Consider the following 72,089-nt stretch of genomic DNA (forward strand, 5'->3'; position numbering starts at 1 on the left):
CGCAGCTGGCTTTGGATTTGCGGGTTGCTGATGAGCTTGATCCACAAGACACGTTGCTAAGGTAGATCTTTTGTCACAAAAGGCAGGGATGGTCTGGTATTTACTTGTGTTACATGTAGTTTTTCCATAGCTTACAATATTTCAGCACCATTAGCTAATTATGTAATAAAAAATGCATATATGCGTGGGTTCCTGTTAGTCTTTCCCTTCTGATTTCATGAGGCCAATTTCCATGGTATTTTGTCAAATGTCTGTTGCGATGGAAAGCACACATGTACATTTAGTATCTCGTTCAGCTCAGCACACCATATATTTACATTCTATGTTGGATTCCTATATTACTATTAAGAACTGTGATAGTAATACTCACAATGAAAGTTATGTTTTGTTATCAGGTACCAGCTGATCAGAATAAACAATAAAGGATTGCGGGAGAACAGCAAATGGCTGCAGATGTTCGATGATGTCAGCCTTGTCATCTTCTGTGTTGCGGTTAGCGATTATGACGAGTACTACGAGGATGCAAATGGCACCGTTGTCAACAAGATGATAGAGAGCAAACAGTTATTTGAGAGCATTGCTCTTCATCCAACGTTCGAGCAGATGAATTTTCTCCTACTCCTGACCAAGTTTGATCTTCTAGAGCAGAAGATTGGTAAATCCCCGCTAACCGCATGCGACTGGTTTGCTGAATTCACCCCGTTGGTAAGTCGCAATCTGATTGACGGAACCAGCAGAAGCAAGCGCGGCAGCCACAATGGCGCGTCGCTGGCGCAGATGGCCGCGCACTACATCGGCGTGAAATTCAAGAGGCTGTTCCACTCGCTCACAGAGCGGAAGCTCTATGTATCCTACGTGAACGCCCTGGACCAGCAGTCTGTCTGCTCGGCGATCCGCTACGGCCGGGAGATCGTCAAGTGGGAGGAGGAGAAGCCTGTTTTCGGCTCCAGCGAGACGGTATACAGCGGCGACGAGCCGAGCTCCTACTCCCACTGACGGCGACCTTTGCTCGTGTGACAGAAGACCAAGAAGAGGTGTAAATAGTTGTGCATTTCCCTCTCCGGCGACGACCTCCCTTTTTTTAGAGCTTTGCCCATTTTGGTTCTTTTTTCCCAGCTCATTTTCTTCTGTTTGTAATTTATTGTATGGTTTGTTTGTTTAGTTCACACGTAGAATGAGAGGGCAAGAGGCCTGCCTGATTCCGATTAATTCTTGCATCTGTATGTATCATTATTGATCTCCCTTACATGGTAGCATGTCCGATTTCCGATTGTTTGTGTGCTTGACGAATCTCAACAGGTAGAATATAATGAATGTAGCTACGTCGTCACGTACGAGGAATGAAGCGTCTGAGCAGGAGGGCCGCTTGCCTGGTCAGAAAAAGGTGACCCAGCCGGCCTCCCGAGAGCGGCTCTATACACACGGTTGGATTGACCAGCACCACTTAAATCCAACCCAAATCTGAGACGGGTATGGGAGGCCTGGACTCGTATGGGCTGACGGACATACCTCAAACTCTGTCAAAATTTAGGGAAACCCTGCCTAAATTTAGGGCTGGTATGGGGAGGCCTAGACGCGTCTGTCATGTCAAACCGACCCACATTGGCCCATGTCTTCTGACCGGCATCCTTTAAACCCAACCCAAATCGGAGGCAGGTATGGGAGACCTGGAGACGTCCGCCACGTTGGACCGGCCCACATCAGCCCACTTGAACCACATAAAGTCAAACCACGCTTTTCGTCTCTTCCTCTTCCTGTCCTTTTATATTTCGATCCCATGTCGAGCATCAGTAGCGCTGTGTCTGTCGACGGATCGGTGGCGATGACCCCATTAATTGGGAGTCATTGAGGTGGAGGCGGGACACGACAATAAGCTCGCCGTCTGCAATTCAAAAGCCCGGTTGTAGATGCTCTAAGGTGACCTCCGTGGAAAGGTCAGAACTGTGGAAAATTGTGCACCTATGATTTTTGCGTATATGTCTGATAGCAAGCGTGCTTAGTAAGCTTCATGTCAATGCTTCCCGTTCCTTTTTGCTATCTCAAGTGTAAGGGCAACTCCAACATCGTGTATCAAAACACCCATAAATGTTTGTGCAGCGCGGTCCGGTCACCTTTTGTCATCCAACACTGTGCACAAACATCAGTGGAGCGGTTCGGTGTTTGTATTCCCACAAATCGGAACAAACCTGGGGAGGTTTACGGGCGTCGGGATGCGTGCCACGTTGGCGCCTGCTGCACGGTCCCATCCGAAGCTCTCGTTGCATGTTCCGCTCCAGAATACTCACCACACATTCATGTCGCTCCAGAGTGGACATGTGGCGGTCACCTACCACATTCATGCCGCTCAGGCCGACGTGACCAAACGGCTGACCGGTGCCACTTCAATGTGGATGCGGCGTCCAAGAAGCCTACTTCGACCGTTGCGCCCGCATGTGGGCCAGTCCGCCTACCCCGGTTATTTAAGCAGTCTGGCCGCGCCTGCAAACCCTACCTCCTCTCCTTGCACAACGCCGCCTCGCCTTGCCTCTGCTTTCCTCTGCTCATCGCTATGATGGGCAAGTTCGGCAGCCGTAACAAGTGGTTCTCCCTCGGTAGGAGGATCTGAGGAGAGCTCCAGATCATGGCGCCGCCACCCACGGCCCCAGGCCCGTCGGGGTCCACGGCTCTGCCGTTCAAGACGGCGGTGATGCTCTACTCGGACGATAAGGAGCAGCAGCAGCCGCCCCTCCACGCAGAGGCCGCGTGGACGGATGAGGATTACGCGCGACAGTTCGAGCGGTAAAAAACACTTCACTTTGTGATTGTCCATGCCCCTGCTGAGTATTGGAAGCCTCGGAGCCTCTAGAAGGTCATGATAACATGTATTATCTTGCACAACATGATCATCAAGGATGAGAGAGATGACCCGAAAAACTTGCGGTTCCTCTAAAATAATGTCATGGTAGAGTTGGAACATCACTCCAACAGAATACAACCACACCGAAGGATCGAGAACCCATAAGATCTGAACCACTCCAAGAAGATATTGTTGAGCACCGTTGGTTACTTCATATCACTTGATTCTTGTGCTTTGGTCATGTTTTATTTGGATTCTTATATTTCATTTGGACCTATATTGTGTTTGAAATTTGAATGGCTAAGTTTGAAAAATATTAAATTTGATACGCACGTACTTGAATGTGTGTACTTGAATTCTCAGTTTTGAAATTAATATGTCGTGATAATATATGTTCCAATGGAGTTTGGATGAATTGGCAAAATTCTCCTTTTTGGAGAATTAAGTTTTTTTAGAGTATGGAGAATTAAGTTTTAAGGGATGGACTAATGAAGAAAAATTCAACCAGAGTTTCTGCATAATGTCTCGGTACAAGAACGGAATTAAGAAACGTAGTTACATATACAGTCGAGGTACACGAGCAAGCAGGGGTGGGTGAGACGAGCGAGCACTAGCTGGGTGCGAAGCGGTCGAGCAGCAGGTACACCGTCGCGTCCGACATCCCACCGCCGCCGGCCTCCTTCCGGTCGACGACGGAAGGCTTCGCCGCCGCGGCCGCCTTCTTGCCATGACCGGCCCCTCCCATCTGGTGTTGGTGCTCGGCGTGGCTCACCGTCGGCACGGCCTGCCGCTTCTTCCCACGGATGGCGGCGGAGAGCTTGCCGAAGAACCAGACGCCGGCGACGTCGGATGCCGCCGCCGTCGTCGAAGACATGGCGATGGCGCAGGGCTTGATCTGAACCAATTTGTGGGCCGGTCGAACGAACTTGTTATGATTGCAGGAACGAAATGGGTGATCTGGATGCCAGCGAACGGGGCTTTGCGAATGCAATGGAGCACCTTGGATGATTCTGTCGCTTATATAGGGCGCCATGCATCGCTGACGGGAAGGTGGCCAGTTAGGATGCTGGCTCCACACGGCAAAGTATACCGTGGGCGTGCTGTGCCCACCTTTGATTCGTTTTCGCTGCGGGCTCGGGTCGTCGTAGTTGGAACGGATGTGAGGCCTGAACCGCCTACAGGGTCGCAGTCGGAGGCACACTGATCCTGACCAAAACCGACGGACCGGCCGGGTTATTTGTCTGGGCACGAAGACAAGATAGAGGCAGCTGAGATGGCGCATCTTTGAGGATTTTGTTTCAACTGGTGTCAGCCTTTTATTGTAGAAAAAAAATATGATTTTTGAAAAGCCATCACGGCGCCAAAACTAACCTAAGTTAATTAACTTGGAGTAGTAGTTTTCAGCCTTCTTTTTGGGATTCAAAGAGCTTTATTGATTTTTGTTAGATAACCTTCGTTCGCATGGCTCTCTGTCTCGATCTGAAAGGAACGAGCTGCCGCGTTCATCCACATCAGAGTGTGATCGCTAAAGCAGGACCCGACCCGTTAAACCGCAATATCAGCACACCAGGGAGCAGTCAAACGAACGCAAATGCTAGGTATGTCGTCTCTTCCTATCGTTCACGCGCGTGGCAGTGACGCGGACCCTACGGCCACGTTGTCTCCACGAGTGATCACGATCGGTGCCATAGATGATAGTTCCACGTCCCCACCACGCGGTAAAGAAAGCACGCGCCGCGCCGGGAACGTGATAGCTAGAATATTTGAATGGCGTACTTCTCTCTTTTTTGTGTGTGTTAATGTTGCCTGTTTGAAGCGCATCGCCGTATGTCGTTATAGCGTGTCTTTGTGTCCAGCTGCCACACTAGAAAAAGGAAAGGACGCCCGCTCAAAATTGCACTAGGTGACCAAACAGAACCTACAAGGGGCAAGAAACTAGTGTTTGAGGAGGAGGAGGAGAGGAAATCTGAACCTTTTTCAGAAAGGGAACATAAAGCAGGAGCGGGGTCTGAAGTGACTAATGAAACAGCGACCCTACCATGTCAACATGGCGGTAGTGAAAGGACTCATGATGGAAAAGGCAAAAAGGTCGAGATTGAAGAAAGAGAAGAGAGGTTGGTTCAAAAATCTGAAACAAAGGGGAAGCAAACTACTTTCAGAAGGGTGAATAAACCAAAAGGGAAGCAACAGAGAGTACCCCTTGTTTTGGGACCCAAGAAAAGGTTTGCTGAATACATGGAGTTCGATGATGAGGGGGAATTTTCGAAGAAGGCAAGAATGGAGATTGACGGAGAAGAGGAGGGACAAGCTAGAGCAAAACAATATGCAGAAAAACAAATATTAGAGTTTGGAAGCGCTGGGCTGCAGGGACAGCCCGGCGAGTCAAAATGAGAATAACGGTATGAAACCGCCGGGGACTGGGGAACGACCCGACAGTTAGAGGGCTTCTGGATCTCCAGAAGCAGGAAGACCCCGATATCCTTTTCTTGTCCGAGACAAAGATGGACAAGAGAAGGATGCAATGGCTCCAATATTTATTGGGAATGTCAAAAATGATAGTGAAGGATTGCGAAGGTAAAAGTGGGGGTCTTGCCCTCATGTGGAAAAAGCATGTCAACGCAGAACTCCACAACTACTCAAGATATCACATAGATATGGAGATTGTTGAGCAAGATGGGTACAAATGGCGGTTTACGCGCATATATGGTGAACCTTCCTCGGATAAAAAGGATAAGACTTGGAAATTACTAAGGATTCTAAACCAACAACTAAATCTTCCATGGCTGTGTGTCGGAGATTTTAATGAAGTGTTGTATGGCCATGAGAAAAAAGGAGGTACACCCCGTAGCCAAAGATCAATGGAAAGTTTCAGAATGGCACTTGCAGAATGTGGACTACGTGACCTCGGCTATTCTTGGCGACAAGTATACATGGAGAAATAATAGCCATGATGCTAAACTTTATGTCAAGGAAAGATTGGATCGGGCTACTGGATCTAGAGAGTGGTGTGTACGCTTCCCATCTTATCGGGTGATAAATGGCGACCCGAGGCACTCAGACCATAGGCCGATCACTGTTTCAATCGATGGAACCATGACACAATACAAAAGGATTGGAAAAGGAAACACATTCAGATTCGAGGCTAAATGGTTGGGTGAAGAAGAATGTGAAGATATTGGCACAAATGCCTGGAACGTTTCACATATCAAAAGTGGTGGTACTATCTCAAGGCATCAAAACTGTAGCCATGGACTTAAAAGCTTGGGATTGTAACGTACTAGGAGACCTTCAAAAGAGAATAAAGAAGTTAAAAGATGAATTGGAAATGATCAGAAGAAGTGAAATAAGTCAAGACAAGGTCAACCGAGAGCATGTTATAAATGAGAAATTGGATCGAGTAGAGAAGCAACACAACCTTTTTTGGAAGCAAAGAGCCCATGTCAAATGGTTGCAGTTTGGAGATAAAAATACAGCTTTTTTCCATGCCTTTGCTTCGGAGAGGAAAAAGCGTAATACCATTCAGAAGCTGAGGAAAGAAGATGGGTCCTGGGTAGAGAAGGCAGAAGAACTAAAGGAATATATTTCAAATTATTTCTTTAGGTTGTTTACTTCAACGGCAGGGCAGGACAATGATATAATTCTGCAATCAGTTCAACCTAGAGTAACTGATCAAATGAACGAGCTCCTTTGTGTAGAATATACTGAAGAAGAAGTGAAAGCTGCCTTGAATAATATTGGTGATCTAAAGGCTGCCGGACCTGATGGCATGCCTGCAATCTTTTTTAAGAGATTCTGGAGCACCGTAGGAGAGCAAGTAACCAAGGAGGTGCTCAAGGTGTTGAGAGGTGGTGAGATGCCTGAAGAGTGGACCAACACCATGATAGTTCTGATTCCAAAAAACAGCTAGACCAGAGAGATTGAAGGACTTGCGACCCATCAGCCTCTGCAATGTGGTCTACAAACTAATATAAAAGGAAATCACCAGAAGATTAAAAAACATTTTACCTGAAATAATATCCCCGAATCAAAGCGCATTTGTGCCTGGACGCATGATATCTGACAATATTCTTTTAGCATATGAAATGACTCACTTTTTGCAGAGGAAGAGGGGTGGAAGAGTAAGTTATGCTGCTATCAAACTTGACACGAGCAAGGCTTATGATCGAGTTGAATGGAAGTTCTTGCAAGGAATCATGTTGAAACTCGGTTTCAATAGAAGTTGGGTGGAGCTCGTGATGAATTGTGTGACAACGGTGAAATACCAAATCAAAGTTAATGGGGACGTCACAGAGATAATTATTCCCAAGAGGGGGCTTCGTCAAGGTGACCCTCTCTCTCCATATCTCTTTCTTTTATCCGCCGAGGGCTTCTCAGCCATGTTACAAAATGCTGAGATGAACGGGAAGTTGAAAGGAATCAAATTATGTAATACATCCCCAAGCATAAGTCATCTTCTTTTTGCAGTGATTCACTTCTTCTCCTAGAAGTAAATGCCAACAGCAGTCGAGAGCTTAATCAAATTCTGAACTCCTATGAAGCTTGCTCGGGCTAGGCTATAAATAAGGAAAAGTCAGCCATCTTATTCAGCAAGAATACAAAGCTGGAGGACAAAGAGGAGCTCATGAATCAGCTCAATATTGCTATAGAAGGCTTCTCGGGAAAATATTTGGGATTACCATGCTATATTGGTAGATAAAAAACCAAAGCTTTTGAGTATATCAAGGAAAAAGTATGGAAAAGGTTACAAGGTGGGAATGAAAAAATGCTCTCGAAGGCCGGTAAGGAAGTCCTCATCAAAGCTGTAGCGCAAGCAATCCCTGTTTATGCGATGGCATGTTTTGACCTCACCAAATCTCTGTGTGAAGATGTCAGCTCAATGATTGCGAGGTTTTGGTGGAGTCAATTGGATAAAGAAAATAAAATCCACTGGGTTGGATGGGACAAGCTGACAAAACCCAAAAAGGATGGAGGGCTAGGATTTAGGGACCTATATTCTTTCAACTTAGCTATGTTGGCAAGGCAGGCTTGGAGAATGCTGCAAACCCATCTTCCCTATGCGCTCAAGTGATGGCTGCTAAATACTATCCAAACCAGAATCTGTTACAAGCGAGGCCAAGAGATGGCATTTCATATAGTTGGAGAAGCATTTTGAAAGGAGTACAAGTGTTGCAAAGTGGAATCATATGGAGAGTGGGAGATGGACACAATATCAATATATGGGCATATCCTTGGCTACCAAGGGGTGTTTCTAGGAGAGTAACATCTCAGCAACGCAGCCATGTTATCACAAAGGTTTTAGATTTGATTGACCCTACCTCTGGCACATGGGATTTACAACTGATTGATCAAACTTTCAACAAAGAAGTTGTAGAGGTAATTGTCCAAATTCCGATCCGAGAGGGCGCTAAAGACACTCCTGCCTGGCATTTTGACAAAAAGGTATATTTTCAGTAAAATTTGCATATCAAGTAGTGTTGGAAAACCAAGCCAGGAACTTTGCACATGGTGGAGTTGCATCATCAAGTAAGAATGTTCAGCATAGGATAACATTTTGGAAGAAACTATGGACATTGCCCTTGCCCAACAAGATCCTGCACTTTCTATGGCGACTGACCCATTATAGCTAACCTCTAAGAATGAAACTACAGAATAGAGGACTGGAAGTGGATACAAGCTGTCCAGTATGCCATCGAATGGATGAAGATGGAGGTCAGTATTTCCTAAAATGCAAATCTGTCAAGGCTATTTGGAGAACTGCATTGTTGGAAGAAAGTCGGATGCAACTTCTCAATTGCCCAAATGCCATCTCGATGGTGGAGGATATCTTGCACATGGAAGAGGAAAAATGTCTGAAAGTATGCATCCTTTTGTGGTTATGGTGGTCTGAAAGAAACAGAGCTAATCAAGGAGAAAGGATTAGGACTGAAGAGGAAATTATATATTCAGTTCAGCTGCACTTGTTGTAATACAAAAAATACATCAAGCGACAGGAGCAAAATGTGCAGGCTGTAAACCAGGTTTGGTGTCCTCCCCCTGATGATTTCCTTAAATTTAATACTGATGGAGCCTTTAGGCTGTCAACTAAATCAGGAGGATGGGGTTTGACCATAAAAAATAATCATGGAATGGCAGTAGTTGCAGGAGCAGGGAGTTTAGAAAATGTTGCTGAACCACTACAAGCTGAAGCTCTGGCCATGCTCTATGCTGTGAACGAAGCGTCAAGGATGGGGTGCCAAAAAGTCATCTTAGAGACGAATGCAGTTGCTCTAAAGCAGGCAATCACAAGCGACCTGTACGACTACTCAAGCCTAAGCGTGCTGTTTAAAGAGATAAGAGCAGTGTTGCAATCAACTTTTCAATCTTGTAAAGTAGAAACCTGCCCACGGGCTTGTAATATTTCTGCACACTGTTTAGCTGCTCATGGTGTATGTATGGAGCGGAAGAGCTATCAGATTTGGCTTGATCCATTTCCGAGCGATGTAAAAAAACTTGTCGCTGGCGAGTCCAGCTTGCCTTGGTAATGGAATACGTTTGTGTTTCCTATCAAAAAAAAGGAAAAAGGAAAGGGCGCCGATATCTGCCACACGTGTGGCATATTAGAAATCTGCCCACACGCCCCGTGTGGCATAATCAGGAGGCAACCCACACGGGTTATGTGTGGTAGAACATTAGAATTGCCCACACGTGTAGGGCGCAGCTACTTCGTGCCACACACCCAACAAGTATTATTCATCCCGCGTGTGTGGCACGAAGCAAATATACCCACACGTCCTGGTGCAGCTACGTTAGTTACTCGCGGGATGACACTTTAGTTACCCCGGGGATGGCAACTTTAGTTATTCGGGATGGTAAATGTGTTGGAAATATGCCCTAGAGAGGCAATAATAAATGGTTATTATTATATTTCTTTGTTCATGATAATAGTCTATTATTCATGCTATAATTGTATTGTCCGGAAATCGTAATACATGTGTGAATACATAGACCACAACGTGTCCCTAGTAAGCCTCTAATTGACTAGCTCGTTGATCAACAGATAGTCATGGTTTCCTGACTATGGACATTGGATGTCATTGATAACGGGATCACATCATTAGGAGAATGATGTGATGGACAAGACCCAATCCTAAGCATAGCATAAAAGATCGTGTAGTTTCGTTTGCTAGAGCTTTTCCAATGTCAAGTATCTTTTCCTTAGACCATGAGATCGTGCAATTCCCGGATACCGTAGGAGTGCTTTGGGTGTGCCAAACGTCACAACGTAACTGGGTGACTATAAAGGTGCACTACGGGTATCTCCGAAAGTGTCTGTTGGGTTGGCACGGATCGAGACTGGGATTTGTCACTCCGTGTGACGGAGAGGTATCTCTGGGCCCACTCGGTAATGCATCATCATAATGAGCTCTATGTGACTAAGGCGTTAGTCACGGGATCATGCATTGCGGTACGAGTAAAGAGACTTGCCGGTAACGAGATTGAACAAGGTATTGGGATACCGACGATCGAATCTCGGGCAAGCAACATACCGATTGACAAAGGGAATTGTATATGGGATTGATTGAATCCTCGACACCGTGGTTCATCCGATGAGATCATCGTGGAACATGTGGGAGCCAACATGGGTATCCAGATCCCGCTGTTGGTTATTGACCGGAGAGGCATCTCGGTCATGTCTGCATGTCTCCCGAACCCGTAGGGTCTACACACTTAAGGTTCGGTGACGCTAGGGTTGTAGAGATATATGTATGCGGAAACCCGAAAGTTGTTCGGAGTCCCGGATGAGATCCCGGACGTCACGAGAGGTTCCGGAATGGTCCGGAGGTGAAGAATTATATATAGGAAGTCAAGTTTCGGCCACCGGGAAAGTTTCGGGGGTTACCGGTATTGTACCGGGACCACCGGAAGGGTCCCGGGGGTCCACCGGGTGGGGCCACCTATCCCGGAGGGCCCCGTGGGCTGAAAGTGGAAGGGAACCAGCCCTTAGTGGGCTGGGGCGCCCCCCTTGGGCCTCCCCCCATGCGCCTAGGGTTGGGAACCCTAGGGGGGGGGGGAGCTTCCCCCTTGCCTTGGGGGGCAAGGCACCCCTTCCCCCCTTTGGCCGCCGCCCCCCCTTGGAGATCCCATCTCCCTGGGATGGCGCCCCCCCAGGGGGCCTATATAAAGGGGGGGGGGAGGGAGGGCAGCAACACACAGCCTTGGGCGTCTCCCTCCTCCCCTGCAACACCTCTCTCTCTCTCTCGCAGAAACTTGGCAAAGCCCTGCCGAGACCCGCTACATCCACCACCACGCCGTCGTGCTGCTGGATCTCCATCAACCTCTCCTTCCCCCTTGCTGGATCAAGAAGGAGGAGACGTCGCTGCACCGTACGTGTGTTGAACGCGGAGGTGCCGTCCGTTCGGCACTCGGTCATCGGTGATTTGGATCACGGCGAGTACGACTCCGTCATCCACGTTCATTGGAACGCTTCCGCTCGCGATCTACAAGGGTATGTAGATGCACTCCTTTCCCCTCGTTGCTAGTAGACTCCATAGATGCATCTTGGTGAGCGTAGGAAAATTCTAAATTATGCTACGATTCCCAACAGTGGCATCATGAGCCAGGCCTATGCGTAGTTACTATGCACGAGTAGAACACAAAGCAGTTGTGGGCGTTGAGTTTGCCAATTCTTCTTGCCGCTACTAGTCGTTTCTTGTTTCGGCGGCATTGTAGGATGAAGCGGCCCGGACCGACCTTACACGTACGCTTACGTGAGACTGGTTCCACCGACTGACATGCACTAGTTGCATAAGGTGGCTAGCGGGTGTCTGTCTCTCCTACTTTAGTCGGAACGGATTCGATGAAAAGGGTCCTTATGAAGGGTAAATAGAAATTGGCAAATCACGTTGTGGTCATACGTAGGTAAGAAAACGTTCTTGCTAGAAACCTACAAACCACGTAAAAACTTGCAACAACAATTAGAGGACGTCTAACTTGTTTTTGCAGCAAGTGCTATGTGATGTGATATGGCCAGAAGATGTGATGAATGATATATGTGATGTATGAGATTGATCATATTCTTGTAATAGGAATCACGACCTGCATGTCGATGAGTATGACAACCGGCAGGAGCCTTAGGAGTTGTCTTTATTATTTTGCATGACCTGCGTGTCATTGAATAACGCCATGTAATTTACTTTACTTTGTTGCTAAACGCGTTAGCCATACAAGTAGAAGTAATCGTTGGCGTGACGACTTCATGAAGACACAATGATGGAGATCATGATGATGGAGATCATGGTGTCATGCCGGTGACGAAGATGATCATGGTGCCCCGAAGATGGAGATCAAAGGAGCATGATGATATTGGCCATATCATGTCACTATTTGATTGCATGTGATGTTTATCATGTTTTTGCATCTTATTTGCTTAGAACGAAGGTAGTAAGTAAGATGATCCCTTATAATAATTTCAAGAAAGTGTTCACCCTAACTGTGCACCGTTACGAAGGTTCGTTGTTTCGAAGCACCAGTGATGATCAGGTGTGATAGATTCTAACGTTCGAATACAACAGGTGTTGACGAGCCTAGCATGTACAGACATGGCCTCGGAACACATGCAATACACTTAGGTTGACTTGACGAGCCTAGCATGTACAGACATGGCCTCGGAACACGGAGGACCGAAAGGTCGAGCATGAGTCGTATAGAAGATACGATCAACATGGAGATGTTCACCGATCTTGACTAGTCCGTCTCACGTGATGATCGGACACGGCCTAGTTGAATTCGGATCATGTTTCACTTAGATGACTAGAGGGATGTCTATCTGAGTGGGAGTTCATTAAAAAATTGATTAAATGAACTTAATTATCATGAACTTAGTCTAAAATCTTTACACTATGACTTGTAGATCAAATGGCCAACGTTGTCCTCAATTTCAACGCGTTCCTAGAGAAAACCAAGCTGAAAGATGATGGCAGCAACTATACGGACTGGGTCCGGAACCTGAGGATCATCCTCATAGTAGCCAAGAAAGATTATGTCTTAGAAGCACCGCTAGGTGAAGCACCTATCCCAGAGAACCAAGACGTTATGAATGGCAATCACGTGCTGATGATTACTCCCTCGTTCAGTGCGGCATGCTTTACAGCCTAGAACCGGGTCTCCAAAAGCGTTTTGAGAAACATGGAGCATATGAGATGTTCGAGGAGCTGAAATTAGTTTTTCAAGATCATGCCCGGGTCGAGAGATATGATGTCTCCGACAAGTTCTTCAGCTGTAAAATGGAGGAGAACAGTTCTGTTAGTGAGCACATACTCAGAATGTCTGGGTTGCACAACTGCTTGTCTCAGCTGGGAGTTAATCTCCCGGATGACGCGGTCATTGACAGAATCCTCCAGTCGCTTCCACCAAGCTACAAGAGCTTTGTGATGAACTTCAATATGCAGGGGATGGAAAAGACCATTCCTGAGGTATATTCAATGCTGAAATCAGCGGAGGTGGAGATCAGAAAGGAACATCAAGTGTTGATGGTGAATAAAACCACTAAGTTCAAGAAGGGCAAGGGTAAAAAGAACTTCAAGAAAGACGGCAAGGGAGTTGCCGCGCCCGGTAAGCCAGTTGCCGGGAAGAAGTCAAAGAATGGACCCAAGCCTGAGACTGAGTGCTTTTATTGCAAGGGAAGTGGTCACTGGAAGCGGAACTGCCCCAAATACTTAGCGGACAAGAAGGCCGGCAACACCAAAGGTATATGTGATATACATGTAATTGATGTGTACCTTACCAGTACTCGTAGTAGCTCCTGGGTATTTGATACCGGTGCGGTTGCTCATATTTGTAACTCAAAACGGGAGCTGCGGAATAAGCGGAGACTGGCGAAGGACGAGGTGACGATGCGCGTCGGGAATGGTTCCAAGGTCGATGTGATCGCCGTCGGCACGCTACCTCTGCATCTACCCACGGGATTAGTTTTAAACCTCAATAATTGTTATTTAGTGCCAGCTTTGAGCATGAACATTGTATCTGGATCTCGTTTAATTCGAGATAGCTACTCATTTAAATCCGAGAATAATGGTTGTTCTATTTATTTGAGAGATATGTTTTATGGTCATGCCCCGCTGGTCAATGGTTTATTTTTGATGAATCTCGAACGTGATGTTACACATGTTCATAGTGTGAATACCAAAAGATGTAAAGTTGATAACGATAGTCCCACATACTTGTGGCACTGCCGCCTTGGTCACATTGGTGTCAAGCGCATGAAGAAGCTCCATGCAGATGGACTTTTGGAGTCTCTTGATTACGAATCATTTGACACGTGCGAACCATGCCTCATGGGTAAGATGACCAAGACTCCGTTCTCCGGAACAATGGAGCGAGCAACCAACTTATTGGAAATCATACATACCGATGTGTGTGGTCCAATGAGTGTTGAGGCTCGCGGAGGATATCGTTATGTTCTCACTCTCACTGATGATTTAAGTAGATATGGGCATGTCTACCTAATGAAACACAAGTCTGAAACCTTTGAAAAGTTCAAGGAATTTCAGAGTGAAGTTGAGAATCAACGTGACAGAAAAATAAAATTCTTACGATCAGATCGTGGTGGAGAATATTTAAGTCACGAATTTGGTACACACTTAAGGAAATGTGGAATAGTTTCACAACTCACGCCGCCTGGAACACCTCAGAGAAATGGTGTGTCCGAACGTCGTAATCGCACTCTATTGGATATGGTGCGATCTATGATGTCTCTTACCGATTTACCGCTCTCATTTTGGGGCTATGCTTTAGAGACTGCCGCATTCACTTTAAATAGGGCTCCGTCGAAATCCGTTGAGACGACACCGTATGAATTATGGTTTGGGAAGAAACCTAAGCTGTCATTTCTAAAAGTTTGGGGATGCGATGCTGATGTCAAGAAACTTCAACCTGAAAAGCTCGAACCCAAATCGGAAAAATGCGTCTTCATAGGATACCCTAAGGAAACTATTGGGTATACCTTCTACCTCAGATCCGAAGGCAAGATCTTCGTTGCCAAGAACGGGTCCTTTCTGGAGAAGGAGTTTCTCTCGAAAGAATTGAGTGGGAGGAAAGTGGAACTTGATGAGGTGATAGTCACCCCTTCCGAACCGGAAAGTAGCGCAGCGCGGGAAAATGTTCCTGTGGTGCCTACACCGAATGGGGAGGAAGTTAATGATGATGATCATGAAGCTTCAGATCAAGTCACTGAACTTCGTAGGTCCACAAGGACACGTTCCGCACCAGAGTGGTACGGCAACCCTGTCCTGGAAATCATGTTGTTAGACAACGGTGAACCTTCGAACTATGAAGAAGCGATGGCGGGCCCGGATTCCGACAAATGGCTAGAAGCCATGAAATCCGAGATAGAATCCATGTATGAAAACAAAGTATGGACTTTGACTGACTTGCCCGATGAGCGGCGAGCCATAGAAAACAAATGGATATTTAAGAAGAAGACGGACGCAGATGGTAATGTGACCATCTACAAAGCTCGACTTGTCGCTAAGGGTTATCGACAAGTTCAAGGGGTTGACTACGATGAGACTTTCTCACCCGTAGCGAAGCTGAAGTCCGTCCGAATCATGTTAGCAATTGCCGCATACTATGATTATGAGATATGGCAGATGGACGTCAAAACGGCATTCCTTAATGGCTTCCTTAAGGAAGAGTTGTATATGATGCAGCCGGAAGGTTTTGTCGATCCTAAGAATGCTAAAAAAGTATGCAAGCTCTAGCGCTCAATCTATGGGCTGGTGCAAGCATCTCGGAGTTGGAACATTCGCTTTGATGAGATGATCAAAGCGTTTGGGTTTACACAGACTTATGGAGAAGCCTGTGTTTACAAGAAAGTGAGTGGGAGCTCTGTAGCATTTCTCATATTATATGTGGATGACATATTATTGATGGGAAATGATATAGAATTCTTGGAAAGTATAAAGGCCTATTTGAATAAGTGTTTTTCAATGAAGGACCTTGGAGAAGCTGCTTATATATTAGGCATCAAAATCTATAGAGATAGATCAAGACGCCTCATTGGTCTTTCACAGAGTACATACCTTGACAAGATATTGAAGAAGTTCAGTATGGATCAGTCCAAGAAGGGGTTCTTGCCTGTATTGCAAGGTGTTCAATTGAGCACGGCTCAATGCCCGACCACGGCAGAAGATATAGAAAAGATGAGTGTCATCCCCTATGCCTCGGCCATAGGGTCTATTATGTATGCCATGCTGTGTACCAGACCTGATGTAAACCTTGCCGTAAGTTTGGTAGAAAGGTACCAAAGTAATCCCGGCAAGGAACACTGGACAGCGGTCAAGAATATCCTAAAGTACCTGAAGAGGACTAAGGATATGTTTCTCGTTTATGGAGGTGACGAAGAGCTCGTCGTAAAGGGTTACGTCGACGCTAGCTTCGACACAGATCTAGATGACTCGAAGTCACAGACCGGATACGTGTATATTTTGAATGGAGGAGCAGTAAGCTGGTGCAGTTGCAAGCAAAGCGTCGTGGCGGGATCTACATGTGAAGCGGAGTACATGGCAGCCTCGGAGGCAGCACAGGGAGCAGTCTGGATGAAGGAGTTCATTACCGACCTAGGGGTGATTCCCAATGCGTCGGGCCCGATGACTCTCTTCTGTGACAACACTGGAGCCATTGCCCTTGCGAAGGAGCCCAGGTTTCACAGGAAGACCAGGCATATCAAGCGTCGCTTCAACTCCATTCGTGAAAGTGTTCAAAATGGAGACATAGATATTTGTAAAGTACATACGGACCTGAATGTAGCAGATCCGTTGACTAAACCTCTCCCTAGGGCAAAACATGATCAACACCAGGACGCAATGGGTGTTCGATTCATCACTATATAACTAGATTATTGACTCTAGTGCAAGTGGGAGACTGTTGGAAATATGCCCTAGAGGCAATAATAAATGGTTATTATTATATTTCTTTGTTCATGATAATAGTCTATTATTCATGCTATAATTGTATTGTCCGGAAATCGTAATACATGTGTGAATACATAGACCACAACGTGTCCCTAGTAAGCCTCTAATTGACTAGCTCGTTGATCAACATATAGTCATGGTTTCCTGACTATGGACATTGGATGTCATTGATAACGGGATCACATCATTAGGAGAATGATGTGATGGACAAGACCCAATCCTAAGCATAGCATAAAAGATCGTGTAGTTTCGTTTGCTAGAGCTTTTCCAATGTCAAGTATCTTTTCCTTAGACCATGAGATCGTGCAACTCCCGGATACCGTAGGAGTGCTTTGGGTGTGCCAAACGTCACAACGTAACTGGGTGACTATAAAGGTGCACTACGGGTATCTCCGAAAGTGTCTGTTGGGTTGGCACGGATCAAGACTGGGATTTGTCACTCCGTGTGACGGAGAGGTATCTCTGGGCCCACTCGGTAATGCATCATCATAATGAGCTCTATGTGAGTAAGGCGTTAGTCATGGGATCATGCATTGCGGTACGAGTAAAGAGACTTGCCGGTAACGAGATTGAACAAGGTATTGGGATACCGACGATCGAATCTCGGGCAAGTAACATACCGATTGACAAAGGGAATTGTATACGGGATTGATTGAATCCTCGACACCGTGGTTCATCCGATGAGATCATCGTGGAACATGTGGGAGCCAACATGGGTATCCAGATCCCGCTGTTGGTTATTGACCGGAGAGGCGTCTCGGTCATGTCTGCATGTCTCCCGAACCCGTAGGGTCTACACACTTAAGGTTCGGTGACGCTAGGGTTGTAGAGATATATGTATGCGGAAACCTGAAAGTTGTTCGGAGTCCCGGATGAGATCCTGGACGTCACGAGAGGTTTCAGAATGGTCCGGAGGTGAAGAATTATATATAGGAAGTCAAGTTTCGGCCACCGGGAAAGTTTCGGGGGTTACCGGTATTGTACCGGGACCACCGGAAGGGTCCCGGGGGTCCACCGGGTGGGGCCACCTATCCCGGAGGGCCCCGTGGGCTGAAAGTGGAAGGGAACCAGCCCTTAGTGGGCTGGGGCGCCCCCCTTGGGCCTCCCCCCATGCGCCTAGGGTTGGGAACCCTAGGGGAGGGGGGGAGCTTCCCCCTTGCCTTGGGGGGCAAGGCACCCCTTCCCCCCTTTGGCCGCCGCCCCCCTTGGAGATCCCATCTCCCTGGGCCGGCGCCCCCCAGGGGGCCTATATAAAGGGGGGGGGGAGGAGGCAGCAACACACAGCCTTGGGCGCCTCCCTCCTCCCCTGCAACACCTCTCTCTCTCTCGCAGAAGCTTGGCAAAGCCCTGCCGAGACCCGCTACATCCACCACCACGCCGTCGTGCTGCTAGATCTCCATCAACCTCTCCTTCCCCCTTGCTGGATCAAGAAGGAGGAGACGTCGCTGCACCGTACGTGTGTTGAACGCGGAGGTGCCGTCCGTTCGGCACTCGGTCATCGGTGATTTGGATCACGGCGAGTACGACTCCGTCATCCACGTTCGTTGGAACGCTTCCGCTCGCGATCTACAAGGGTATGTAGATGCACTCCTTTCCCCTCGTTGCTAGTAGACTCCATAGATGCATCTTGGTGAGCGTAGGAAAATTTTAAATTATGCTACGATTCCCAACAAAATGTAGTTGTAAAAGCATGACAACTCTCTCTGTTTTGGTTACCTATATTGTCATGTCTAATTTATGGTAGTTACCGCGTGTAATCAAACTATAGTTGCCGTGTGTGATTAACTACTTGCCACATGGGGTCAAACAATAGTTGCCATGTGCATTTATCTAGTTGCCATGTGTGCTCCAACCATAGTTGCCATGTATGGTTAATCATAGTTGCCATGTGTGTTTACCTGGTTGCCACATACGTGCAACTGCAGTTGCCATCTACCAACAAATCATAGTTGCCATGTGTGTTTACCTAGTTGCCACATACGCGCAACTGCAGTTGTCATCTATCATTGTGCGAGTGTCGTGTGGGCGAGGAGCAGTTCAACCACACGCGCGTGGACTAGATGGTGACTGTGTTGGCGGGAACTGGTTCGCCCACATGGCGCAGCTGGCAACCACGCGTTGCGAGTCGTGTGGACGAGCGCTCTAACACCCACACAACACACTATGCCTACGTGGCACTGAAATTCCAACAGTTTCCTTCAAGATTCGTGCAAAGCATAACAGACGGAGATCAAATCGTGTGGACAAAGTGCAGATATGCCACACATGTGGGCGTTATCATTTGGGAAAGGAAATTGTTTAGCTACATGCTGTAGCGCACATGCCACACGTGTGGTTCGCTGCGCACATGTCTAGATCTTATTCCACGTGCATTTATTGGGGTTTAAAAAGTCATAAAGCCATAACTTCTGATTCAAGCATCGAAATCCAGTTCCGTTGCACTGTCATGTTTCTCATGACGAGTTCTTCAAAACAAAGACCCCATATGATCAGGTTTCATCAAACTTTTTTTGAGGGCAACTTTGGGTGCAATGGAGGCAACTATAGTGCTAAAGGACAACAACTCCTTCTTTTTGGCCTAGTAGGACTGACCATTAGGTTAGTTTGTGTAAAAACGAGAAAATCACGCAAAACATAAGGCTTCTTTAGTGTTATATACAAATCAACTTCACTGCACTATGTCTATGTATGAATTTTTCTATAATTGTTCCAATTTGCGTGTCATTGCTGCTCAATTACCTATTGTTGATGACCAGTTGCCTACTGTTAATGTTCAATTGCCTATAAATGCTATAAATTGCCTACTATTTGATGCCGTTGTTGCTATTGATAATTAGTTGCCTACAATTGTTGCTCAGTTTCCTAAGTTTACAAAAAATAGTTGCCTACAATACTATGAACTTATTTATCATTGTTTTTCTAAGTTGCCTACAAACCCTCTGAAGTGGTCTAGATTCACCATCATGTTGCCTACCATAACTAGCAATAGCAGACACAAAGAGCATCACTCGTAGATGACTTCATAGTATCATAGGAAATTTAGAAACAACGACATACGATCATGAATCATAGGCAAGTTAGAAGTACCGGTGAGGAAGTTAGGAGAATATTAGAAAAAATTAACTAGGACATGAAATGTAGTGAAGTTGCCTGATTTTAGCACTAAAGTTGCCTCTTGTAGAAGGAAAGTTGCTTATGAAGGTGATGTGATGCTATCTACCTCTGTTTCAAAGTTGTTATGTATTATTAGTTAGTTGCTTATTATTGCTAATTAGTTATTTTTAATGGAGTGAGTTGCTTCTATTTGGCACTAACGTTGCCTCATCTACCATAAAAGTTTCTTTTTTTAAAGAAACACATTCACGTGGGGTTTAGTTTTGAAGAGCTTGTCGCGACCTAGCTAGCCAACTCATGTGTGTTTTCATCATTATATTTGAAGATTTCAATGATTTTTGCAGGAAACTTGACCAAAAATTAAGAATTTACATAGGTTTGTGGGCAATTGTTTGATCACCCCCCTATGAAACTTCTGGTTATCCCCTATGCACCTTCTTATCTAACACCCGCGACCTGGATAGCCAACAACCGCGCGCTCAGTAGCATTGGCAACATAGGTCCTCTGATGGACAACTTTCATAGTATATTAGGCAATTAGGGATCACTCGTAGGCAACTTTGTGGCGACGTAGGAACTTGATTATGAGGCAGACAATGTAGAAACCATGTTAGAAAACTTCCCACTTTACGGTGATCAACTTTCATAGTATGGTAGGCAACTAAACTATGTACAACTAAGTTTCCAATGTATGCAACTTAGCACCATGGTATCCACCTATTACACCATTGCACACAACTAAGTAGGAGGCTACTAGGCGAAATTCACTTATACATTGGTGGAGTTCTTCTAGCATGAAAGTTGCTCATGTTTACCACTAAACTTGCCTCATCTAGCATCAAAGTTGCTTTTTTTAAATCATCAAAACATGTTCATATGAGATATAGTTTTGAAGATCTCATCACGAGGAACCCAACGGTGAAAACAAATCATAATTCCGGCACGCTGTTTAAAAGTTATAGCTGTTTGAATTTTCTTGTACCAGAATTAATGCACGTTACGTCATCACTGGGTTCACACAGTCAGTCGTACAGATGCAGAGAAAAATCAATGTACATAAATCTTTCCATATATAGAATGGGTGGGTGGACATTTTCCAAATCTGGGATCAGTTTGTCACGCCGTTTGGTCCTTGAGCGTGCGCTCGGATTAACCAAAAAGTGCAGCTGCACTTTCTAGCATCTAAGTTATTTAAGCATCAAAGTTCGAAATTTCGTCCGAGCTTACATCTAGCATTAATTGCAGTCTAGGGGAGATCCCACCAAACCTTTAAAAAGTTCTTCACCAACCCCTAGTCTAGCTAATTTATAAGTGGCAAACCATTACGTACTTCCGATCTCTCTGAAATTCCAACTATTCTTTACAAAAGTTTATTTGCAATCTCTGTGGAACTTTTTCGAATCAGAGGTACACATCGTACCATTCGCCAGTTCTTTTGAGCTATGCTATGGAAATAAGCTCAAGATAAGCTACTACGAAAATGAGCTCCAAATAATAGGTAGCCAGTTCTTTTTTGTGCCTGTTCAGCTTATGCGTGCTATGATCAGTGAAAAGTCTGTAATGCCCTTGGACTATATTGTTGTTCAGATTAAATGATATTGCACTATTTTTTTATCATTTTGTTGCCCATATGAACATAAATTCGACTTTGAAACACCACAACATGTTATAACCAAATATAAGGAAGATCATTGTCTAGCATACGAATATCATACATGCATCATTGTCTCATGTACGACTACGAGTACTTGAGAAGAAGTATGGAATAAAAAAGACCTTCAAATTATTACATGGTTCTCTCAACAAAAGCATACACCCTAGAGCTAACTATCAGGGGAAAACACCTATAGCAATAGCACCATGGATGGAACCCATAATACCATCCTCAATGGGTGCATAGTGATGAGAAAGGCTCTCCTCATGAGTAAAACACCGACCTTCGCATCCTGAACATAGAGTAGAATACTTGCGGTTGCTCCTCTTTCTCTTCCACTCACTGCAATCCTGTCATCATTGGTGCTCTTCTCGGTCCATATGTTGGCCTTTCTTTGTTTAGAAGATAATATGCCATTGCAACAACGCAAAAAACTAGGTGGCTCATGGCCAGGAGGAGGGAAGGGGGAATGGGGGTCCTTCAATGGAGTAGCACTTCCGGCGGTGTGGGACGCCATCCGCCAGAGTGTAGCCCTGGCCGGACCAGGCAAGGAGCTGCTGCTGGACACCGGGGACGGAGGGGTCACGCCCGAGGGATCTGGGGTGGAAGATGCAGGCCTACCCGCTACACATGTCGCCGGAGATGGACTCGCCGAGGAGCGGAAGACGTGAGGACCGGCGGCGGTTAATGGGAGAACCCTAGGTGGAGCGGCAGAACAGAGGTGTCGAGTGCGGGAGGGAGGGGATCGTGCGCAACCCCTGTCTGTTTTTTTCGTGCTGGGTGAAAGGACATGCGGTGCCCCCATGTGTGATTTTGGTAATTGATGACATTCTCTATGGACTAATGGTTGCATTGAGTTATATTTGAAGGATTTGTCCATAGGCATTTCTTGAAGTTGATGTGTTGGTTTCAAGGAGTTTATGAGTTGACCAAGGTGCTATTAAGGAATTATCCAAAGTTTGGTCATGTGAGTATTGAGCTTATTGCAAGCATGTCTTGAAGAAGAAGATTGTGTGATCATTCATGTTTACCTTCAAGACATCATCCAAATGAAGAGAGTTGGAAAGAGTCAAGGTTGATCAAGACTAAGTATAGAGAGTGATTTAAGTTGATCATCACACAAAGCGTAGAAGATACACCGAGTGGGATCAAGTGATCTCACGGTTTGGTAAGCATTGTCCATTGCGCTTTGTGTACTAACCCATGGTCTTTGTGAGAGTTCTATGTGGGGTTAGGTTTGCTTCCATGGGCTTGCGTCAAGAGGAAGATCACATACAACCCATGGAGGATGACATCAAATCAAGGGTGTGTTGTGCAAGTTCAAGTGGAGCATCACGAAGAAATCATGCTTGTAGCTTTCCATCCATTGTGGTTACAATGTACTTGTGAAGGTGTGCCGAAGAGTGACTCACCCATAGTGGAGTATGGGGGAGCAATCAACTAGCCTTCATCGAGCCAACGCAATCACGAAAGGTGGTCCAACTTGAGGGAGTCAAGATCGTCATCATCTAGCTCAAGTGGACTTCGTGCAAGGCAAAGGTTTGCCCTTGATAGGTTTTCTATTTTACCGGTCTCATGGTGATAGTTTGGAGATCGTGTTATAGGATCGATAGCCGTACTATCAAGGGGGGCTCTCAAGTGATAGTAGCTTGATCGTATCGTTCGTCGAGACCTCAAACCATTGCATCCTTGCATCATGTTTCTTGATTCTTATTTGTATTTTCTTTTGAGGTTTTAGAGCTTGTGGTTATCTTCGTGACAAGCTCTAGTACATCGAAAACAGATTTCACATGCTTCTTCTATTGCGTTTTCTGTGTTGGAGGTTTTACCGGTCTTATTCGAGGAAGGGTTCTCACCATTTTCTTATGGGCCTTTTCTCATTTGCTCATTATTGTTATTTCTATCAAGATCTTATTATCCCTTGTCATTAGCTTTCCAACAAACTTGGTTTCGTTGAATTCGGAGTCTGTTTGCAGAAGTTGTGGCTGTTTTGGTGTCCTTAAAAGGCTGCAGCGGTACTACCGCGGCTACTACCGCGACTACTACCACTTGGAGGGGATGTAATTTTTTACTACCGCTCCAGAGTGGTACTACCGCGGCTACTACCGTGGCTACTTCCGCTCCGGACCAAAATCTCGTTTTAAGTCCAGCAGTGGTAGGCATAGATGTACTTTTTTAGTACCGCTCGCAAGCAGTAGTACCGCTACCCCTAGCGGTAGTACCATGAGGACGAGTGGTAGTAACACTCCGGTGGTTCTACTGGCCTTTTGCCTCCTCACCATTGTTTTTCAAAGGGCTTCCAACGCCCTAGCGGTAGTACCACTCCCATGAGCGGTAGTACCGCTCTGTGCGGGTTGTGAGTATAACAGTTGGATTTTTCCCCACCTATAAAAGGGGGTCTTCTTCCCCAATGAACCTTATCTTTTAAGCTCGTGTTCTTCCCCCATTGTTGAGCTTCTTCGAGCTTGCTATCTCTCAATCCCTCCATGGATTCTTGCTAGTTTTTTGGGGGAAAAGAGAGAGGAGATCTAGATCCATATTTTCACCAATCACTTTCTCCTCTATGTGAGGGGAACCCCTTTGATCTAGATCTTGGAGTTCTTGGTGTTCTCCTTATTGTCTTCCTCTCATTTTCCTCCCTAGCATTAGTTTCTTTGGTGGGATTTGGGAGAGAAGGACTTGGGCACTCTGTGTGCCCTTGCCATTGCATTTGGTGCATCGGTTTGAGTTCTCCACGGTGATACGTGGAAGTTACAAGTTGAGAAGCTTATTACTCTTGGGTGCTTGGTACCCTTGAGCTTGTTCCTCTTGGGTGCTTGGGCGCCCTAGACGGTTGGTGGTGTTCGGAGCTCAATCATTGTGGTGTAAAGCTCTGGGCAAGCGCCGGGGTCTCCAATTAGGTTGTGGAGATCACCCCCAGCAATTTAACGAGTTCCGATGACCGCCCCCAAGGGTTTTCAAAGTGTACGGGTTCGGTGACCACCCTCAAGGTTCCCTTAGTGGAATCACGACATCTTGCATTGTGCGAGGGCGTGAGGAGATTACGGTGGCCCTAGTGGCTTCTTGGGGACCATTGTGCCTCCACACCGCTCCAAATGGAGATTAGCATCCGCAAGGGTGTGAACTTCAGGATACATCGTCGTCTCCGTGTGCCTCGGTTATCTCTTACCCGAGCCCTTTACTTATGCACTTAGCCATATTGTTTCCTGTCATATATCTTGCTATCACCTAGTAGTTTATCTTGCTTAGCATAAGTTGTTGGTGCACATAGGTGAGCCTAGTTGTTGTAGGTTTTGTGCTTGACAAATTAACCGCTAGGTTTATTCCGCATTTGTTCAAGCGTAAACCGTAATTATTTTAAAGCGCCCATTCACCCCCTTCTAGGCAACATCCACGATCTTTCAATTGGTATCAGAGCCTAGTCTCTCTTTATTAGGATTTACCGCCTAGAGAGTAAAGATGTCGACTAGGGGATTAGGATTCTCTGACACTCTTAGTTTCAATGGCACAAATTTTGATGTTTGGGTAATTCACATGCTTAATCTCTTTAGGGTCATGGACCCAAATTTAGCGCGAATTGTAGATATGGGTTTTTCTCCTCCAAAGGATCCCCTAAGATTATCTTTAGAGGATGAGAAAAACTCTTATCTCAATGCTCAAGCTTCTAATGTGCTTTTCGATGCTTTGAGCAATGTAGTTATATTTCAACTCATGCCGTTCCGGGATGCTCATGATTTGTGGACAAAGCTTCAAGATAAATATGATGTGTCCAAGATTTGTGGGGATGATTGTTCTCCCTCCACCTCCGGCCGTGTTGCCTTCTCAACTTCTTCTACTTCACCTACATGTGGATTGCCACAAGGTAATTCTAGGGTGAGTAGTTTTGGTCATTGCAATGATGATAGTGTACTTGATCTTGGTGATCCTTCATCACTATCTTATTGCAATGGTCCTTCTTTGGACTTTAACACTTCGAGCACCTTAGATGTTTCACATGCTTGTGTTGATAGTCCTTGCATATCATGTAGAAATTGCTTGCTCAAATCTCATGATGATATGCTTGCTATGTCTTGTTGCCATGATAAAAATGTATCTATTTCCTCGAGTTGTTGTGCTAACAATGTAGAGGAAACTCAACACTCCATGGAACAAGATGTGGTCTTAAATGGTGCTTCAAGGGATACTACATCATCATCTAGTGCTTTTTGCCTTATGGCTAAGGCTTCAAAGGTATCTCCTACTTTGAACCCCAATATGTCTCTTGATGATGATGTTAATGCTAATGATGATGAGGATAATGATAAAGAGAATGATAATGTTGCTTCCTTAAAAATTAAGGGAGAATCATGTCTATTGCCATTGAGGGCAAGAAATACATTGAGGAGTTGGAATATCATCTCGAGGAGCATGAGGTCACCATTAATGAAATGGAAGGTCATGAGCGTGATTACGCTAATGAGATCGTGGACCTCTCTCAAGCTCTTGAACTTGAACAAACCGCCAAGGAATCTCTTGAAGAGACCTTTGCTCTAGAATTATCTAGAATAAACGAATCTCATGATAGAGCACTTGAGGTGGCCAATGATTTCAAAACTAAAAATGCTAAGCTTGAAGTTGCTCATGCTAAACTCCTTGAGGATTTTGAGCACCTAGAAAATGGCTCAAGGGCCATCAAGGGTGAGCTCATCAAACTCACCGAGTCTCATGCTCAACTTGAAGCTTCTTATTTAAAAGAGCTTGCCAAGTTGTCCTCTCCTCTTGTTGTTAATGATGATGCTTGTGCTACTAACTCTATTACTTGTGAAGCATCCATTTTGAAGGACATTGTTGAGCTACAGGCTCAGCTTGAGTTGCTATCTAGCAATTATGGGAAATTGGAAGAAAGTCATGAAAATCTCTCAAGTTCTCATGATGATCTTCTAGTATCCCATAATGTGCTAAAGATAGCTCATGAGGCCATGATTGCTAAGGTAACATCTAGTGAGCCTCATGTGCATACTAGCACTACTTCAAGTCGAAATGCTATATTGCCATGTGCTAGTCCTTGTAATTCATCTACTCACAATGTTAGTACATCTTGTGATGAATTTCTCTCCTTGCCTTGTTGCTCTAACGATGAAGCTTATACTCCCTCTAGTACTTGTGTTGAGACTAACCATGTAGAGGAAATCAAAGAGCTCAAGGCACAAGTCACTTCATTAAATAAAGACTTGGAAATGTGTCATGAAGGGAAGTCCACACTCAACAATATCTTGAGTGTGCAAAAATCCCCCAATGACAAAGGTGGACTTGGATTCAACTCCAATAAGAAGAAGAAGTCCAAGATTAACAAGAAGAAGGGCCAAAAACAAGTCAAGAATTCAGCCAAGATTATTTGCTTCAAGTGCAAGATTGAAGGGCATCATGTTAGATCTTGCCCATTGAATAAGAAGGCCATTAGTGACAAGCAACAAGGGAAGCGGCCACAAGTTCATTCTAATGCTTCTCAAGTTGAGAAATCAAGTGAGAAGAAATTAAAGAGTAGACGTTGCTACCTATGTCGTGAAAAAGGTCATGTCGCTTCTTCATGCACAAATGGTACCTTATCCAACCCTATTCTAATTGATGATATCTATTCTCTTGGGAAGGATAAGGTTGGCAATGTGTTTGCCAAATTTGTTGGTACTCAAAGTGGTGTCAAGAAAAGAACCATTTGGGTAGCCAAGCCTATTGTGACAAACCTCTTAGGACCTAACTTGGTTGGGGACCAACTAGCTCAAACTTGATCAATAGGTGTTGTTGGAGGTCATTGAAGACTTGGCTACATTATGAAGAATTAAGGGGACTTCATCATTCTTATTGTCTCAAGCAAGTCAATTGGGTTATCAAGTTTCTATCTTATATCCAATGTGCCTCCTTGCGGTAACTTGTACTTAAATTGTTTACATTGAAATTTACTTGCCCCTTTGCATGTTTTGGTTTTGTACCTTGCATGTGTGTGTATATGTTGTGCTTCCAATTTGCTTGTTGGTTTGCACATCATGTACATTTGAGTATTGTGTTGAGCCTTTTTGCACATTGTTTGTATCCTAGTTGGCTCTTGTGAGAGATTAATGGAACATCCCATTTTGGGGGAGTGATGTGCTTTGTGCGCTTCACAATCCTATAAATGTGTGTACATGAGGAATACCACCTAGTATTGATATTACAAAATTATCTAGTCGCTATATGGTATGTCTTCTCATGAGAAATTCAAATTCTAAATTGTCCATTAATTATCTCTTGTTGGATCTTTATTTGCCTCTTGTTTATCTTCAATTGGTATCACATTATGGGGGTGTAATATGCTATGTGTATATTACTAGCCTAGAAATGTGTACATTTGAGATATTGTCACCTAGAATTGATATTGTAAATTATCTTGTTCCTAGATGGCATGTTAGCTCTACAAGTTGCAGTTTGCTTTTGTGTTTTGGTGTGAAGATGATGTTGGATATCTTTGAAATCTACCATCGGAAATTATTTCCAAATACTTCTTGTCTCTTGACAATTGGTAATCATTTATGTGGTAGAAATTGTTAATCATCTTTATATTGGCCTTTGCTTTTATTTGCCTTATCTCTTGCCTAGGATTATGTCAACTCCCATTGTATTCCACACCACTTGTGGATCTTTTTAATTTCTTGAGCTTGTCTAGTGTTTTTTAGATATAGTGAAAGTGGTGATCCCATCTTGTGCATTTTGTATTCAAATGCAAATTCTCTATAATGCACATTGCTTGGGGGAGCCATCCTATTTTTCTTAGAATGCTCATCTTGTGACCAATATCAAGTGTGTGTTGGTGGAAGGCAAGCCGTTTCTTTTTGGTACTTTGTGCCATCATGAAACTTTGTAGAGGGCTTGGTTTGTTTGGAACCATCCCTCTTTTGGGAGTTCGATATCTTTTTGTGTGTGTATCAATGGATATCTCATTCCTCGATGAATCTTTCAAGTGATATCCTCCAAGTGACGATTTATTCATTTGGTGTCTTTTCTTCACATGGTATTTCTTTGTCAATTGGTGTCGGTTCTTGAAAGTCTTGAGCATGCATATTAACTTCATGTAGTTTCTTTGGCCTGCTTTCTTTCTTTGACCCAATATATAGGGGAAACTCCACCAAGTCTTTGACACACATATTTATGTGGAGTTTGTCCTATATATTGTTGGTTCTCTAACTCTTTGGTCCCAATGAGTTTAGGTACCATTTTGTTTGTGTTGTTGTTCTAGGAACAATTAGAGATGTATTGGATGCTCGGCTTACTCACAAGGAAGGTGGTGTCACCATGTGCTTATTGGAGTCAATCTAGGATGCTCAGTGAACTACTATCTACTACCTTCAATTGGTTTCTTCTACATCCTTCCAATGATATCTCGGTAACAAGTATCTATTCATGCATTATTTTCTTGCATTCAACCTCGTGTAGGTTGCTTCTTGGCATGATATTCATTCCATCTTGTGATACTTGTTTCCTTTTTCAAAGCATCTCAACGATGATTTCTTGTTGCTAGTTGTGATGTCTTTGTTGTTCGTGTGTTTGGACTTCATTTATATACAATAAGACCATATCTAACCATGTGCTATGCTTTCAAGCAAATATCTTATTGGTATACTTATGACTTCCTTGTGGATATCTTGTTATTTCTTTCTTGTAACTATTTCGTGTGTACATCCTTCTTTGTGGATTGATATCATGATCTTCATCTGCCGAGAATCTCATACACTTGAGAGAAGTTGCATATCTAGTTGATATCCCTTTCTTTCACGTCCACCATTCCTTTCTCTTGTTTATTTCCTTGGTGGCTCCGTGAAAGCTTTTTTCCTTGAGTGCTTGTCTTATCTCGTTGCATCTTGATGCACTCTTGTGTGGTGAAGATTATTTCCCGCATGCTTGTCTTGACGAGGCTTTGCCATCTTAATTGGAATCCCTCGTCTTGATGAAGCCTTCTTTTTCTATCTTCACCATGGGTTGTCACAAGCTTTGGTTATTTGCATTCTAGTAAGCTTGTGAACCTATTTGCCTTGTGTGTGTGTGTGTGTGTGTGTGGGAAGGACATGTCATGCACCTTGTATCTCATTTATTCAAGACTATGTTGATGCTTAAGCTCATCCTTATATTGGTCTTCTCAAGTGCTTTGCCATGACTCACACACATCATGTTGGTTGAGCCTTTTCTCAAGTTGTGTTGTTTACATGTTTCTCAACCATGTGTTTGTTGCAAGTGCTAGGCTTTGTTTCCCATATGCCCACTTGCACTTATTGTTAGTTTCTATTGATTTTGGGGGAGCTATGATCCTATTTTGTGCACTTTGTATCCAAATACAAAAATTCTTATTTGTGCACAAATCATGGGGAGCTTCTCTAGTTTCTTTAGAACACTCCTTTGCTCATATCTTAATATCCTTTATTCATGTGGCTCATAGGATCTTTGGTATAGTTGGTTCAATTGATATCCTTTGATTGCTTGCTTCAATTGATATCCTATGATTGCTTGCTTCAATTGGTATCTTTTGATTGCTTGATTGCTTGTGTCTCTCTTTGTTATGTCTTTGTGGCATATCATTATTTAGCAATCTTTGTGCCTCAATATAGTTTGTCTTCCTCCAAGTATTTACCTTTGGATTTGTATATTTCATTCCACTCTCTTGTTGACAAATAAACAATTTATGGAGGACCACAATTTATATTGGCCTTCTAAGCTTTTCACCCATTTTGGCAATCGATGCCAATGAGGGAGAAGTTTCAGAGAGTTTTGCGGAGAAGTTTAGAGAGTTATTTCTTCTTGCTTTGGTTTTGTTCCTAAACAATTGCATCTCATACGCATGCATTATTGGTTGTTGCACTGCATGCACTACAAAAAAAGACACATCCATGACATTTTGGGCCAAACGATTTTTTTCTATCATGCTTATGACACTTCTATGATGATAATTGTGACAAAACCTGGTATCATCATAGATGTGATGGGCTCCTACTTCTACGACAAAAAATCATGACAGAAAATGGGCTTTTCGTCCTGGGCGGGCCGGAGACGCAGCTGCACGACATTCTTTGGGCCGTCCATGACGGAAAAACGTGGTAGAAGCGAGGGTGAGGAAAATATCGGGGAGTTCCCGGTTACGGTGGGTGGTCGGGGCCGAGCGATGCACGGAGGTTTGCGTGTTTCTCTCGTACACGTACGCGCATGTGGGTGAGGCGTTGCACTCTAACTGAACCCGGGCGAGGCATTGGGCTCTAACTGAACCCGAGCGATTGCACTAGCTACGTTACTGAACCCCGATCGATCCCTTGCTGTTAACTGAACCCGAGTGATTCCTTCGCTACTGCTGCTAACTGAAGCTGATCGATCCTGCATCTTGATGAACAGTGAGCGTTGTTGGGGGGGTCGTATGAACAATTCCCGGTGGGGGGTGGATGGACAGGACCCCGTGGTAGTAGAGGTCGTTGCCGCTGGATGAATAGGACCCCGATCGAGCTGGTTGGGGGTGGATGAACAGGACCCCGTGGAGGGCTGGATGAACAGGACGACCCCGTGGAGGGCTGGTTGAAAAGTAGCCGGTGGAGGGCTGGATGAACAGTAGCCCATGGAGGGGTGGTTGAACAGGACCCCGTGGAGAGGGCTAGTTGAACAGTAGCCGGTGGAGGAGCGGTGGAGGCTGGATGAACAAGAGCCCGTGGATGAACAGTCGCAGGTGGAGGCTGGAGGAGGTCGACGGTGGATGAACAGTAGCCCGTGGAGGCTGGAGGAGGTCGACGGCGGAGATGAACAGTATCCCGTGGAGTCCCGTTTTGCGGTACGCCACACCCCTCCCGATGAACAGGACTCCCGTTTCGACCGTAGCGCTCCAACACAAGTCCGTTTCCTCCGTTTTGTGGTACGCCACACCCCTCCCGATCAACAGGACCCCGTTTCGACCATAGGAGGTCCAAGAGAAGTCCGTTTCCTCCGTTTTGCGGTACACCAGACCCCTCCCGATGAACATTATCCCGTTTCGACCGTGGCCGGTCGAACACAAGGCTGTTTACTCCGTTCTGTGGTACGCTAGGCCTCGTTTCGATCGGCTGTTCCGTCCAAGCCGGTTGGCTCCCGATGAACACGACGACGCAGTTTCTCCGTTCCGACCCAGTCATGTACACGAGTCCTGGCCGTACGTATGCGCGAGTAGGCGTTCAAGACCCCGCCCGTATGTACGTACGTGGCCGTATTTACTTTCTTGCACGCTGGCTGTACGTACGTGTACATGCTACGTGCGCGCCTCTACTACGACACGTGCCCTTCCTTACTCGGCCACGGTTCATCGCTGCAGCCTACAGACAGACCGATCGACCAATATGTATGTACCCGTTCACGACCAGAATGACAACGCTACGTACGCTTCGACCAGATGGGTCCCGACTGTCAGGGAGGATAAGGAGGCACTTTCTTGCGTGCGAAGATGTAGCTGGTGGGTCCCAGCAGTCAGGGGGAAATCATTTTTTTGCCCGTAATATGGACGCACTTCCTTGCGTGCAAAGATGTAGCTGGTCGGTCCCAACAGTCAGGGGGGAAACTTTTTTTCATGAAATACGGTGGCCCGTCCGGTGGGTCCCTGCTGTCAGGTGGAAGAATCATTATTTTGCGCGTAATAAGGTTGCACTTCCTTGCTGTGGCCGTGGACCAAGCTGTCAGCCTCTCCACGTACAGTACTTTTCCGATGGAAGTCGTTCGTTGACCAAGTCGACCACGCAGCATTGAGAGCACCAGGGCGGTGGACAAGGCAAGGCCTAGGAAGGGGATGACGCGGAGCCGGGGAAGACGCGACAGTGGATGCCCACGCGGAGAGGAGTACGAGGGTTCACTGGTTCGGCTGCGGTGTGAGGCTGTCATCGCCGCAGAATAACAGGGGGTGTGGGTGAGTGGAGGGATGGCCTGGCCAGTGGTGGGAGTAGTAGGGGGCGGTGAGGCCTCCACGGCAGCACAGCAGGCCACAGGAGGCAGGAGCAGGCGGCACAACCGGCGCTGGTTTGGGAAGCTGGAGCAAGAAGACCAGAGGTTGAAGAAGCACTACGGTGTTGGATGGACATCGTACGGTCACTTGAGCTAGAATTGTTCATATTGACTAAGCTGATAAAGCCCTCCATCCCCGTCAACTTTGTAGGCCCACAAGTCAGCCTCCCACTATGGTGGTTCCCAGCTAGCAGGGGGAGTATTCATTTTTGTGTGTGTTGACCACGCCGTGCCGAGCGCATCCAAGGTGGTGGACGACGACGAGGCCCCGGACAGCAATGAGCCGGAGATGGGAAGACGCGGGCGTGGAGTTGCAGACAGAGAGGTGTACGAGGGTTAACTGGTTCTCGTGCGGTGTGGTTCGGCAGTTGGCGGAGAAGAACAGGAGGTGTGGAGGGGTGGAGGGATGGCCTGGCCGGCAGTGGGGTAGCGCTTCACAGCGAAGACTGCTAAGCAGAGCTGCTAGTAGCAGGAGGCGGGAGCAGGTGGTCCCGGCGGCATTGGAGGAAGAAGATGAGAGATTGAAGATGGATGCCGGTCGTTGGATGTAAATCCAACGGCTAACGATGTCAGAATCATTTGTTAACTAAGTTGACAACGACTTGCGTTGGCTTCCACCTATTGGCCCACATTTCATTCTCCAAAAATGTGGCACATATTCAACCCATCTTTTTTAGAATTTATAGTCAATTTGATCTATTTTTTTAGAATTACAGTCCATTTGCTGGGCCGGGTGAACAAATAATGTAGCATCCATGCGGCCCATTTTTTTTTCCTAAAAAATTACAGGCCATTTGCACTTTCTCGAAATACACTATTTTGCTGGGCTGATTCTAATTATAATGTTGGGTTGGGCGCAGCAATGTTATCAAAAACTAAACAGGGCCGAGCATATTGTTATAAATATATTTAAATAATAAGTGATTTATTATTACATTGGTCCTTAAATCTTACCAAGCTTTTGTACATAATCACCAGGATTTTTTTTGAACCTTGAACAGTAGGAGAACCTCCTACCGTGTATCACCAGGATTTTTGTTGCCTTAATGTAAAAAAATCTACGATTTTATTGTTAAGAAATTATTTTTGTAAGTTAATAAGATGTGGGATATTGTTTTCTTATATATGTAAGTATCTGTTAAATATATGATGACAATAACAATAATATATAATAACATATAAAATAATTTAAATATATATAATATAGTTAGAAGGGAAACATAAGTTGGACTAAGCGTTCCTATTCTTATATAGAAAAATAGAACAGACCTGTACGTTTTCTTCAAAAAATAGATAAGTTGGGCTGCCGATGTTTCAGGAAAAATAAAACCTCGGATGGGAGGTCCATAGGCCGGTCGATACATGACGGTCCTCAAGAAAATACAAACTGGCATGTCGTGGGCTGCGCATGTTAAAAAGGAAAGCCTAGACGGGGCAGCCCACAACCCAGCTGATACTTGCTGCCCTAGTGATAATAAATGATACCTGCCAGCTCTCCGGCTTCGTTGTAAATTTATCTCCTTTAGTAACTATGTTGAAGCACCTAAAAAAATGTAACTATGTTGACAAACCCATGGGCCCCAACGTCAATATAGCATTAGGAGGAAGTATTTTTTCAATGAGGCACTTGCTTTCGTACGGCCATAGACCTGGTGGGTCCCGACTGTCCGCCTCTCCACGTACAGTCCTCTCCAGATTCCTCTTGTTTGTTCAGCATGTTCACAATGGCTGACAGCAGCACCGCGGCGAGCGCACAAAGGCGCAGGATGAGATCGGACCACCTGAGGCAGTGCCTTATTTGTACCGAAACTACTGAACTAGCCGAGTGGCCAAGTGACACTACCCGACCGCTGTTCCGCCCGGGTTCGATTCCACCTGATGTAGGGAAAATATCTCCAAATTTTTTGCCTCTGCCATTATTGACATGTGGGTCCCCATTGTCATCTACGCACACCACGTCCAACACTTGCCAAAACTTCGTCCCTCATTTTCTCTGTTTTTCGCACACTCGACATTGTGTGGGCATTTTGAAAATAACATATCTTTTTGACTGTGCATCATATGAAGATGTGCTATGCATGAATGTTGGTCAACATGATGTTAACTGGCTGGTAGTTCCATTTTCGACCATGAATAAAACTTGCAACATGATGTTACCCCTGTTTGAAAAGGCTGTGTTAATATAAATGCTCTGCCTCTGAAAGTTGCAGTTTCTTATCTGAAACTGAACTTGCAGTTTCTTATCTGAAACTGAAACTTACAGTTTCTTCTCTGAGAATCACATTGTCTGCGCTTTTATAGTCCTATGAAACTACGTTCTTTTAAGTGCTAAAAATAGATCTCTAGAATTCATAAAATACTTCATATGCTCAATACTGCAAATCTGAAATTCAAAAGACATTCAATATCTGAAAGTACTCTCAAAATACACAACACAAAACACAATTCACAACCTGCAAATACTGACAACCCTAAGCTCCTCCTGACAATTCACAACCTGCCCGACTATTGGGCTGGGGGGGGGCAGTCCCCTCCTATTCCTCGGCGGCAGACAACACCCCATGAGACGATGTGAACGGCGAGGGAGAGGATGGCGGGGAAGCGTCGTCGGGCCAACTGCTTTTCTCCTCTTGCAGTTGGGTTCGATCGACGAAGACTCCACTGGCTCGCTCTGGCACGACACCCTTACAAACGGCACCCTGTAGATGCTCGATCCTTCAATCTCTGGTGGATGCCCCATATGGGATCGATACTCCCACCACCGCTGCCTCATGATCAGATTCGGTGAATCTGTTTGCTCCATGGCCCAGAGGAGCAGCTCTATGTACTCCGGCGCGACTCCCTTCGGGAGTATCGCCGCCTTTTCGCTCTGTTGCAGATATTTGGCCATGGATGTCGCCGTCGCCACTATTTGGTCCTTGTTGTCAAACCAAGACTGTATCTCCAACATCCTAGCTACCTTCACAGGGTCGCCGTCTGCGATCCTCATGTATTGGTTGTACTCCTCCATCGATCCACTTCTCCACAGCACCTTCACTCACCGGCGGTGGTTTTTGAATGGAAGAGGAGAGGAGCAGTGCTGGTTTTGGATTAGAATGGGAGAGGAGCGGCGCTGGTTTTGGATTAGAACCGGAGAGGAGCAGCGCTAGATTTAGATTGGAACAGGAGAGGAGCGGCGGTGGTTTAAGAGGAGAGGAGCGGCGCTGGTCTTGGAAGTATTTTTTTGTTTTGCGTTGACCATGTACTGTATTTGACAAGCAAAATGTGAATGCATGCCACCAAAAATTGTATCGTTTGGTTCGTATCTGAATGTACTTTCAAATTATATTATTTTTGCAACGTATAACATATACTTTATTTGTGAAAATAATGGTCAATTATGACCCAGAATAAAAGGGAGACTAGTTAATGTGGGGTCGCTTTCTTAATTGAAGGGTAAATTGATTTTGATTTTGATCCAGTCACAGCGCGCCGGCCCTCTCGTCCAATCCTAAATTGCTGCCGCACGCTCCTCTCCCTCTTCTCCATTGCAAGACCACCGTCTCTCCTCCCATCTTCCAAAGCTAGCACCGGACCTCTCAGAAGGACATCTATGGAGAGGATGCAGCAGCGAATCGGGCAGATCGCCGGTGGCGACCAGGCAAAGTTAGCAAGGTTGAAGGAGATCCTTACTTGGTTTGACAATGAGTGGGAGATTTCGAGGACGGTGAGGGCCATGTGGCAATGTATGCGAAAGAGCAAGACGGCGGCGATGAGGGTGGCGATGTACTCCTCGGAGGCAGTCACGCCGTAGTCCTTCAAGTTCATCGAGTATCTCCTCTAGGCGATGTAGCAGACAGATTCGCCCGAGGCGAAACTTAGGTGGAGGTGGTGGGCATACAGGTCGAAGGTCGAGCATCCAGAGGATAACGAATCGATCGAGTACGGTGTGCTGTTTGTGAGGGTGCAGAGCCAGCCGGAGCCACATGAGTATTCGTTCTCCCACCGCAAGAGGAGGCCTGATGGCGCGACGTCGCTTCCCCGTCGTTCTCCACGGTTCCCTCGACGCTCGCCTCATTTCAACGACAGCGATAGGGTTTAAGGTAAGCTTCACACTAACCTAATCTTCCATCTGCTCATGCTTACAATCAGTGTGACAGCTAATGAAAATCACGCTTACAATCAGTCTCCGAGTACTACGCCAATCACCCTAAAATAGCTTTGGACCTTTGGGTCAAAGTTGTGACACTGTGTACAAATAAAGAAAAATAGATTGGTGCATCTTTCAGAAAAGAGTAGTCCCTAGAAAACTGCCAATATAAGCTACTAGTAATTGGTTAGAGGATTTGCTGCCGAGAAAGATCTGTCCACAGAGAGCGCCACACATCCCACTGGTGGCGGTGGATGCTAATGTGTGCATGGAGCATGGTTGGTGTCGGTAATTTTTACTTGGCACACCTCGCACTCTGCATATATGCCGGTTCCATCCGTACATTTGTGCGGTTCCACCAAAATGCAGCTGAATAACCCTGTTTGCACAGATAATGAAAAAGCGTGATTACTTTATAGTGGCACTAGTTGATGAAACATACACTAATAAATAGAAGAAAATATTGCGATAGTATCATAGTATGCCATGCTGCGAGGGTGAGATGGGCCCTGCGACGCCTCATATGGTAGGCCTCATACTGGAAATCGACCCAAGTCTCCCCGATACACCTTCTGCCAGTGATGAATATCAGTGTACAACGGTAGTACAAGGAGGGGCCTTGAGACATTCCAATCTCTATTTTTGTGCAGATCAACTAAAATTAAGCACCCCAGTCTACAAAAATGCTTAAACATTAACAATGGGACTAGCTGATGAAACATATACTACCAAAGAGAAGCACTTTCTTTATCTACATTGGAAATGAAGTGATAGAGAGGACACTCGCTCTATTTAGACTGTATAATTACTTCCTTTTATCAATGGCACTAGGGTCAAGCAGGTGGCAAACGAGGTGTACCGTGCATCGCTGGAGGCCGAGGGTGCTTAGACTGGGATGCTGAAGCTGGCTCTTTCAGTCCCTATCTTCCCCCTGATGTTTCTGTGGTAGCATTTGGGTTGTAATCCAAACTTGGTCGAGCTGGTGCTGCGTCCCCCTACCTGCCTAGCTTATGTGGCGAACTTGTCTCCTGCTAGTACTCAGTCCGTTCTAGTAGTAGTTGCATAACTGCCCGTTTACACTAAGATGTTGTCGGATAATGGTTCTCTGTGGTTGGGTTTCTTTAATGAAATCAGAGGAAACCCCCTCTTTCGATATAAAAAAAAATCAGTGGCACTAGCGGTGCCAAAACATTGCCTCAAATTAATAGTGCCACTAGATTAAGGTGCAAAATAATAACATTACTGCCGAGTGCCAAAACAGTAGCACAAGAGCAGACTCAACATGCAGGATCTTTGGCAAACGGTCAGACCAAAAAGGAACATACCTTGTGATGGGAACCATATCTGCAGTCAAGGCCATCGTAGAAGGGATGACACCAGTCACCGACATGGATGATTCAATTCATGGGACCTTTTGGTGCAGTTCACCTAAAATGAAGCAATGTCCCATGAGCTAGCAGCTTCTTCTTCATTTTTTTAAGAAAAGGGCTCCAGCCCCGGTTCCATTTCCATCAGAAAACGAAACCCACAGAGTTTCTTCTTCATTAGTTGCAATAAAATTGAGCAACATCAAGGTTGGTTGTGAAGCTCGTGGAATGTTCAACTATAACTTGGATATCATTTGTGCAGTTCAACTAAGATCAAGCGTGAAATGTATATCTCTGTTTGCACCAAAAAGGTGGAACACAGGGTGACTAACAAGTGATGAAACATACATCAAATGAAAAGAAGCATGTTCCTTATCTGAATGGCAATCCTCCATGGACAGTAGCAATTTCTAAAGCAGCAACATTGCTAGATATTAGTGTGGGCATTAGGATTAACTATGACAACTGTTAAATACGACATTCTTTAATAGTGCCGTTGCTTCATTTTACCAGCAGCATTACATTAACAGCTGCTACAGAGTTGGTATTTGGGCACGGGAGAGTAGGCGGACCAGGACAGTTGCATTTTTAACGAAAAGAAGCAACTTATCTTAATGGGAAATTTAGCAGGACATGAAAAAAAGTTCCATTGATTCATATTACTGGAGGCATTACATTGAAAACAACATTGGTTTAACGTGTCCTTACTTTTAACAGTGCGACTCCTACATTTTACCGGTGGCATTACATAAGAGTGGCTCGGGGCAACAAACATCAGAATAGGATATCTGGGTTGGTCCCATTTTTGTTCGGTATAGCCACCTTATACTGTGTGAGGCTAGCAAATCTAGTGCTGGACATACTTTGTTGACTTGTCCCCCAGTCCCCACTTTCTTTCCTTTTTCAACCAATAGATCGGGTTTATATTGAGTTTGTATTGAGTTTCCCTTTATTTCCCTATTAGACCAAGAGACCAGTTGGATAGCCAGTCTTTGCTACTTTTCGCCCCCTTTATTTCCTCTTTCGACCAAGTCCTAGATTCAGGTAACAAATCTTCCCCCACCCCACCCCACCCCCTTTCTTCCTTGTTTGAACCAATTAGTACTAGTTTCGAGGGCATGAACTAGTTTTACCTCTTAACAGTAAAAATTTAGGTGGCTTTTGAATAGCCGATCGATCCTATCTACGAGGGGGCCTGAGAAATAGTAAAAGATACAAATGTAGCGACGTCAGGAGCTCGGGAAGTAGAGCAAGGTAGGTTTGAAAGGAAGTTATACCTGAGGGTCGCCGGGATGTCGCTAGGTGGGCAGCGGGAGGCCGGATCTTCCCACACTACAGCAGCGAGGAAGAAGGGGTCGGAGGCCCTCCCTAGCCAGCGGTGCTTGGGAGAGAACGGCAAGGCACGCTGAACAGGACGCGCCGACAGTGGGTAAGAGTCGTCGTCGAGGACGACCGCGTGAACGTTGCACCTTCTCACCTTCCTCGGCGGAGAGGATCCGACTGGATCTGTGACCAGCAGTGAGCAGAGAGAGAGAGTGTGGCCACCGTTGTCGTGTTTAGATCTGGAGAGGACGAGAGAGTGTGAGGAGAGCAACACTAGCAAGCAAGCGTGGATGCTCCTGCCTATATAGTGGAGTAGTTTTCTTTTGTCTACCAAAGCTGGCTTGACCTCATCAATGACTGTCGAGAAGTCTTCATGCACGTGCCCCGAAGGCAAAGTTGTCGTCATTTTGAGCTGAAGCACCGGATTATAACATATAACATGAAAAAATGCCACATGACAAGAAACCATAACCTCACTGCCCCAAGGAGACAACATGAATCCCGACGGACACACTAGACGAGGATCAAAGCTCAAATTAAAGGTAAACTCGTAGAAAAGGGGTCCATCGATAGATGTCCTAATTAACATAGCTGGCTTGACCTAGATGGCAGCCGAGTAGTCTTCGTGCATGTGCCCCCAATGACCAACACCTTGGAGGAACTCAGTTGTCGCTGTTTAACCCTCACAGTGATCCGAAGCACATGACACCTAATATTGCGAGATGTCAAGAAACCTTTTTTAGATTTCTCACTAGAACTACAACCCTATACAACAGAGCCTGCACAATATCTAGACGATAGCCAATCCAGTCGTGTCTGCTAGAATCTGGTCACATGCATGGATGAACTGATCTTCCGTGTCATGCAGGGATCGTCCAGGCACCAACGTCTATACAACACTTCTCTAGTACTATCACTCGTCTCTCTCTTCTATTAACTCACCCGACTTGCGGGGCCAGGGAGTGTGCCTATGGTCGGTTGTCAATTGCGGTCCCATGATGACCCACAAGTATAGGGGATCAATTGTAGCTCTTTTCGATAAGTAAGAGTTTCAAACCCAACGAGGAGCAGAAGGAAATGACAAGTAGTTTTCAATAAGGTAATGTCTGCAAGTGCTGAAATTGTAAGTAGCTGAGTAGTTTGATAGCAAGATAATTTGTAACGAGCAAGTAACAATAGTAGTAACAAAAGTTCAGCAAGGTAGCCCAATGCTTTTGAGGCAATGGACATGCCAAAACGGTCTCTTATGATAAGCAAAGCGTTCTTGAGGGTACACTGGATTTTCATCTAGTCACTTTCATCATGTTGGTTCGATTTGTGTTCACTTCTTTGATAATTTGATATGTGGGTGGAATGGTGCTTAGGTGCTGTTCTTACTTGAACAAATCTCCTACTTATGATTAACCCTCCCGCAAGCATCCGCAACTACGAGAAAAGTGTTAAGAATAAATTCTAACCATAGCATTAAACTTTTGGATCCAATCGGTCCCTTATGGAATAGCGCATAAACTGGGGTTTAAGTTTCTGTCACTCTCGCAACCCATCATGTAATTGCTACTCCACAATGCATTCCCTTAGGCCCAAATATGGTGAAGTGTCATGTAGTCGACGTTCACATGACACCACTAATGGAATCACAACATACATACTATCAAAATATCGAACACATATCAAGTTCACATGATTACTTGCCACATGATTTCTCCCGTGACCTCAAGTACAAAGGTAGCTACTCACAAATGATAAACATGCTCATGATCAGAGGAGTATTAAATAGCATATTGGATCTGAACATATAATCTTCCACCAAATAAACCATATAGTAATCAACTACAAGATGTAATCAACACTACTAGTCACCCACAAGCACCAATCTAAAGTTTCGGTAACAAGATTGAACACAGGAGATGAAGTAGGGTTTGAGATGAGATGGTGATGTTGAAGATGTTGATGGAGATAACCCTCCCCAAGATGGGAGAGTTGTTGCTGATGATGAGGACGATGATTTCCCCCTCCGGGAGGGAAGTTCCCCCGGCGGAATCGCTTCGCCGGAGGGCAAAAGTGCTCCTGCCCAAGTTCCGCCTTGAGGCAGTGACGCTTCGTCCCGAAAGTCCTCTCCTTATTTTTTCTAGGTCAAAATGACTTATATACCAGAAGATGGGCACCAGAGGTGGGCCTGGGTGAGCACAACCAACCAGGGCGCACCTGGGCTCCCTGGCGCGCCCAGGTGGGTTGTGCCCACCTGGTGGGCCCCCTCTGGTAGTTATTTGCTCCAATATTTCTGATATATTCCATAAAAAATCTCTGTAAAGTTTCAGCTTGTTTGGAGTTGTGCAGAATAGGTAGCCTGACGTAGCTTTTCCAGGTCCAGATTTCCAGCTGCGAGAATTCTCCCTCTTGGTGTGTACCTTGCAAATTATGAGATAAAAGGCATTAGAATTACTCCAAAAAGCATTATTATGGATAAAAACATTATAAATAATAGTAATAAAACATGATGCTAAATGGACGTATCAACTCCCCCAAGCTTAGACCTTGCTTGTCCTCAAGCGAAAACTGAAATTGAAAAACATGTCCACATGCTTTGAGAGGGAGGCGTCGATAAAAACAAAATACAGAGATAGAAGCATCATGTTGATTATTATAACAGTAACAAAATTAAACATATGACTATTATCACAGAACTTTTATCATATACTTCTCATGAATAAGTAATAGTTCATCACACAATCGAAGTAAGAAGCAAAAACTCTATTAGAAACCAACAAACTATGTTCTCAGTCAACTTTGCAACTACAATTCATCATCTTTTCACGAAGGGCCACGTATCGGAGCCTTTAGGCAAGTCCACATACTCAACCATCATATAGTCTTCTATGATTCCTAACACTCACCTCGTACCCATGAGCAAACCGTTTCAACCGGACACATAGAAAGATAGGGGCTTAAAGTTTCGCCTCCCAACATATTCACCTCAAGGGTGATGTCAACAATAATAACTCATGCTATCTATATCCAACTGGACATATGTGCCTAGATCTTTCCTCACCACATGATGCTTGCCAAAGGAGAAAAATAAAAAGGAATAGAAGGAAAACTTTGACTCTTTGCATAAAAGTAAATACATAAAAGTAAAAGATAGGCCGTTCGCAGAGGGAAGCAGAGGTTGCCATGCGCTTATTTGTTTGTATGCTCAATCCATTAGTGCAAGAGAACGTCACGTTGTATTGCCCCTTAAGATGACAACCTTTATTATGCAGTCCGTCGCTTTTATTCTTTGCCATCCAAGTCCGTACAACGCTCAATTTTCTCTTACACTAAACGATCTTACACTTTTAGAAGCAATTTTTATTGCCTTATTGCACCGATGACAACTTACTTGAGGGATCTTGCTCAATCCCTAGGTAGGTATGGTGGACACTTGAAAATATGATTTGGGTTTAAGGGTTTTTGGATGCACAAGTAGTATCTCTACTTAGTGCGGAATTTTTGGCTAGCAAAGATAGGGGGAAAGCACCACATGTTGAAGGATCTATGACAATATGACTTCTATGTGAATATAAACAAACATAAACCATTAAGTTGTCTTCCTTGTCCAACGCCAAATTTTTTGGCATATAATATTTTGATGAGGGCTCACGATCACAAAAGATTTCTAGGATAGTATATTTATATGTGAATCTTCTCTTCCCTTATTAATTCTTTCATGAGTTGCATCATTGACTAATGCTATGTTTGTCAATCTCTAATAATTTTTTACTTATACTTTTCCTTATGTGGTGCCATCACCTACCATAGGATTAGTATATGATCTTATTGATTTATTTCATTTCTTTTATTTATTTCCTTTCTATTTTTCTTTCTTATTTCTTTTCTTTTATTTGCAACATGAAAGCAAAGAAAGCAAAACTCAAACTAAACTTTATTATATAACTTGCACACGATTACAAGGATAGATCACTAAGCAAACTCTCACAGAAGAAAGGATCGGACTAAACTTTATTTCATCTAAAGCAAAAGATCGAACTAAAATAAGTAAAAGCAAAAAGATAGTGGGATGATACGATACCGGGGCACCTCCCCCAAGCTTGGCGGAAGCCAAGGGGAGTGCCCATACCCGATACTCAGTTCTCCTTTGGTGGTGAAGAAGATGATGGTGGTGAAGAAGCGATCCTATCCTTAAGCATCAAGAGATTCTCCAATCGACGGATGACGCTCCGGAGATGGATGATATGCTCTTGATGCAGAATATTTTCGCGAGTGAGATACTTATTCTGTATGTGAACTATTTCAATGACGCGAAAAGCTTCAATCTCAACAGGAGTAAGGTGAGTAAGGTAGGGCTTAAGGATATCCTCTTCCTCCTCCTCGGCCAGCAGTGCTTGTGCTGCCACCGGGGATGGATCTAAGGTAGCTTTCTTGACCTTGTCTCCCTTGACGGCGTCCATAGGCTCCTCCCGCTTCGTCTCGACATTCATCAACCAAGCATCTTCTTCCATGTTGTTGGAGGAGCAAGAATACATGATGCCTGGCTTGATAAATCTGACCGGAAACAGCAAGAAAAGAGGACAGATGATTTCTTCATGATACGGTGATTAACAGGTTCAGGAGGTATATATAGATTTTTCATCTTGGAGGACAAGCATACGGGAGAAAAACGGAGTACAGAAGGTGTCCCAGGTGGGCACAACCCACCTGGGCGCGCTAGGCAAGCCTGGCGCGCCCTGGTGTATTGTGCCCACCAGGGACGCTTCCTGGAAGTTTCTTTATTACCAAAATTCTTAAATATTCCAAAAATGATAAATTTTTTTTCAGATTTTTCGGAGTCCATTTACTTACCGTATCACGTACCTCCTTATTTTCATGATTCTGGAGTGTTCCGGAAGGACTCTTTTATGTGTTCTTCCGGTGTCAAAGTTTGGATAATATTACTTTCAACATTAATGGGCATATCTGAGATATAATGCTTTATTCGTTGCCCATTGACAACCTTCAGGATTATTTATTTTGATGGCCCCAGATCGGTAAACCTACTCGATGACATATGGGCCTTCCATTTTGAGAGGAGTTTTCCTGCAAAGAATCTGAAATGAGAGTTGTACAAAAGAACATATTCTCCAACTTTAAACTCACGCTTTTGAATTCTTTTGTCATGCCATCTTTTAACTTTTTCTTTGAATAATTTTGCATTTTCATAAGCTTTGGGTTCTCCACTCATCTAGAGAGCTAATATAAAATATCCTCTTTTCACCAGCAAGTTTGAAATCATAACTGAGCTCTTTGATGGCCCAATATGCTTTATGTTCTAACTCAAGAGGCAAATGACAAGCTTTTCCATAAACCATTTTATAAGGAGACATACCCATAGGATTTTTATATGCTATTCTATAAGCCCAAAGTGCATCATCTAATTTCTTAGACCAATTCTTCCTGGACCTATTAACAGTCTTTTGCAAAATTAATTTTATTTCTCTATTGCTAAGTTCAACTTGACCACTAGACTGAGGATGACAAGGTGATGCAATTCTATGGTTAACATCATACCTGGCAAGCATCTTACGGAAAGCACCATGAATAAAGTGTGAACCACCATCAGTCATTATATATCTAGGGACTCCAAGCCTTGGGAAAATAACTTCCTTAAGCATTTTAATAGAGGTGTTGTGATCAACACTACTAGTTGGAATAGCTTCTACCCATTTAGTAACATAATCAACAACAACCAAAATATGTGTATACCCATTAGAGGAAGGAAAAGGTCTCATGTAATCAAATCCGCAAACATCAAATGATTCAACAGCAAGTGAATAATTCATAGGCATTTCTTGACGCTTATCGATATTACCTATCTTTGACATTCATCACAAGATGAGACAAACTTACGGGCACCCTTGAAAAGAGTAGGCCAACAAAGTCTTGACTGCAATACCTTGTGAGCAGTTCTATCTCCAGCATGATGCCCTCCATAAGCTTCAGAGTGACATTTCCGTAGGATTTGTCCCTGTTCATGCTCAGGTACACAACGTCTAATAATACCATCTACTCCTTCTTTATAAAGATTTGGGTCATCCCAAAAGTAGTGTCTTAAATCATAGAAGAATTTTTTCTTTTGTTGGTAAGTAAAGCTAGGTGGTAAATATTTAGCAACAATGTAATTAGCATAGTCAGCATACCAAGGAGTACTATGAGCAACATTTATTGCAGCTAACTGCTCATCAGGAAAACTATCATCAATAGGTAGTGGGTCATCAGGCACATTTTCAAGCCTAGATAAATTATCAGCTACTGGGTTCTCAGCTCCTTTTCAATCAATGATATGTAAATCAAATTCTTGTAACAAGATAACCCATCGAATAGGTCTAGGTTTAGCATCTTTCTTTTCCATAAGATATTTAATAGCAGCATGGTCTGTGTGAACAATTACTTTGGAATCAACAATATAAGGTCAAAATTTATCACAAGCAAACACCACTACTAAGAATTCTTTTTCAGTAGCAGCATAATTTCTTTGAGCACTGTCTAGAGTTTTACTAGCATAATGAATAACATTCAGTTTCTTATCAACTCTTTGTCCTAGAACAGCACCAATGGCATAATCACTAGCATCACCCATAATTTCAAAAGGCAAGTTCCAATCAGGTGGTTGAACAATAGGTGCAGAAATTAAGGCTTTCTTGAGTGTTTCAAAGGCTTCTAAACAATCATCATCAAAAACAAAAGGAATATCCTTTTGCAAGAGACTAGTGCGAGGCCTAGAAATTTTAGAGAAGTCTTTTATAAATCTCCTATGGAAACCAGCATGACATAGGAAACTATGAATACCTTTTATATCTTTAAGACATGGCATTTTCTCAATTCCATCAACCTTAGCTTGGTCCACTTCAATACCTCTTTCAGAAATTTTATGACCCAATACAATGCCTTCATTAACCATAAAGTGGCACTTCTCCCAATTCAAGACAAGATTTGTTTGTTCACATCTCTGCAAAACTCGCTAAATATTGCTTAAACAATCATCAAAAGACTTCCCATAAACAGAAAATCATCCATGAAAACCTCAACAATCTTTTTGCAAAAGTTAGAGAATATAGCAGTCATACATCTTTGAAAGGTAGCAGGTGCATTACATAAACCAAAAGGCATACGTCTATAAGCATAGGTTCCAAAAGGACAAGTAAAAGTGGTCTTTTCTTGATCAGGTTGAGAAACAGGTATTTGTGGAAAACCATAATATCCATCAAGGAAGAAAAAGTGTGTGTGCTTAGATAATCTTTCAAGCATTTGATCAATAAAAGGCAAATGGTAATGATCTTTTCTAGTTGCTTTATTTAATTTTCTAAAATCAATTACCATTCTATAGCCTGTAACAATTCTTTTTGGAATAAGTTCATTCTTATCATTAGGAACAACAGTTATACCTCCTTTCTTAGGAACACAATGAACATGACTTACCCATCTACTATCAGCTATATGATAGATTATACCTGCTTCCAGAAGTTTTAATATTTCCGTTCTTACCACTTCTTTCATCTTCGGATTTAACCGACGTTGAAGATCAACAACGGGTTTAGCATCATGGTTCCATATTAATTTTGTGCTGACATAGAGTGGGACTAATGCCCTTTAAATCATCAAGAGTATATCCAATAGCAGCTCGATGCTTCCTTAGAACTTTCAGTAATCTTTCTTCTTCATGTTCTGAAAGGTTAGCACTAATAATAACAGGATATATCTTCTTTTCATCAAGATAAGCATATTTCAAAGTGTCTGGCAGTTGTTTTAATTCAAACACAAGATCACCTTTAGGTGGAGGAGGACCTCCTAGAGTTTCAATAGGCAAATTTTGTTTAAGCCGAGGACGTTGTTCAAAGAAAATTTTATCTATTTCATTTCTTTCATGCATATGTAAATCATTTTCATGGTGTAGCAAATATTGTTCTAAAGGATCAGTAGGTGGGACAACAATAGAAGCAATACCAATTAATTCATCCTTACTAGGCAATTCTTTTCATGATGATTTGTACTAAACTTGGAAAAATTGAACTCATGAGACTCATCACCGAAACTAACACCGACAGTTTGTTTCTTACAATCTATCTTAGCATTAACTGTATTCAAGAAAGGTCTGCCAAAGATAATGGGACAAAAGTCATCTTGTGGGGAACCAAGAACAATAAAATCAGTAGGGTATTTTATTTTCCCACACAAGACTTCAACATCTCCAACAATCCCAATTGGTGATAGTGTCTCTAATAGAAGGTTTAATAGTAATATCCACGTCTTCTATTTCTGCAGGTCTTTCATAATTTCTTGATATAAGGTGTAAGGAATAGCACTCACACTAGCACCTATGTCACATAAACCATGATAAAATTGATCTCCTATTTTAACTGAGACAACGGGCATGCCAACAACATGTCTATGTTTATCCTTTTTATCAGGTTTGGCAATTCTAGCAGCTTCTTCACAGAAGTAAATAACATGCCCATCAATATCTTCTTCTAAGAGATCTTTAACCATAGCTATGCTAGGTTCTACTTTGATTTGTTCATCAGGTTTAGGTGTTCTAATATAGCTTTTGTTAACCACAGTTGAAACTTTAGCATGTTCCTTTATCCTAACAGGAAAAGGTGGTTTCTGTATATAAGCAGAAGGAACAACTGGATCAACATTATAAAGTATAGTTTCTTCTTTAACTGGCACCGGTTCTTTATTTTCTTATTTAATAGGTGGGTGATATTTAAACCACTTCTCTTTAGGGAGTTCAACATGAGTAGCAAATGATTCACAAAAGGAGGCTTCTATCTCAGAGTCAAGTCCATATTTAGTGCTAAATTTTTGAAAAGCATCGGTATCCATAAAAGATTTAACACAATCATATTTAAATTTAATACCCGACTCTTTACCTTCGTCGAGTTCCCAATCTTCAGAGTTGCGTTTAATTCTTTCCAAAAGATCCCACTGGAATTCAATAGTCTTCTTCATAAAAGAACCAGCACAAGAAGTATCAAGCATGGTTTGATCATTACGAGATAGCTGAGCATAAAAATTCTGGATAATAGTTTCTCTTGAGAGCTTATGATTGGGGCATGAATATAACATTGACTTAAGCCTCCCCCAAGCTAGAGCGATAGTTTCTCCTTCACGAGGCCAAAAATTATATATATAATTCCGATCACGATGAACTAGATGCATAGTTTCTCCTTAACATTGACTTTTTCATGAAGCTTTCTACTAAACTTGGAAAAATTAAACTCATGAGATTCATCACCAAAACTAACACCGACAGTTTGTTTCTCACAGTCTATTCTAGCATTAACGGTTTTCAAGAAAGGTCTACCGTAGATAATGGGACAAAAGTCATCTTGTGGGGAACAATGAACAAGAAAATCAGTAGGGTATTTTATTTTCCCACACAAGACTTCGACATCTCTAACAATCCCAATTGGTGATATAGTGTCTCTATTAGCAAGTTTAATAGTAACATCTATGTTTTCTATCTCTGCGGGTGCTATGTCATTCATAATTTCTTGATATAAGGTGCAAGGAATAACACTCACACTAGCACCTATGTCACATAAACCATGATAACAGCGATCTCCTATTTTAACTGAGACAACGGGCATGCCGACAACATGTCTATGTTTATCCTTTTTATCAGGTTTGGCAATTCTAGCAGCTTCTTCACAGAAGTAAATAACATGCACATCCATATCTTCTTCCAAGAGATCTTTAACCATAGCAATACTAGGTTCTACTTTGATTTGTTCATCAAGTTTAGGTGTTCCAATATAGCTTTTTTTAACCACAGTTGAAACTTTAGCATGTTCCTTTATCCTAACAGGGAAAGGTGGTTTCTCAATATAAGCAGAAGGAACAACTGGATCAACATTATAAATTATGGTTTCTTTTTTTATTGGTACCGGTTCTTTAGTTTCTTCTTTAATAGGTGGGTGATATTTAAACCGCTTCTCTTTAGGGAGATCAACATGAGTAGCAAATGATTCACAAAACGAGGCTACTATCTCAGAGTCAAGTCCATATTCAGTGCTAAACTTTTGAAAAGCATCGATATTCATAAAAGATTTGACACAATCATACTTAAGTTTAATACCTGACTCTTTACCTTCGTCGAGTTCCCAATCTTCAGAGTTGCGTTTAATTCACTCCAAAAGATCCCACCGGAATTCAATAGTCTTCTTCATAAAAGAACCATCACAAGAAGTATCAAGCAAGGTTTGATCATTATGAGAAAGCCGAGCATAAAAATTCTGGATAATAATTTCTCTTGAGAGCTCATGATTGGGGCATGAATATAACATTGACTTAAGCCTCCCCCAAGCTAGAGCGATACTTTCTCCTTCACGATGCCAAAAATTATATATATAATTCCGATCATGATGAACTAGATGCATAGGATAATTTTTTGATGGAACTCCAATTTCAATCGATTCCAATTCCAAGATCCAATATCATCGCATAGCCTATACCATGCCAGTGCTTTTCCCTTCAAAGATAAAGGGAAATACTTCTTCATAACTTCATTTCCGGGTAAACCTGCAAGCTTAAACAATCCACAAATTTGTTCTACATATATCAAGTGCATATCAGGATGTTCGGTTCCGTCTCCTGCATAAGGATTAGCTAGCAGTTGTTCTATCATACCCGAAGGAATTTCATATTCAATATTTCAGTAGGTGCAGTAGGTTGAGGGGTAGCTAATTGTGGTTCCGGACGAGGTGAACATACCCCGAACAAACCCCTCAAAGGATTGTTTTCCATAGTACACTACAAAAAAAGACACATCCGTGACATTTTGGGCCGAACGATTTTTTTTTCTGTCATGCTTATGACACTTCTATGACGATAATTGTGACAAAACCCGGTATCATCATAGATGTGGTGGGCTCCTACTTCTATGACAAAAATCATGACAGAAAATGGGCTTTTCGTCCTGGGCGGGCTGGAGACGCAGCTGCATGACATTCTTTGCGCCGTCCATGACGGAAAAAACCATGGTAGAAGCGAGGGTGAAGAAAATATCGGGGAGTTCCCAGTTACGATGGGTGGTCGGGGCCGAGCGATGCGCGTTTCTCTCGTACACGTACGCACGTGGGTGCGAGGCGTTGGGCTATAACTGAACCCGAGCGAGGCGTTCGCCTACTGAACCCGAGCGATTGCACTGCAGGCTATGCGTTACTGAACTCGAGCGATCGATCGATGGCTGTTAACTGAACCCGATCGAGCAATTCCTTCGCTACTGCTGCTAACTGAAGCTGATCGAACCTGTTGCCTCTTGATGAACAGTGAGTGTTGTTGGGGTTTGGATGAACAGTTCCCGGTAGGGGGTTGGATGAACAGGAGCCTGTGGTAGTAGAGGCCGTTGCCGCTGGATGAACAGGACCCCGATCGATCGAGCCGGTGGAGGGCTGGATGAACAGGACCCCGTGGAGGGCTGGATGAACAGGACGACCCTGTGGAGGGCTGGTTGAACAATAGCCGGTGGAGGGATGGATGAACAGTAGCTCGTGGAGGGGTGGTTGAACAGGACCCCGTGGAGAGGGCTGGCTGAACAGTAACTGGTGGAGGAGCGGTGGAGGCTGGATGAACGTGAGCCCGTGGATGAACAGTCGCAGGTGGAGGCTGGAGGAGGTCGACGGTGGATGAACAGTAGCCCGTGGAGGTTGGAGGAGGTCGACGGTGGAGATGAACAATATCCCGTGGAGTCCCGTTTTGCGGTATGCTACACCCCTCCCGATGAACAGGACCCCCGTTTCGACCATAGCGCTCCAAGACAAGTCCGTTTCCTTTGTTTTACGGTACGACACACCCCTCCCGATCAACAGGACCCCGTTTCGACCGTAGGAGGTCCAAGAGAAGTCCGTTTCCTCTGTTTTGCGGTATGCCAGACCCCTCCCGATGAACAGGATCCTGTTTTGACCATGTCCGGTCGAACACAAGGCCGTTTCCTCCGTTCTGCGGTACGCTAGGCTTCGTTTCCATCGACTATTCCGTCCAAGCCGGTTGGCTCCCGATGAACATCACATGTTTCGTTGCCTCCCGATGAACACGACGCATTCCTTTGCCTCCCCATGAACACGACGATGACGCAGTTTCTCCGTTCCGACCCAGCCATGTACACGAGACCTGGCCATACGTATGCGCGAGTAGGCATTCGAGACCCCGCCCGTATGTACGTACGTGGCCGTATTTACTTTCTTGCACCCTGGCTGTTGTACATACATGTACACTATGACACGTGCGTGCCTCTACTACGACACGTGCCCTTCCTTACACGGCCACGGTTCATCGCTGCAGCCTGCAGACAGACCGATCGTATGTACGTACACGTTCACGACCAGAATGACAACGCTACGTACGCTTCGACTAGGTGGATCTCGACTGTCAGGCACTTCCTTGCATGCGAAGATGTAGCTGGTGGGTCCCAGCAGTCAGAGGGGCGAATCATTTTCTTTTGCCTGTAATATGGACGCACTTCCTTGCATGCGAAGATGTAGCTAGTGGGTCCCAGCAGTCAGGGGGAAACCTTTTTTTGTGAAATACGGTGGCCTGTCCGATGGGTCCCTGCTGTTAGGTGGAGGAATCATTATTTTGCGCATAATAAGGAGGCACTTCCTTGCTGCGGCCGTGGACCCAGCTGTCAGCCTCTCCACGTACAGTACTCTTTTGATGGAAGTCGCTCGTTGGCCACATTGACCACGCCGCGCCGAGAGCACCAAGGCGGTGGACGACGGCGAGGCCTAGGAAGGGAATGACGCGGAGCCGGGGAAGACGCGACAGTGGATGCACACGCAGAGAGGAGTACAATGGTTCGCTGGTTCAACTGCGGTGTGAGGCTGCTGTCACCGCAGGGCCTGGCTAGCGGTGGGAGTAGTAGGGGGCGGTGAGGCCTCCGCGGCAGCACAACCGGCCACGGGAGGCAAGAGCACATGGTGGTTTGGATGGTTGGAGCAAGAAAATCAGAGGTCGAAGAAGCAGGACGACCGTTGAATGTTAACAATCCAACGGTCACTGGTGATAGAATCGTTTGTTGACTACGTTGACAAAGCCCTCCGTCCGTGTCAACTTAGTAGGCCCACAAGTCAGCCTCCCACTATGGTGGCTCCTAGCTAGCAGGGGGAGTATTCATTTTTGTGTGTGTAATAAGGAGGCACTTCCTTGCGTGCGAAGATATAGTTGGTGGGTCCGAGCTGTCAGCGGGAGTATTCATTCTTTTTGACGTAATAAGGAGGTACTTGCTTGCGTGCGGCCATGGACCATGTGGGTCCCAACTGTCAGCCTCTCCATGTACATCCCTCTTCCGATGTTGTCGTTTGTTGACAACGTTGACCACGCCGTGCCGAGAACACAAGCGCGATGGACGACAGCGAGACACAGGAAGGGAATGACCTGGAGGCGGCGAAGCCACAGCAGTGGAGGGATGTGGGTGAGTAGAGGGATGGCCTGGCCAGCGGTGGGAGTAGTAGGGGGCGTTGAGACCTGCGCGGCAGCATAGCCAGCCATGGGAGGCGGGAGCAGCCGGTCCCGCCGGCACTGGATTTGGCGGCTAGAGCAAGAAGATCAGAGATTGAAGAAACACGACGGCCGTTGGATTGACATCCAACGGTTACGTCTGCTAGAATCGTTTGTTGTCGTATATAATAAGTAAAAAAATCTTGCATATGCGTCAACTTAATAGGCCCACAAGTCAGACCATTCCCTATTTTTTTAAATAATTTATATATAGCTCATTGCAACTTCTTATGTAATTTTTGTAGTCCGTTTTTTTGTTGGCCAGGGCCAGGGTTAAAAATTTAAACGAAATTTCGCATATTTCTGTGGGTTCCAAACTATTTTTAATACTGAAATGTCAAGCTAGATTTAAAGTACTTTGAAGATATATTTAAATTAGGTTAAATCCCAGTGAAATTGGAATATGAAAATGTGAAAAAATCAGAAATTATAAAGTAATTGCCAATTTGTCATCTGTTTTTATATTTACAGCCCATTTCATATTACTTTCAAGACTTGCAGGCGTCTTCAAAGAGTTGCAGTCCATCAGGGCATAGAAAAATAAGTAGGCCTGGATTGGGTATTCTTCAGAAAAAATAAACTGGGCTCATTTTCACAAAAAAAATAGCTGGGCTGGTCATGTGGTGAACATAAAATATAAGCCTGGGCTAGACGGGCCACAACCCAGTTGAAACCCTGCTCCATCTCAACAATAACAACAAAAATTACTGCTCGAGCAGCTACGTCCCAGGTGTCAGCCGATCTTGTGCTGTTCTCTTGTCTATTGACTATATTCGCTGGTAATGTCGTGGGTCCTAGATGTCAGGAAACCACTAGCAGGAAGCATTTTCTTTTTCCATACGTTGACAATGGAGTATATATAACAAAAAATGAGGAACTTCCTTGCGTCCGGCCATGGACATGGTGGGCCCCTACTGTCATCCTCTCCACGTACAGTCCTCTGCCGATTCCTCTTGTTTGTTGACCATGTTGACAACGCGAGAGGGCGGCGCCGCGGCGAGCGCACCAAAGCACGCGGAGGACGACGGCGAGGCCTCGGAGGTCGGCGTTAATGATTTAGGAGACGGTGGGGCGGCAATGCGTGCGCTGAGGCGCAGCTAGCCATGGGAGGCGAAAGCAGGCGGCCCCGCCGGTGCTGGTTGGTTTTGGCGGCTGGAGGAAGACATGACTGAAGAAACACGGCAGACTGTAAAAGCAGCAGGAGTACTTAACAATGTTAACTGAAACCAGCAGAGGCACTTAACAACCATAGCTGAAAGCAGTATGAGTACTTGTACAGGTTCAACCATACAAAGCACGCCTCGAACAGTGCTACTTTGCCTACTGTTAACCAAAGGGTAAGGCCGCCAAGCCCCAGGACAAGGCCCAGACGCCACCCCGTGCATCCACAACCTTCTGAAAGCGGCTTCATCTCGCAATGTGGTTAATAAATAGGATATTCGCTTTAGAGCCATGGAAAAGCAGGAACATAATCTTCTGTCCTATTCTCCAAGATGGACGGGCCTTCATTATTTGAGACCACCCATGAATAAGTATCTTTTCACCTCCAAGGGGAATGGAGTAGGTCGACATAAACATCATGTTGTGACCAAGCACAAGTCTAACCCGACCATGGTCATGCATCTGTATAGGAACAATAGAACTGGGCAGTTTCTGTTTCAAGAAGATCACAGATGTAAAACTGTGCATAAGCAAGAGTTTATGAACAACGTATATAACAGAAAACAGCTTGTACCATAAGTTTCTCAACATAGTTGGACCTGTTCAACGAGTGCAGCAGTGGCACACATATCCCACGTGGCCTTCCACCATTGAAACACCCCACAAGGACCTCAAGACGATCAATAAAGTGTAGGAACTTGTGGATGTCGTCCCAGTCAACTTTTGTGCCATCAGTAACAACCGAGTTCTTATAGAATAACAAACGAGTAGCCTGCTTAACTCTGAAAAAACCTACACGTGCCACCAATTATAAGAAAATATTAGTTAGAAGTAGCATCTTCGTGAGGGATTCGTTGCTACTTCTAAAGTTAAATTTTGATTAGTTAGATAGAATAGGTGGATTAAGAAGTAATCGAGGCAAGAAGCAAGAACCAGATACAAAACTAACATGGATGAACAATTGGAACGACGTCGGGGTGGAAGATCGCAGTGAAGATCAGACCAGGTTCTGCTATTTCCATCAACATTCGTGCGCCAACTTTCAGTCTGTAACACTTGAGAAAGTTTATCCAAGTTCGGCCATTAAAAAGCAGCGATCTTCTTGGTTCATGAACCCAACTCGGAACTTATATCCATGGCTTGTCTTCACTGTGACCATTAAACTGGTGTATTCAGTTATGGCAAGGTCGAGCATCTTGAGTACATGTGTTCTGGCAGAGCAAGGAATGCACTGCAGAAAAAATAATATGAGAACACAATGTATTCCTTATATCCAAATCTAGAAATAATTTCGTCCTTCACGTCAGTGTTGACCATGGTACTAGTACCTTTTAGCCAAATATAGCAATCCAGATTTCCAAATTAGTCGACAGCATGTTCAAAAAACCCCACCCTCCTGGATAGAAAAGAGGATTCTAGGAACATACTGTGCGCGTTTTAAAATCCTGTGTTAGGATGAGAAGGAACAAGTGCGGCGTCTCGCCGAGGGCGCAGAAACCTATAGGGTCCTCGCACTTTGGGCACTGCAAATGAAACACACTAGATTCAGTAGGAAGAAAAATGCATCAACGGCAGCGGCTGCCATCCTAGGATTACCTGCGACCAAGGGACTTGGATTTATCAGGGATGGATGAAGAATTCATACCAGGTTCTCCATGATAAAACCCTATGCAATCGCCGAGCAGGGGTTTTCTCTAAACAAGCAGACGAGGGAGAAGGGAATTCAGGCCCAGTGAAATATTGCCGCTTCGTCCGTCCAGCTTACTGCTAAAGCTGGAAAGGTGTTTTTTTTTGTGATTTGACGGTTCATTGGGCATTACTGCGGCGCTACGACCGGGGTGTGTCCAACGTGCAGTTGTGCACTCTAATTTGGTGCATATGGCATGTGGACCCGTTGCCGTATGCCCCACATATCAGCAAAAGGAAGTAGAAAGACAGGAGTAACTACTTACACATAAATATATTTTTGACAGAGATATACTCCCTCTGTAAAGAAATATAAAGATCTTTTATATCACAACTTTATAAATAAGAAAAATCAAGGGGAATATATATAACATATATAATTATAAAAAACAAAGTTTTTTTTAAGACAGTATAGACGAGTTGGTGATGATGGTGTGCCTGCCATCCTGCAATATAGGCCGTCCGATTTATATCTGACGGATAGGAAGGAAACTATGGAAATTTTGCAAAAAGGTAACCACACACCTCTCCACATTTGCAAATGAGGCCTTCCCCCGTTCATCCTTTTCTCTCACAAGATAAAATACTCATACAAATGCATCTTGATGTTACGTGCAACGCACATGCATTATGGGGGTTCAGCTGAGAAATACTCAAACAGTCTCACGGTTCTGGACTTTGGGCCATAGGCCGGTCGGCCTACATGTTTGGGGGCCCATGTGTTCTACCTCAGCGCTTTTCATATTGCAAGCGATCGGTACGGCTCTGGTTTTAGATGTTGTCCCAAGGCGAATACACAAAATTGAATAAAGCACGACAGCTGTTGGAATGAAATCGAATGACAGTTCCTAACCAGCAATCAGAGTTGCAATTCTATCAATGATACTGTCGTACTACTTATACACACAGGACACTTGTTTCACCATGCCAGAGTATTACATCAAAATCTCTCCGAGGATAGATCAGTTCGGCAGTTGCGTGCTGCTACTGAAGAATTTCAAAGTTGATTTGGACCAGCTCTCCTTACTGAGAAATTTCAATTTTGACATCATCCCCTACCACAAGATATGATTTAGATTTGAACGTTGACCATCCTTTAGTATCAATCATCATGCGACCATCCTTTGTACTTACGCTATATTGAGCAGGTTCATTCACACCAAGGCTGCGCATGTTAAGAGAAACTTGGCCACGGTCGCCCGGATTGTTGAACTACTCCCTCGTTGCTCTAGGAATTCTCTGTTTGCAAACAAGAAGACATACACAAACAGTTAGATCAACACAGTGAATCATGTGAAACAACATGGAAAGAAAAAAGAACGAAGCACTTGGGCGGCCAATGCATACCAAGAAGGTGGACATGTCGGTTTTTGTAAGGACTTTGGTATATGAAGTGTGAACTACAACCTAGTCTGTTGCCGGTGCAACTGCTGGTTCTGTTGCCGCTGCACGGGCTAGAGCAGATGCAAGTGCAAGTGTTGGTGCAGGTGACAAAGCCCTTGCCGGTGCGACTGGTAGTGCCGCCGCTGCTGCCAGAGATGGTGCTCCTTGTAGAGCTGGTGCCAGTGTCAGAGCAGGTGCCGGTGCCGGTGTCGATGCCCGATCCTCCGGTAGATCAGCCTGATCCGCTGACGCGGTCGGTGCCCAATCCTCAGCTGGATCAGACTGAGCTGTTGCCGCTGTCAGTGCTAGAGCAACTGCCGGTGCTCGATCCGTTGCTGAAGGTGGTACCGATGTGCGAGACAGCGGCGATCGTGTCTAGTCTGCTATGATCAGCTTTCTAACCTGACTAGGCTCCGTGACCGTGATCTAGTCTTTTTCTTCATTTCTTTTATACGTGAGAAGGACTAATTGTGGCGTGTTTGTTAAACCAAACTGCAGTTCATCATAGGGATTCAGCTTGTACTCAGACAACAGACTGATCCAATTTTTTCCAGTAATATAAGTGATGGACAGTGCCTTCGTTACTGACACGACATAAGAAGTGAAACCTGCAAATATAGCCATTGTAGAGCAAACCAAACGGTTTATTCTGTGATGAATGTGACATGGCAAAACCTGCATCGTAAAATTGCAGCAAAAGAAAGAAAACATGACATTAAATCAATAAGATTCAGACGGTAAATCAATAAGATTTACTTGATGTGACACAAGTGAATCCTTACCAGGAAATCACTATGTTGAAGTACTAAACAGAAGATTGATCGTCCAACTACGCGTGGCATGCAGGGCCCCCGGCTACTCCCACAAACTGACTAGGCCATGGACTTCGTGAGAGATGTCTACCGACACCATCACTATCTCATCAACCTTGGAGAACCTAACAGAGTGGTCTTTCCACTCATAAACATGACGATGAAGACATGCCGCATCAGATTTGTCGGGAAGCTTTACAAGAACCACACCCTTCGTAATCGAAGGCACAACCAGGAAATTGTTGTGGTCAAGTACAACCTCGAGAACACGCCTGACAACAATGCTACATGAAAACACTAGTTCAGGACACGTGGCGACAAGGACACAACAGCTGGATAGTTTAGCAGTAGAACTCATCCTCAGGTCTTCCAGTTCACACGGCATGACTTTGAGAACTTCATCTCCACCGCGGACCTGGTTCTAATTCAAACAGAAACCAAATATTTTATTACTACCTCCATTCAGAAATATAAGATGATTTTCGATATTTTCCTCCATATATGACTACATATACGCACAGAAATGAGTGAACAAAGACACTAGAACATGTCTTCAAAGGCATGAGAGCAGAGGGATTACTTGCAATATCCATAACACAAGTTACTGAGGCAAATATACCCTCTTCAAAGGTAGCATTGATGTTCATAAACTAGTTGAAAGTAATCTATAAGAAATCAGTGTCAACCTCTCGCATGTTTTGGTCAAAAGAGGAATTTAGAACCGTCATTTAGCACACAAAAATCACATGCAAGATCACCCAGAAAGTTGTACTACTAGTACTAGTACTGCGTGTTAGATGAAAAAACACGATCAAGATCGGGAAAAAGATCGTCAAGAAGAGATATTACCTGGACTTGCTTAATGAGGGAACCCAGAGAGGGGGGCTTGGACAGGGCGATGGCTTTCAACTTGTCTGCGGTAGTCTCGGCAGGGTGCTTGCGCATCTTCGTACCAAGAGCCTCGACGGTTTTGGCCAGAGCCATAGACATCACTTCGGCCGGTGCTCCAGCGTCCATCAAGAAACTGTCAAATAGAAATAAAAGAAAAGAAACCATAATCACAAACCCAAAAGAAGAACAGAGAGGGAGTTATAGGATCTGTCTCGTGGTTGCAAGACCGGGCCTTGGCCAGAATAAACACCATTGATGCGCTCACCTTTCCTTCTTTGGGAGAGAAGAACAATGGCAGAAGCAGGTCGGGGTTTTCTTGAAGAAATGAGGAACAAGATGAGGGAGAAGCGAGTTGGGTAGAGAGGAAGCTGAGAGAGAAGAGTGAAATGATGGTTGCTTCGTCCGTCCAACTTACTGCTGGAAAGGAGTGGTTTTTGTGATTTGACGGCTCATTGGGCATTACTGTGGCACTTCGATCGGGGTAGTCTACCATGCAGTTGGGCACTCTACTACGGAGTAATTTAGTGCATGGCTGGTGGACCCCGATGCTGGCTGTCCCACACGTCGATGAAAGTGAGTAGCAAGGTTCCCGACGACCGTCAAGGTGGATCCGCACGGTAGAGCGTGTCCATTGTTTTTCTGAAGAAGAAAAAATGATTACAACAAGCGTTTCCACTCTTACGACGGAGGAGTGCGAAACACGGTAGCCACTTGAACATACACGGTGCTCCTACTACTAGGCATGTGCAGTGGTTCATACGTCAATACTACATAATGTTGTTGCTAGTGTAGTAAGATATGACGATAACAAATGATGTTGTGCGCATGTCAACTATATGAACAGTAATGTAACATAGTACCGCTTTTTCAACTGTTCGCTCGAGAATGAACAGTGAGATCAATGTTAATAGAACTAGGTCGACAGCGCACGGAGAGTACGGTGCTACAGTACTTCACGAAACATGAACCATATGAAGCACGACTCAGTGTTAGGCAGGGTGTATGAAGGGTACATGGGATGGGAGCAAAAGTTCCCTTCTCGACCCACTTTTGGGTGTTTCGCAGAGTGCATGAAGGGTGCATGAGTCCACACTAGTAGGTTAACACAAATACACGAAGAGGGAACAACTATATTGAGATGAGAATGCAACCAAACACACCCACATGCTTTGTGCTACAGTGACTGATCTGCACCATCTGAGTTTGATCCAACGGTCATGTTGCGCTAAGACATGGACATGCGCATGCAGAGGACGCCTAAACACCACCGAAGTCCCTCTGCTTCTCGAGGCACACGGCGTTGGTGATGCAGGGTGCAACCGCCCGCAGAGCCCGCTCCCGGTCGACGGGAGCCAGCTCGTCAAAGACGGTGTTCAATGGCACGAATGGATCCCGGTGACGAGCCCTGAGAGGATTCACCCGACAACGGCGACGACAGCCTGCAACCCCTCCTTGTCCAGCTTCGCCCCCACCATCGCGCGGAGACGGCTCAGCTCCTCGGAGATATAGGTGAGGAAGGAGACCAGGTCAGGAAGCCGCAACTCTTTTAAGTCGAACGGGTTTAGCCCGATGGTTGGCATGGTCGCGCTGGCACGACGGTAGGCATCGCGCAGCCGCAACACATGCGTGGAAACTTGGTCCACCAAGTGGCTGAGGCGATCCTGGACCTCGTCACGATCGGCCCGCTCGCGCTCCAGCCGGCTCCCCTGACGGCCTATCGTATCTCCCGCTTTCTGCAGCAACGTTGCCGATGCCTCGAGCATCTTTGTGGTGGACGCCTGCCACTTTTGAAGCTCCGTGAACTCCCGCAGATAACGGAGGAGCATGGCATTCCTCTCCTCCTTGAGCTCATGGAGGTCCACTTCCGTGGCCCCGAGCTCCGCATCCTTGGCCTGGAGCTCCGCATCCTTGGCATGGAGCTCCTGTGTTAGGCGCCTCACCTCAGACTCTGTGATCTGTTGCGCCGCCATGGTACTAGGTAGAAGCAATGTGGAGAGGAAGCAAAGGGGGCGAAACAGCTGAAAGGCAATGCAATCTACGGGAAGGCGGAGGGAGCCAGCGAGGAGCGGGAAATCTTTTGGTTTTTAGCATGGGAAAACACCAGTCGACAACTTCTCTCATCAGGGAGCAGTGGGTTTTACAGGCGGGGTCATCGTGACTAATTGTTGCTGCGCCTGCTCCCGTCAATCAAAAAATTAAAAATCTTGTCGCGCCTGCCGCACCCAAAGACTAGAGCAACGCCGCGGTGGATATTTAAATTTACCTGCCGACAAGGAGATTAAAAAAAGGGGTGAAAAAACAAATGTGGCGGCGGCCTAGCTAATCGGTCGCACTAGCCCAACTAGCTAGCCACCATGCTTCACTGATGTACTCGGCGGGAAAGGTGGTCTTTCGTGATTTGACGACTCATTTACTTGCTTCGGCGCTACGACCGAGGAGGACCCAGAAAACGCATGATAGGGCGTCCCATGTCTCGGCAAGGAAGAATATATGCGTGCACCACCCGGGAGGACCCCGAAACCGCGCGGTAGGGTGTGCCATGTCTCGGCACGGAGGAAAAATGTGCTTGAAAATATACTGTATCAGACGTAGTAGTACCTATGGTTCGACCTCGGGACCCAGCCAGTCGGTCGAAAACACCCCACTAGCCACACAACTTCATCATGCTAACATGGCACGGAGGATAGGTGTGGTTAGCCCTGTCTCGACTAGCCACAACGTCTCTTGTTCTAGGCGATTCTTCTATTTTCCAAGCTTTTTTTAGTTATAATAACACCATGGCAAGCTAACGCCGCTCTTCGTGGGTGCCCGTGCGTCTAAAGGTTAGACGATGGAGAGGAGAGAGAGATCGCAGACCTGGGACCCACCAGTAAGCGAGTCAACGGTCATGCACGTGTTGACGAGGCACTCCCTCTACTCTACTCAATGTAATACTGTATAAAATCAAGTTATGGGACAAAGCCAACAACTGTTGTTGTTTCAGGCTATCGACTTACGCTTTGTAGTCCAGGTTGCTAGTTCGAATCTCGTCTTTCAGATTTGTTAGTTTTAGGTCCAAATTTGATCAATGACAAGTGGGACCCCCGTGTGTTGTTCCGATATTTCAGTGTAAGATGGTTTTTTTGAACAAACATTTTGCGCGGTTAGACAAGTAACGACACGAGTTACACGTATTTTGCAAGTTTATGAACAAAAATGACAGCGGCATAGAATATCACATCGACCCCGTAGCTTAGATGCTATGGTGATACGAGTTTTTACATCGTTGGAACTGAGATCCAATGGCTTGGGAGTAGTCTTTGTAATTATGCGCAATTTCCAAACTCTCCAAGGTTTTTTTGCAAATAAAACATTCAGGCCTCATGTGTGCCGCTGCATCTTGGATCCAACGGCTCCCCATTGCTCATATTAGGTGCTCCCCGTAGCTTAATTAGCCGCTACGGTGATACGAGCATCTAGGTCGTATGATCTGTGATGAGATGCCACATGCATAGTACTTGTACTTTCTGCGCAATTCCCAAACTCTCTCAGGCGTATATTGCAAAAACATTCAAACCTCCTACTGTGAGCCGTCAGATCTCCGTGAACTCGTATCACCATAGAATCTATGGTGCAGTAGCACCTCATATTCTCCCGTGCGAGAAAACATCAGGTGCTCTCGCAGCTTGGATGGTACGGTGATATGAGCTTCGAGGTCATTTGATCTGAGATCCAATGGCATCTGAGCAGTCTTTGTGCTTGTAAGCAGTACCTGAACTCTTTGGGGGCTTTTCTGCAAAAAAACTTTCAAACCACCGAGGAGTTGTTGGTTCACAAATCCAACGGCTCCGAAGAGCTTGTATCAGCAAAACATCTAAGGTGCGGTAGCACATGATATTCTTACATACAGGAGAATATGATGTTCTCCTTCATCTTAGATGCTATGGTGATACGAGCTTCGAGGTCGTTGGATATGGGATCCAAGGGCATCTGGGTAGTTTTTGTACAAATTGTGTGCAATTCTCAAACTCATTAAGGTTTCCTGTAAAAATATTAAGACATCATGTGAGCTGCTATATCTCAGATCAACAAGCTCCAAGCAACTCGTATCAGCATATAGCATCTAAGGTGTGGGAGCACATGATATTCTCCCGGGGAGGAGGGGGGTGCACAACCAGTCGGTGTTTGGGAGGGTGGGGACAAATATCATCTAAACAATCCTAAACAGAGCTTCACAATTTTATGTAGGGTCGAGGGGTTAACCCCCGACAATCTAAATAGCTCCGCCTAAACACAACATTTGCATGTACTGTAGTACTAGACTTAATATTCATGTTTCAGTTTCCTGTTCATTTGAAATATTGAATTGATGACCATGCATGTCTTACATTTTACTCCCTTCATTCCTAAATATTAGTCTTTTAGAGATTTCAAATGGACTGCTACATACGGATGTATATAGACATATTTTAGGGTGTAGATTCACTCATTTTGCTCCGTATGTAGTCACTTGTTGAAATCTCTAAAAGACTAATATTTAGGAACAAAAGGAGTATTTTTGAATTCGTGTCATACATGCATGGTTTGGAAAAATAGATGCACTATACTTATTGGATTGTTGTTGTGTTCGTGTGTGTGTGTGTGGTCGTATGCTTGATACTTACAAAGTTTTCTCACCACCATACCGTTCATCTTTTAAATCTGAATTTGCAATGAAAAACTTACTAGGGATACCATGAAATGTGAAATCCACGTTGAGATCACTATATCACAAACTCACTCTAATTCAAGAACTCGTCATAAATCAATTACCATGTTGAGATTACTATTTGCAAGGAAAATACGAGCATTGTAATACACATAGATTTGTTCGGCAATTTAAAATATTCCTTCCGTATTCTTTTTTTTGAGGGATCCTTTCATATTTTTTTGAGGGATCCTTTTGTATTCTCGAATGGTAGGACCCAACAGCGTACCAGCCAGACCTTGGCTCGTGTTGATCCTAAAAAAAAATGGGCTCGTGTCCTTCTGGTGGCGTGCGTGGTATGCACATTAGCCAACCCCAACTAGTCGAGCCTTCGCAGTTCGAGTCGAAATATCTGGCGGCCAGAATTCCAGCCCTAGGAAATTCCCCTCATGTCCCCGGTCCATAATGACTACCGATGAACAATATGGGGATGCTTTAGTAACTAGACAACATTACCTACCGTGCCAAGCACGGTTCAATTCCCTCGGTCGCCACTACCCAAGGTCACCCATCAACTGCATTGCCTAGTACTACTACTACACCAGGATGACCACAGAATTGAGGCCGTTTGTTCGTGCCTACTAGTAACTGAGTTAATATATCAGGCATTGCACTAGTACAGAGGGATTATCCTTCTACTCTGCATATAAACTTCTCTAAAGTCTAACTAAGCAAAATGTTTGTGTCGGATGTGGGGTTCCGGCAAACCCTTAAGGTTCGAACACTGGGGTGCGCGCGAAGTCTTTCCCTCCTACCGATCTACGCCCTAGCTCGCTAAGATCTCGCGGACGAACTCGAGGAACTCACAACACAAAGAGACATGGGATTTATACTGGTTCGGGCCACCATTGTGGTGTAATACCCTACTCCAGTGTGGTGGTGGATTGCCTCTTGGGCTGATGATGAACAATATAGAGGGAAGAACAGCCTCCTGAGGTTGAGGTGTTCTTGTGCTTGGTGGCTTAGCGGGTGAGAGCTGGGTGAACTGCTTGATGCCCCCACTGTGGTGGCTAGCTCTACTTATATAGGCCCTGGTCCTCTTCCCAAATATTGAGCGGGAAGGGAGCCAACAACGGCGGGCAAATTTGAAGGGGGACAACTAGTACAAGGTATCCTGACAAAAGTGGTCTTCGCCTGCAAAAGGCTCTGGTGGTGACGCCGTCTTGGGCTCCATGATGACCTTCGTCTTGCCGTCCTCCTGGTCTTGGTCTCGTTGCACCGATATAGCAACCTTTGCCTGATCCCTCGGTACTCCTCGCCTGCGCTGGCCGCCTTAGCACCAAAGAGGAAACAAGGACGCTGCGCGCGCTGGCGCCCGCCTGGTGTCGATCGTCATGGCTCACGTCATGAGACCCTCGTGAGGTTTGCCCCGCCTTGATATCTCTGCTCCTCGTGAGCCTGCCTGACTAGGCCACTCCTGAGGGGGTCTTGTGTCGTCCGCCTCGCGAGGCTTGGCCCCTCGCGAGGGTCTTGGATGCCTTGTTGATGAAGATGGGCCGTGCGGCCTGCTGGCTAAGCCATGCTGTGGGCCGCAGGCAGGCAAGTCTGGGGACCCCCGTTCCCATAACGCCGACAGTAGCCCCCGGGCCCAAGGTGCGCTCGGGCTTGGCTTCGCGGCGAAGCCAAGGGTCAAGTACGGAGCACCGCGGGCCCCAAAAGCCTGCGGCCTCGGTTGACGCGTGGCAGTTGATTGGACGTGGGCGTCTCCGCTTCCCCACGCTGCCTCGGCAACTGCTTGACCTGAAAAAAGGCTGGCGCAGGTAGCATTTGCCTTCATTGCTTCTTCCTCGCCTCGCTCTAGATCCCCTTTCTTGCTCCTCGCGACCGCTACCTCCAGATCCGCTCCAATCTCATCCTGCATCCGCAATCCATGGCACCGCGCAAGGTCAAGACTTCCTCAGCACCGGCTTGGTATGAGCCGGCCCTCGAGGCGCCCACTGTCACGGAGAAGAGCCTCGCCTCCGTGCGCCTGCTGACGGCGGACGAGAGCAATGAGTGGGGGGAGACCGAGCTCCGGCTTGCCTCTGACATGCCGGAGCCCGAGGAAAGCACCTTCTTCCCCTTCTTCTGGAGCCGTCTCGCCATCGGGTTGGTTCCTCCCTTCTCTGATTTCTTTTATGAAGTCCTCGACCACTATGGGCTATAGGCATTGCATATTCATCCCAACTCTGTCCTCCTCCTGTCCATCTTCGCCAACTACTGTGAGGCATACCTGGGCGTGATGCCGTCCGTGGCGCTCCTGCGCCATTTCTTCTTCCTCCGTGTCAGCGAGGCGCACGTTTCTGGATGCGCTAATTTCGTCGCATGCGTCAAGGCCAACTCGATCTCGAGCACCGGGAAGAGGGCCGACAACATTCGATCCAAATGGGTCATGATGGATGCCAAGCGTGCCGATCCGCGCCTGGTGTTGCCAACGGTGGCGCCCTCTTCCAACGGGGGGTGGCCCAAGGCGGAGCTTGCCGATGAGCGGGCATCGCTAGTGTTGGGGCAGATGATGACCGACTTGAAGCCGGGCAACGCGAGGGCGGCCAAGGTGACGGGGGTCATGCTCCTGAGGGAGTTCTTGACGCTGCGAGTTGCCCCGCTCCAGGCGCGCGCACGCCACCTGTGGGAGCTTGAAGAAGAGGGAAACAAGACCCGCCTGAGGCCGAGGGCCCTGCCTGACGATGAATTGGCCACTGTTCTGCGCCTCATAGTTGGGGACAACCAGGAGTACCCACCGTGCCTTCGCCCCCCTGTTCCAACGCAGGGACCGGGAAGAATTCGTCGCCTCCAGGCCGACCTTTGACGCGCGTGGGCTGATGCCGCCGGCGCTCCCAGGAGCCCCTGCGGCACCGAAACCGGTGGAGGTGTCTTCTGACGAGTCCCGGGGGGAAGGGGAAGAGGAGGTGGACTCGGAGAAGACTCTGGAAGAGGTGGGGGAGACTTCCCCTCTGAGTAAGGCCGAGATCCTCCGCGCCCTTCCTGACGATGCCGAGGCCGACGCCCGCCAAGGGGAGAGGGAGCAGCCCCTCATCCCGACGAGGGGTAGGTCGTCGCTGGTGGCTCGCGATGCCGCCTCCGTCCTGACACCTCCTGGGGCTGGCTCCGGTTCTGCCTCCGGACCGCCTGGCGCCGCCGGAGCCTGAATGCCTGCTCCTCAGGTCCCGATGCTGCCAGGCTTCAAGCTCCCCTAGCGGAAGTATGTTGCGGTGGATCAGTAAGTGTCTTAAGCGTCGCCTTGTCCCTGTTTGTACTCATCATTTCCTGATGCTCGCCCTTGGTTGATCAGGCCGACATCTTCGGCGAAGAAGAGGAAGGACGATACGGCGGCCGTGCCTCCCTCCGCAGAGAAAGGACGCAGCAGCGCCTGCATCTCCCCAGCCCGGTCGTCCTCGCGGGGCCAAGAGGAACATCGCCGCGTGGAATTAGCCCCCATGGCCCTGCTGGCTCCGGAGGTGCCGGCGCTTGGCGCGGCTGATGAGGTCCCAGCTGCTCCGGAACCCGCGATCTCCCAGGCCCTGGTGACGATGTCGCCTCCTCCCACTGCTGCACCTCCACTCCCAGGTTCTTCTGGTCCTGATGCTGTTCTAGAACGTGCTCTTTCGGAGATGACCCAGCTGCAGGCGGATCTCCTGGGCGCGGACCCACGCCTTGTGGTCGGGCGCCTGGAGCTGGCTCCACTCTGACTTGGCGGTTCGCGCGGCGCTGGCCCAGGCCGCTGCGGCTTCTGAGAAGGAGAAGCAGAGTGCCGCCAATGCCGCAGCCGATCGTGAGACGGAGCTGAAAGACGCCAAGGCCGCCCGTGACCGCTGCCAGGTGCTGGAGGACGAGTTGCAGAGCCTGCGCGACAAGCACGCCAAAGAAGCACGTTGCCACCAAGCAAAGGAGGAGGAGATGAAGGCCCAGGAGGACTCCGTCAAGAACCGTGATGCTGAGCTGGCGGAGTTGGGGAGGACGCAGGCCGCTGAGCGCAACCGGTTGGAAGAGCTGGAGCGGAAGGCGAAGACGAGGGAGGCCGATCTCGACGCCAAGGCGTGAGTCCTGACCGAAGACTGCGCGGCTTTTGCCGACCTCGAGAAGAGATCTCGCAAGGCACTGAAGACGCTCTACGAGCACGGCCTGGAGAAGTCGCTGGCCACTGATGAGGATGGCCCCGCCCGGCTGCTTCCTCTCTTGGTGAAGGCGCTCGAGGAAGTCGTTGATGGCGTTTGTCCCATGGCGGAGGCGGAAGCTCGTGTCCCGTCTTCAGCTGCATTGACCCGCATCTTCAGCCACCCGCACCTTCGCGACCCCAACGCTTGTCTTGACGAGCTGCTGGAGCCTGTGGCTGAAGATCAATATGAGGCCGCCGCCGCAGCCGTGCAAGGTCAAGTGGAGGCCTTGCTGAAGAAGTTCCTTGGCTTTGTCTCCGCTCCTCTGTCCGGCGATGTCGCCGATCCTACAGTTGGTGGTGAAGGTGAAGACAACGTCGCTCACGAAGTAGCACCTTCCGCAGGTGATGGCGGTGCCCGGGAGTGACCTGCGACTATTCTCCCGTTTTGTTCCTGCAACATGCATTAGGCCTCATGGAGGCGTTTAGACTTTTCGTTTGATATCGTGAGGACAATGTGTTTGTAATATTTGCTTCGAGATTTTGCGATTTTCTTCCTATTTGCTTTGCGTTCTGCGTCGGCAGAGCCCGGCCCCGCGCATACCTCAACCGCCATTGGGCCGACCGGAGACCAGGAAGGACCAAGGAGTGAGGGGCTACGTGACCAGTTAGGCTCCTGAGTCGCGATGCTCAGGAGTGCCCCTTGACGCGCAAACAGCTTATAGGGAGAGTTCGCGAGGATAGATTAATGTTCTACGTCGGCAGAGCCCGGCCCCGCGCATACCTCAACCGCCATTGGGCCGACTGGAGACCAGGACGGACCAAGGAGTGAGGGGCTACGTGACCAGTTAGGCTCCTGAGTCACGATGCTCAGGAGTCCCCCTTGATGTGCAAACAATTTCCATACCTGCCCTCGCCGAGGCCTCGGGAGGGGCGCGCGACGCCCAGGTCCGGGAGACCTGGTTGGGTGGCGTGCGCTTGGGTGTGACCCGAGCGCAGCCCCCGTGCCCAGCCCCCTCGCGTGGCTCTCCCGAGGGGAGGCGTTGCGGTGAGGCTGGACGCTGAGCTCTGGGCTCCCTGAGATTGGTACGACCGTGGGGCCGCCCTCAGTTGTTTATCACCAGCGTGGAGCATAGTGCTTCCGCTTGTGCACGGGCATAGCCGCTCCTCGGCAGTGTCGACGGCCAGCGCGGAGCATGGTGCTTCCACTTGTGCGTGGGATGGGGGCCCCCCTTCGGGAGGAGCCCCCGGGGCGTGTACAGCCCCGCCCTGACACGTGGCTTGCACGACAGGGCTGCGAGGTGTATCTGGGCACTCGTGAGCCAGCGCGGGACTCACGAGGCCCTACCTCAAGGCGGGTTGCGCCTGGTCTTGAGTCTTGGTGACTGTGTGTTCCTGCAAGGCGGTTAGATGCAAGCACTCTACGTCCTTAGGTCCCGGCCCTCGAGCGAGCTCAGCCGCCGCTGGTATGCCAGGCCGCGATGTCGTGGTCAAGGCCAGGGGGTGAGGGCTGGAGAGCCAGTAAGAGCTCCTGAGTCGCGATGCTCAGGAGCCCCCCTTTTAACGCACAAGCGAATTGCATAGGATGAACAGACCCGTGGTGGGCGGCGATCGAGCAGGCGATAGCCATGGGCAGGTTAAGCATGGAAAGCAGATCAATTTAGGTAAATGCAGGAAGATACATGCCACTGGGTCCGGCCCGAGCGGCTTGGGGATGATGCAGCCCGAGGGGCGCCCCCAGCAAGGTAAGCTAAAGACATAAGCAAAGGGATACATGCCACAGGGACGGACCCATGTGGCCTGGGAATGATGCAGCCCGAGGGGCGCTCCCACCTAAACGAGCTTGGAAGATGTCACCTGGTTCTGTAGACGAAGTAGAGTTGGTGCAGCTGGAGGCGTGCGTCGAAGGAGTGACTCTTCACGAGCCACTGGATCCCTGAGCCTCGAGAGGCTTTGGGGGCTCGGGAGGTTCCCTGAAGACCGTCTCCATTTCCTCCAGGACGGCGTGGTACCTGGCCTCCTGAGCCGCCAGGACACGCCGCATGTCATGGTGATGGGCTGACGCCACGCTTGGCAAGGCGAAGGGCATGCGAACGTAGCTGTGTGGCGGGCCCTCGCAGCGGCCCACACGCGAAGGCCAGAAGCGCTCCTGAGACGCGGCGCTGCTGAGCCCGGGGACGTCGATGCAGACACGCAGCACAACATCCTCGCCAGGATGGGGAGCTGCGTCTCGTGAGAGCGGCTGTCGCCGCGCATGGCTCTTGCGTCTTGCAGTTCCTGAGTAGTCTTGGTGATGAACTCCTGAGTGGTGGGCACTCCTTGCCCTGTGCTCTCCTGAGGGACACGTGCCATGAAGCATGCCTCCAAGTGGTGCCCAAACGCCTCCCTCGTGAGGTTGGCAAGGTCTGAGGCCCTCCAGAAGAGAGCCCCCGAGCCCTGTCCGAGGAGGGCACTGGGCGCGCCTTCCTATGCGATGGAGGGAGGCGCCCCTGGGACGGACGCTGATCCTGATGAGGCCCCTGCCGCGTCACCATCCTCCTGAGGTCCTGCGCGGCGCAGCTTCTTCTTCTTGGGGATGGCCTCCAGAGGGCCCTCACTTCTGCTGCCGGGGTCGTCGATTGCTGCAGCTTGGAAGGCGCGCTCAAGGGAGCACACCGCATCTCTCTCTTCACATGGGACCGTGATAATTCCTCCGCTTCCTGGCATCTTGAGGACGTTGTAGCCGTGATGGGTGACTGCCATGAACTTGGCCAGGGCCGGATACCCGAGGATGGCGTTGTATGGCGGGCGGATGTGCGCGACGTCGAAGTCGATGAGCTCGGTGCAGTAATTCTTGCGCTCTCCGAAGGTGACAGGCAAGCGGACCTGCCCTATCGGTGTGGTGGAACCATCGGTCACTCCTGAGAAAGGTTTGGTAGGCTGGAGCTGCTCATACGGCACTTGGAGGTTGTCGAACATGTCGACGGATAGGACGTTGAGCCCTGCGCCGCCGTCGATGAGGGTCTTGGTAACCTGCACATTGCTGATGACTGGGGAACACAACATTGGGAGGGCACCGGCGGTGGCCGCGCACTTGAGCTGATATGCCGAGTTGAAAGTGATGGTGCATTGGGACCACGTGAGCGGGCGCGTGGCCTCGAGCTTGGGGAGCACCGCGTTCACCTCGCGAGCGAACTGTTTGAAGATGCGATGAGAGGCTGGGGCCTGGGCGCCGCTCAAGATGCATGCGATTGCGCGCGGCTCCTGGAAGCCCCCAGCCCCCTCGTCCTGATGGTGGTCGTCGTTCCTTCTTGGTGGAGGCAGCGGGGGAAGACCGGCGTTGCCTTGGGGGCGATCCTCACGAGGCTGGTCCCTCCAGGCGCCCTCACGAGGATGGTCCTGCCAGCGGTCCTCACGAGGCCTGTCGCGCCATTCCTGACGCGGGCCACGGTCGTCCCAGCGTCCGCCTCCACGGCCGTAGCCTCGGTCGCTGCGCTCGGGGCGTCGACCGAAGTGTCCTTCTTGTATGGCTCTGAGCTCTTGACAGTCGCTGGTGTTGTGGGTGTTCAAGTTGTGGAAGGCGCAGAACGGTTGGCTGTTCTTGGATGACTCGGGCTGATCTCTGCCCCGCTTGGTGTCGGGCTCCGCTGCTAGCACTGCTGCTTCCTTGCGCTTCACGTCCTTGGCCTTGGCCTTCTTCTCCTCCGCTCCTGCAGCTGGCAGCTCGAGGAGGGAGAGGCGCCCCTCCTCAGCTCTTGCGCACTTGGTCGCCAGGTTGAAAAACTCCTGAGATGTGCAGAGTTCCTCGTGGATAGCGAGTTCTTCCTTCATCTTGATGTCACAGACACCGTCTGAGAACGCGGAGATGATGGCCTCGTCCGTGACCTTGGGGATCTTGAGGCGGGTGTTGTTGAAGCGCTGGATGTACTTCTGGAGGGTCTCTCCTGGCTGTTGCTTGATGCGGCGCAGGTCACCCGCGGCCGGAGGGCGGTCGCGAGTGCCCTAGAAGTTGGCGACGAAGCGGTCGCGCATCTCGTCCGAGGGGGAGATCGAGCCGTGCTGCAGGTTCAGGAGCCAGGAGCGGGCTCCATCCTTGAGAGCCATGGGAAACCAGTTCGCCATGACTTTCTCATCGCCGTTGGCCGCTTCGATGCTTAGCTCATAGAGCTGTAGGAACTCTGCGGGGTCGGCGGTGCCGTCGTAACGAGGAGGCAGATCCGGCTTGAACTTGCCTGGCCAGGAGAGGCTGCGCAGCTCGGGGGTGAAGGTGCGGCAGATGGCCGTGGGTGCTGGGGCCCGCTTCGGAGGTGGAGCTTGGTCTTGATGAGGTCCGCGTGGCGCCGCCGCGAGCAGTGCACGGTCTTGACGAGGCGGCGCGGAAGTGCGGGTGCAGCTTCTCGCGGCCGAGGGATTTCTTGGCAGCTTCTCTCTTCGCGCGCGGGCACCGGGCGTGGCGGATCACGCCGTGGG

General features: G+C 46.6%; 1 protein-coding gene across 1 annotated transcript in view; it reads left to right on the forward strand.

Moving 5' to 3' along the window:
• LOC109773642 (extra-large guanine nucleotide-binding protein 1) overlaps positions 1-1,267 on the forward strand; it is a 6,308-nt gene extending 5,041 nt beyond the window's left edge. The window contains exons 7-8 of the mRNA XM_020332342.4: positions 1-61; positions 396-1,267. The exon at positions 1-61 is cut by the window's left edge and continues 106 nt beyond it. Of these exons, the coding sequence (XP_020187931.3) occupies positions 1-61; positions 396-996 (662 nt within the window). The 3' untranslated portion in view covers positions 997-1,267. The remainder of the gene's footprint in view (positions 62-395) is intronic.
• Positions 1,268-72,089: the final 70,822 nt, after the last annotated feature.

The sequence above is a fragment of the Aegilops tauschii genome, chromosome 5 (genome assembly GCF_002575655.3).
Source record: "Aegilops tauschii subsp. strangulata cultivar AL8/78 chromosome 5, Aet v6.0, whole genome shotgun sequence".
NCBI lineage: Eukaryota > Viridiplantae > Streptophyta > Magnoliopsida > Poales > Poaceae > Aegilops > Aegilops tauschii.